Here is a 64,306-nt window from a genome sequence, read left to right as displayed (position 1 = left end):
AATCAAAAGTGATGAGGAGGATGAAAACAAACATTTAATCAAGTGCAGGTCTGGTTTTGGACAAAGCAGGTTTTTTTTCCTTTCCTTTTCTTTTTCTTTTTTTTTTTTTCCATCTTCCTCGGCTCAATTTTACAGTTTTTCTCCGTTACATGCAAAGGTCAACATCTGGAACGACACGTGGAGATTTCATATGCTTTATATCGGTTATCTGTGCAAGTATTAAAAATATGTAGGTTTAACGAAGCGACGTGGATATGTCCAAACGAGGAGGAAGAGGAGGAGGAAGAGCAGAGATGAAAACAAAAAGTTTACAGAGAACTATTACACCGTTTCACCCAACACACACACAAAAAAAAGATCAGATTTGTTGGGGCCGTTACAGAAGCAGAAGAACTCCTGTGGAAGGAGATTTGTGAGTCTTTAAAAGATGTCAGTGTGTAGTTACATTTGTGCGTACACAATTTGAGTGTGTGTGTTAGTTTGTATTTGTAATACAAAGTGTAATCTGATTAATTACAGGGATATGTAAATGCCTCCGCCTTCACCTTCACCTCAGGCTGTCGTTGTACATGACTCTTTAGGTTTGGTTTTTGTTTTGCCCTCAGCACCGACTGGCAGGCTGACACCCTAAATCTCCAGTACGTCTCCTGCACTACACCGTGTATCACCCTGTAGCAGAGCTCCGAGTTTAGAGACACATGACAGAGCTCAACTCGACAAGACTGAAAATGTGAGCCTGTCAGTCCAAAATGAGGATAAAAATCCTACATTTCTTTAATTAAAAGAAGTGGTTCGTGTGAGGAAATATTAAGGACATTTATAGGTCGAGAGCAAGCACAAAACAAAATATGACAGTGTGCCTCATTAGTTTTACCGACAAGGACCTGTAAATGTCTCATTCTTTTGAAATTAGTCTTAGCCTTGATTTATTTGCCCTCAGCACAGACTGGCAGGCTCACACTGTAAATTGCTTGAACTACACGGGCTTCATCACCCTGTAGTGAGCTCAGGGACTAAACACCACAGGATCACAACACAACAATGCTTGGCAAATTAGCCTGTCAGTCCAGAATGAGGGTTTTTAAAGAGCACCACACAGGTGGAGAGGGTCGTCTGAGGACATTTGCAGGTCCTTGAAGGTAGGCCCAGACACAATATGAGCGTGGGATTAATTAGTTTTGCTCACAAGGGTGACTTGCAAACGACTTGTAACTCAAGGTTTTCCTTGCCCTCAGTACTGACTGGCTGGCTCATATTTATCACGCTGCTTGCCTTTTGATCCGTCTCCTTATCTAGGACAGCTTTCGTAGCACTAACGGAGCGCAGTGTTTCCAAATGAAACGATAAAATGAACCTGTGAGTCCTGACGAAGGGCTACAAAGCCCCACATTCCGCTGATACAAAAATCCAGCTGAAGCTCTTCTGAGGTGCAGACATTTACAGGTCGTCGAAGGCAAGCACACACACGCGTTACACTGCATGTGTGTGAGTAATCTGTTCTATGGAGCTCGAAATGTCTTCTGTAAGTCTGGGTTTTTTTGTGCTCAGTATTGACTGGCAGGTTCAACTTTTTCAGGCTGTGCCCCCTTTAGTCTGCCTGTCTCCCGAGTTGTGGAGTTTACAACCTCAACATTGAAGGAACTTTATGAGACAAGGTGTGACAATACTAAACCTGCAGAGCCGGACAAAGGTCATTAAATCCTGAGTTACAGACGCATCTCTCATCGTCTGTTCAGATTATTGTCACAGGTTAAGGCCAAAACATTTACAGGTCCTCAACAGTGAGCACACACACACCGGAATTTAGGAGTGTAATGTGTTTTTAGGCACCTAAAGGACTTGTAAATGTTAGTCATCCCCAGACTCGTGTAAATCTGAGTTTTATTTACGCTCATTATAGACTTGCAGTCTTAAGTTTACTCTTCTTTGTCCTTAACTGTAGAGAATTCAAAACATTAAGTAGCAACGTCATAGAGCTCATGGGATTACAAACTCAACATCACAGGAGCTAAATAATATTTTACAATAAATGAGCCTGAAAGTCTTGACTGAGGGCAACAGAGCAAGTCACTGTAAAAATCCATCTGGAAGAAAGGCTGTTCACGATGGGCACATCAAATTTATTGTGTGTAAAGTCTGCTTAGTGTGAATCTACAAGGACCTGTAAACACCCAGGCATTTATCTGAAACGCTGGGTTTTCTTTGCCCTTCTCTCAGTCTTGCGGGCTTCACCCTCTCAGGCTGCGTTTCTGTTAGTTTACAATGTCTCCTCAGATAAAGACATTTTGTAACTCAAAATTGTGGTAAAGTTCAGTAATCACAACGGTAACGTTTACAGGTTGTGTGAGCCTGCAAGTCAAGACAGAGGGAAAACAAAAATCTTTGCCTGAGGTGAAGCTCGGGATGTTTACGTGTCTTTATCGGCGCGCACACGTGTGAAATAATGTAGGCACATCCATTTGTGTGTATAAAATCCATTTTTGTGTAAAATCCATTTTGGTGCGTCTACGACCTCTACCTGACCAGGGATTCATCTCAAAGTGTGGGTTTTTTTTGCCTTGCAAATAATCCACAGGCTCTCAGGCTGTATTTAATTAAGTTTACAGTGTCTGCGTCTGTACAGAACCTTTAAAAAAAACGTTTGAGGCCTCTGTGAGCCTGCGAGTCAAGACAGAGGGCAAACAAAACCCAATATGATAAAACTTCAGCCGGCAGTAGTGATGTGAAGACGGAGACGTTTACGTGTCCCTGCAGGCACACACAAAAACTAAACAACAATTCATCGACCTACGCACAAATTTAAAAACGCGCCAACAAATATTCCAGACTCACAAATACATTTTGTGAGATTTTTGAATAAATTCAAATACACAGATCCAGACACGCGCGCGCGCGTCTTTCTGCCGCTACGATGGCGCCGTAGGATTCAACGTCTTCACCGAAATGTCACCGACCTCAAAGTTTTAAATGCTTCCTTGAATTAAATTATCTAGATCCGTGAAAATACTTGAAATAAATGAAAAAACTCAAATAAAAAAAAAAATCCTATGCTCCAACAACAAAATCCTGCGTGTTGACGCACAGCTGCGACGGCGGAAGGTCAGTATCGTGAGAGGCTAGCTAGCTGCCAGAGTTTCAGGAATATCGGCTCCGAGTTGATCCCTTTTTGGAATTCCAGGATTTTCTTTCAATTCTTATTAAAAAAACAAAAACAAAAAACAAACAAACAAACAAAAACCTAAACGTATCTAACCGTGGCGCTCGTTTCCAGGAAGTCGTCGTCTGGACGGCCGCCGGACTCTCCGGTCTGCTCCGAGGTAGATGCGACGGAAAGGCGGCGTCCAGCCCGAGCCGAGTCGGATCGCTTGAGGTCAAAGGTCGGTGCCTGGTGGGGGTGGTTAAGGCTTCCCGTGGTCGTTGCTTCAGTCACTCTCCCGGTTCAGCGGCTCACAGAAGAGGAGGGCGAGGGGGCGTGGCTTCTCAACCGTTTCTTTTTCCTTGGGGGGGGGGGGGGTCAACTCTTTTTTCCCCTCCATTTGATGCTTTGAAACAAAGTGAAAAAGAAAAGTCTCCGTTTGGCACGTCGGGGGGAAGGAAATGGCGAGGAAGAGGAGGGAGTGAAACCTTGATATGGGGGGGGGGGGGGGGGGGTCGAGGTGAGGGTGAACAGACTAGTTGGGGTGGCTGTCTTGGTTGTTAGCTGCCGACGAGTCCGAGTCCGCCGCCGGAGGGGGCGGGGCCTCCTCCTCTGACTTGATGCGCTTGGCGTCCGGCTGCTCGCCGGCCAGCTGGTCGCCGTTCTGCCGCTTGGTGGGAAGCGACGCCGACGCCGAGGCGTGCACCGCCAGCAGGTGGAGGGGGCTCGCCACGGTCGGAGCTGAGCGAAAGGGAGACACGGGACAACGTCAACGTTCTGCTTCTACTGACCGACGATAATCTGACTCCATAGATCTAGAATATCTAGAATATCTAGAATATCTGCCTCTTTATTATTGACAGGAAACGACTGACAGACGTTTTCTACGGTCTCGGGGTTCCTGAGACTTTTCTTCTGTTGGATCATCAGGGAGAAAATACTTTTACGCAGCTGAATATAGGCCACACCCACCAAACTCAGAAAGAACTAAAACAACAAAAGAAAGGTCGGCGTTGGGTGATGCACTTGAACGCATCACATACTGGCAGCGTGAAGCTCCATAACGTAAAAATGCATAAATGATCCTGGTCATCGTTTCCACCGCCGGGTTCAGAGCGCGCGGAAACAGTAGCGGCGTATAATCCAGAGATTCCTGTATTCGTCTTTGTCGCTGGACTCGTCACGGCGGAACGAAGGTCCAGCGACTTCCAGACGTTTCAACACGCCGCCGCCGCCGAGGAATTCTGGGATTCAGGAACGTCTAAATACACAAAGTGATCAGGACGGACGTCCTGGGGAGATTTTAACTGGCTCTACTGAAGATTCCTGAACAGGACGAGTGTTAAAGTATAATTTAAATTTCAGAGATGTTTGGGTATTATTATTTTATTTACTTATATTTTGCCTTATGTTTGTTTGTTTTCTGTGTTTTTATTTATTGTTGTTGGTCTCGTTTTGAATAATTTCATTTGTGCCCACACGTCTGAAATAAATAATAATAATGATGCATACAAATATTAATAACTTTAATAAATAAATTGGCCATAAACAAATAATAAATATATTTTTTTTTAATAATAATTAAATTGACGTGCAGGATATTGTGATGTTGGTAAAGGTTATTGATCGATGGTGTTGCAGGTGGCCCGGCTCACCTGCGCTGGCGTGGCCCTGGATGGCAGTGGTGATGCTGTGGGTGCCGTTCTGTGTGATGGCCTTGACGGGCAGCTGGTGCTGGCCCAACGGCGCCGGCTGCACGATGGTGACGGTCTGCAGCGGCACGACGGACTGGGAGCCCTGGATGATCCGACTGGAGCCGCCTATAGAGGCCATGGTGGGAACCGTCTCCACTTTGACTGGGAGGAAGGAACACAGACAGTTCAGAGCTGGAACCAGAACCAGAACCACAGTGTCTTTCATTCAGGTTCGTCCAATCAGAGAGACTCAAGATGAGACCCGACGAGTTCAGAGGTCAAACCTCACGACAACAGGAGTTAAAGGACTAAAGCAGAAAATGAGACATAACTGGTAGTTTCAGCAGAGAAAGAGAAGAAGGAACAATTATTAGAGACGCACCGATACCAGTATCAGGTATCGGTCCGATACTGCCTGCAGTATCGGACCGATACCTGATACTGGTGAAACTCCCTGAGGCGCCAACGAGGACGATACAGCTGCCGCACGGAGGCCGTTCATTCAATGCAGAACTTTTACATGTTGTTTGTGTTTGAATTAGAGTCAAAGCCATTTAATCCGTACTTGTGTCGGTATCAGCAAGTAGCTCAAGGTTAGCACTCGTATCGGTGCATCCCTAGTGATCAATATAGAAACAAAAAGACAAAAGTCCAGAGGACAGAGGATTTGGCGTTTCAGGAGATTAAATCAAACATTCTACTGAAACAACGAGGCTCATCTGGACCGATCAACTAAATATTGACGCATTTCTGATTTCATCAGTTTCTTTTGTCCAGAAATGAAAAAGTGTCATTGTGGTGAAAACCCGTCAGTCCTCTGTGGCCCCTCCCCCTCCCCCCCACCCCGCCTCACCTTTGACCGCTGTGTGCTCGCCGTTCTCCTGCGTCTCGCTCTTGATGATGGTGGCTGGCTGGGCGATGACGGCGGGGCTGATCTGCTGCAGGACGTGCACGGTCTGGACCGCGGGCTGCGAGCTGCTGGTGCTCACCGGGGACGCCATGGTGTAGGTCACCGGCTTGATGGTCTGAGGTAACTGACGCTGGACTGCTATGAGGACCGGCTGGTTGCTGACAGGCGAGCCTGGAACGGGACGGGACAGCACAGCTTCAGCACAGACCGACAAACCAGGGGTCAGGCTCCAGTACCGGCCACACTCAGTCAAGATAGTCCTTACACTCGGGCTCCAGTACCGGCCACACTCAGTCCTTACACTCGGGCTCCAGTACCGGCCACACTCAGTCAAGATAGTCCTTACACTCGGGCTCCAGTACCGGCCACACTCAGTCAAGATAGTCCTTACACTCGGGCTCCAGTACCGGCCATACTCAGTCAAGATAGTCCTTACACTCGGGCTCCAGTACCGGCCACACTCAGTCAAGATAGTCCTTACATTCAGGCACCAGTACCGGCCACACTCAGTCAAGATAGTCCTTACACTTGGGCTCCAGTACCGGCCACACTCAGTCAAGATAGTCCTTACACTCGGGCTCCAGTACCGGCCACACTCAGTCAAGATAGTCCTTACATTCAGGCACCAGTACCGGCCACACTCAGTCAAGATAGTCCTTACACTCGGGCTCCAGTACCGGTTCCCTGCCGCTTCCAAACAAGAGTCAAGAAGTTCGTCTGCCAGTTTCATTCCGGCTCCAGAACTATAGCCAAGATAATTATCGAGCAGCTTCCATCAGGTTAAACCAAAGGTGCTGAGATTCAACTGCCGGTCAGTCCAACGGTCAAGATACCGACCCACGAGTTTCAGGATTACACAACGTTTAAAGTGAAAACGTAAAAACGTTTTGAAAACGAGGCCCGTTTCCACGGAAACGGCAGAAACGCCAAAGACGATACAGTTAGCATGTTGCAAACATTGTTCTCATCGTCTATCTACTGAGCGCGTGCAGAAGAATGGGTTACTACAGCCGTTTCCATGGAGACAGCATTTTCAATAAGTTCTATTCTCAGTGACTCGGAGCACCGTTGAGCTATTTTCACTTAAACACTGTGTAAACCTGCCCCATTAATACAGTGCAATAAATCTAATATAGAAAATAAAATAAAATAAACTGGTTCTAGTAATCTTCAAGTTGGAAAGAGTCAAGATAATATTCTACTTGGTTCAATGACGTTCCAGCAAAGACCAACAACAAACAAGATCTAGTCCTCAGGCTGCAGCAAAGGAAAACAAGAATCAAGACATCGGTTCTATTTCTTTCTATGCGAGAGTCTGAAAGCAGTTTGAGCAAAGATCATCGTCAGAACCTCCACAAAGACCAACAGGAGTCAGAACCTCCATCAAAGACCAACAGGAGTCAGAACCTCCACAGAAACCAACAGGAGTCAGAACCTCCATCAAAGACCAACAGGAGTCAGAACCTCCACAAAGACCAACAGGAGTCAGAACCTCCATCAAAGACCAACAGGAGTCAGAACCTCCACAAAGACCAACAGGAGTCAGAACCTCCATCAAAGACCAACAGGAGTCAGAACCTCCACAAAGACCAACAGGAGTCAGAACCTCCATCAAAGACCAACAGGAGTCAGAACCTCCAGGAGTCAGAACCTCCACAAAGACCAACAGGAGTCAGAACCTCCATCAAAGACCAACAGGAGTCAGAACCACCACAAAGACCAACAGGAGTCAGAACCTCCACAGAGACCAACAGGAGTCAGAACCTCCACAGAGACCAACAGGAGTCAGAACCTCCATCAAAGGCCAACAGGAGTCAGAACCTCCACAAAGGCCAACAGGAGTCAGAACCTCCACAGAGACCAACAGGAGTCAGAACCTCCAGGAGTCAGAACCACCACAAAGACCAACAGGAGTCAGAACCTCCACAGAGACCAACAGGAGTCAGAACCTCCACAAAGACCAACAGGAGTCAGAACCTCCACAAAGGCCAACAGGAGTCAGAACCTCCAGGAGTCAGAACCTCCACAAAGACCAACAGGAGTCAGAACCTCCATCAAAGACCAACAGGAGTCAGAACCTCCACGAAGACCAACAGGAGTCAGAACCTCCAGGAGTCAGAACCTCCACAAAGACCAACAGGAGTCAGAACCTCCATCAAAGACCAACAGGAGTCAGAACCTCCACAAAGACCAACAGGAGTCAGAACCTCCACAGAGACCAACAGGAGTCAGAACCTCCACAGAGACCAACAGGAGTCAGAACCTCCATCAAAGGCCAACAGGAGTCAGAACCTCCATCAAAGGCCAACAGGAGTCAGAACCTCCATCAAAGGCCAACAGGAGTCAGAACCTCCACAGAGACCAACAGGAGTCAGAACCTCCACAAAAGGCCAACAGGAGTCAGAACCTCCACAAAGACCAACAGGAGACGAAAGCGACGCTCCAGCTGCAGGATCAGGACGTGTGGCGTGCGTCTCGCCCTCCTACCTGCTGCGTTCTGTGCAAAGCGTGCTTCCTGGATGACGGCCAGTTTGGGCTGGACCACGGCCGAGGTCACCGGGGTCGGAGCGGCGGAGGCCTCCAGCTCCAGGGGGACGGGGGAACCCTCCCGGGAGAGGCTGTCGGGCGTCTGGACGCCGCTGGAGTGGGCCGACAGCACGCCAGAGTGATTGGGCGAGGCCGGAGCGCTCCTGGGGGGGGGCAGAGAACAGACCATTAAACCCACGCTACAAACAAACTGGGCTTCGGCTGCGGCGTGTCGTGGGGGGAGGGGGGCTCGGACCTGGACGAGAGGGGGCCGTGCGGCGTCCTGAAGCAGGGCACGCCCCGGGGCCGCCGTTTCCTGAAGGCCTGCTCCACCAGCTTCCCCTCCGAGGACGGGTCTATCCTCCAGAACGAGCCTTTACCCGGCTCCTCCTGCGACCGCGCCACTTTGATGAAGTACCGGTTCAGGGACAAGTTGTGACGGATCGAGTTCTGCGTCGAAGGACGGACACGTTTAAACAACAAAAACACACAACGCACACACACACACACACACACACACACGGCGGTGAACCGACCTGCCAGCCTTTGTCGGCGGTCCGGTAGTACGGGTAGTTCTTGGTGATGTGATTGTAGATTCCGTTGAGTGTGAGCTGCTTGTCGGGCGCCAGCGTTATGGCCTGGACGATCAGTTGTGCATAGGAGTACGGCGGTTTGGAGTCGTCCTGCGTTTCCAGAGCAGACAACAGGAAACGTTCAAACACACGCGATGGTTTCTAATGCAGCAGCAGTGGCGTGCATGAGAACGTCGCTGCAATAACTCACTTTGTATAAAATGTCAAATAAATAAATGTACTTTTGATATAAATCAGCTCCATAACTCTGCAATGAACATGTGGAACGGCTTCTACTGACTGAACGCAAGTGAAACTTCCTTTAAAGTGTTTATCCAGGGGGTTTTATTTTACTGAGGTGACACTGCTGCCCCCTGCTGGACAAAAAAACAAACAAAACCCAACCTGCCAAAAATAAGTGATTTACTGAAAGTTTGAATTATTATTATTATTTTACATTTTAACTGATGATGATGGAGGAATACCTGAAAGTAAATACGTTTTGGGGAGATTTTCATGAACTATAAGCTAAAATAAGCAGTAAAATATTCCCGTTTGCATGTATTAATATTCAAATTAAGGTAAATATTTACAAAGTATTACATTGTTTGATTGCTTTAAGATTTTTGTAAATAAAATAAATCTGAATCAATCAACATTATCCTGCTAAAAACCAAATATAAAAAAAACCCCTGATTAAACACTTAGAATAAATCAGTTCTAAGGTGGAAATATCAACTCCACTCAAAGGCTTTAATACAGTTTTAACCTTAAAGTCGGATTAAGAAACGTTTTAGTTGCGTTTTCAGTAACTCCGGGCACCGTTGTCATGGAAACAAGACACCCAAAACGCAGCAAAAGTCTCAAAATGTTTCCGTGCAGACGAGGCCTGAGCTGAGCAGACGTGTGGTCGATGATTCGGCGGCCGTCACCTTGGGACTGTCCTCTCCGGAGGCCTCTTTGTCGTTCTCGGGCTGCGAGTTGTCGTTGATGAGCTGCAGCTCGGCGGAGCTCACCATGCGGCCGGCCATCCTGTAGCCCGACGAGCCGGCGCCCCGCGGGCTGGAGGGGCAGGAGTTAGCAGCGCTGCAGGACGACACAGGGAAAGACTGGAGGTCAGAGGAGGAGGAGGAGTTCAGACCGAAGGTCTGGAGGTGAAGGAGAGTTTCTGCTCTGTGACCTTCAGGGACTTGTGGAGAAGAGGCGTTGCACCATCATTACGTAAGACAACAAAATGCTTTAAATCAACATTGAACAGGAGGCGTTCAGGGACCGTAGGTCATCGGTGTATCGGCGAGTCTCCCAAGGCAACTTGAAAAATTTTATCCAAAATATTCATAATATATACTTCACAAGCTGTAAAGAAAATATGAATTTCTGTTTTGTTCTGAATCATTTTTGCCTTTAAATCACAAAAACCATCAAAACATTGAAAGATTTGACAGGATCCAAAATGCTGCAACAAATATACATATAAGTATAAATCTGAACTATTGAGTTTTTATTCATATTCTTAAGTTTGTTTGTTTAAGACTAAATTCAATCTCTGTTTATGTCGACAAACAAGAAAACTGACATCCTTTGAATTCTGTCTTTAAACCTTCTTTAATCGCTAACAAACTATTTTTTCTGCGTCTGAATAAAATTCAAAGATTAAAATAATTAAAAAGAAAATCTCAAATGAAATTGATCCGATAAAAAGGCAGCAGTTTCCTATATGTGATTCAAATCGTCACACTTCACTTATTGTGTGTGCACACGAGGCGTTCAGGGACCGTAGGTCAGACCGCGAGGTTTCTAAAGCTCCGCGTGTAAAACGCTTTATTTCAGGGGTTTTTTCCCTCAAACATGAACTTCCTCTTTTCCCAGTCGGGACGTTTATTCGCCCGAAGCCTCCGTGGTCAACGCTCGACACCTGGTCTTCCTCCACCAGCTGGCCCAGGTCAGGGGTCGAGAGGATCTCAGGAGTCCGACATGGAGCCGCCCTCCTCTCTGAGCCCGGACCCGGCAGAAATAAGCCTAAGCTGATCGTCACACAGGAGCCATGTTAAGGTCCAGCGACACCTCAAGGTCAACGAGGAGCAGATCACCGGTCCGGGATCAGGGCGAAGCTCATTGGCTCAGTGAAACCAGAGGAACACTCCTCAAGCTTTTTTCATACGAATATCCCAAAACAAGAGGCGTTCAGGGACTTTAGTGATCGTAGTCAGTGAGGAGGAAATCCAGAAAATATTTTCAACACAAATAATCTGCTGAATTAAATTTTTTGTTCATGTTGGATTTTCTTTATCTATACGACTCTCCTTGTTTTTTTTGTTTTTTTATATCACATTAAGTCTTTCATCTATTTATTTATGAATTTTTATTCCAGATTGTTTTGCAAACAAACATCTAAATCCTTCGGCACCCCAACGACCATATTGAGGAGCGTTTGTGAGTTCAGACCAAGGAGCCATCGTTTACCCAGAGACTCTGGGGACAGATTGGGGTCATTTCTAGAACATATTTCTTTTGCTGGACGCGTCTCCAAGGTTCTTCTCAGCCGCGGAGGACGAACGCCGGCGGGCCGGTACCTGATGGTGCCGGTGGGCGACGGCAGCGGGCTCATCAGGTGGGCGATGTTGTCGGGAATGTTGATGGTCAGCGGGGAGATCTGCGGCTGGACGGGCTTCACCGGGGACTCGGGCGCCTCGCGCTTGGTCTTCTTCCCGCTGGACAGCGCCGTGAAGTTGATCTTGATGTTTGTGCTGGGGAACCTGAACGTGCATCTGGAGGAGAAAGAAGGACAAACGGAGTGTTTAAACCCCAAACCGACCGACATTTGGAGAACCCGGCGAGAACGCCAAGAGCTGAGGAAACGGAGGGAGAACCGGCGAGGCTGAGCGAGAGATCAAGATTTAGCGCAACACGGAGATCTGATGACGCAAGTTCGAATATCATTTAGTTTAAAATGGCATAAATAATCCCTGAACATCACTGATAAACTGGACGGACGCTCGTTCGCTGCACCGAAGGTCGAGGAAGAGAAAAAGCTGGTTGGGATGATAATTAACTGGCGACGCCGTCTCGTGACGACACAAACAAATAGTTGGTTAAAGTTTAAGTAAAATTTTTGAAATGAAAAAGTAGGGAAGGTTGAAAATGGTAACTTTTGCATTTAAAAAACACTTTTCAAGAACTGAATTAATTTAAAAAAAAAAAAATGAGGAAGACCCTGTTTACACGGCAACATCTTGAAAACTGTCTGTTTCCACGGAAACAGAAGAAACAAGGTAGTTTTCATGTTGGTCCACTAGTTGGTGCTGTTGTTAGTTTTTGTAATGAAACCACACATAACAAAGATTTTGCTTTTTTTTTTTTACTTGAAAATGTCGTTTCAATACAACTTTGCGGTTCCATCGATCTTGAAGATGGAAGTTCCAACACTTTGACAATGAAAATATAAAGATTTGACACACTGAGCTGATTTTTATTCCCCGAGGATTCAAACGGCCTTTAACGAGATCCAACATCTAAAACAGGAGAAGCTCGAGGCTTCGTCTGCTTTGAGTTTTGGAACAAAGAAAACAAGAATAAGACGCTTCGTCGTAAAGCTGCACGATGTAGGACGAAGATCCAACAGAGCGAAACATCGTCTGTTTAAGTGTTCGTATTTATCAGATTTGTAGGTCGTTGGTTCGATAAAGATAAACTTGGGAAACATTGTGCAGCTCGACATTATTACGTCCAGACCAGGCATGGAAAAGGGTTATAAAGTAGAAATAATCAAACTACAAATCAATGTTTTTGCAGATTTGTTTCAGAAAACTTTTGCGTTCTGAAGCGATTGTTTAAAAAAACAAACAAACAAACAAAAAAAAAAAAACGTTTCCGTGACGACGGTGTTTTTATTTTTAAAGTTCCACCTCAAGTATCGTTTTCAAAAAGTTTCGTTTTCAGAGACTCTGAGCGCCGTTGTCGTGGAAACAGCCTAAATATCTAGAAGCTCTTTAATTTGACTGTTTTAAGAATTTAGATTGCATCAAAACGGACCAGTTAATTATTTGCAACCGCCGGCGTGAAATTACATTTTAAGGAACTTTTGTCACCGAGTGGTTGACAGGGACACCGAGTGTCTGAGGGGGAGGAGTCAAGACCTTTACTTCTTCCTACTGCTTTTCTATCATGCAAATGTAGATGGAGTGGATTGTGACGTTTCTTTGTTTTATTCATCTAAAGGTTTCTCTTTTTCCTCCCTTTCCCATTTGGATGTTTGAGACAAAGATTAATTCATTCATTAATTCATTCAGAGCCCAGCTTAATGAGGAGCTGGCTATTGATTAGACAGTCGAGACATTTTGGGGATTCCAAATGGTGCAACGTGTCATTTCTATGGTTACATGCAACACAAAAGTTTTGGAGTTTCCATACACTGGAAGGTGAGGAGGGCGAGGAGGGTGAGGTGGTGAGGCAGATGAAGAGGGTGAGGTGGTGAAGCAGATGAGGAGGGTGAGGTGGTGAGGCAGATGAAGAGGGTGAGGTGGTGAAGCAGATGAGGAGGGTGAGGTGGTGAGGCAGATGAAGAGGGTGAGGTGGTGAGGCAGATGAAGAGGGTGAGGTGGTGAAGCAGATGAGGAGGGTGAGGTGGTGAGGCAGATGAGGAGGGTGAGGCAGATAAAGAAGAGGGTGAGGTGGTGAGGCAGATGAAGAGGGTGAGGTGGTGAGGCAGATGAAGAGGGTGAGGTGGTGAGGCAGATGAGGAGGGTGAGGCAGATGAGGAGGGTGAGGTGGTGAGGCAGATGAGGAAGGTGAGGTGGTGAGGCAGATGAGGAAGGTGAGGCAGATGAGGAAGGTGAGGTGGTGAGGCAGATGAGGAAGGTGAGGTGGTGAGGCAGATGAGGAAGGTGAGGTGGTGAGGCAGATGAGGAGGGTGAGGTGGTGAGGCAGATGAGGAAGGTGAGGCAGATGAGGAGGGTGAGGTGGTGAGGCAGATGAGGCGGTGAGGCAGATGAGGAGGGTGAGGTGGTGAGGCAGATGAGGAAGGTGAGGTGGTGAGGCAGATGAGGAAGGTGAGGTGGTGAGGCAGATGAGGAGGGTGAGGCAGATGAGGAGGGTGAGGTGGTGAGGCAGATGAGGAGGGTGAGGAAGGTGAGGTGTGTAGTTCTGCACGTCTTGTGTGGATCTGATGAAGTTGTGGAGGATCTTTAAATAACTTCAGAGGCTCGCCGAGCCGCTCGGTGACAGAGTGAGGACAATGAAGCTAAATTTATCAAATAGTAATAGAAGTCGGCTCTTTCATGTTCTCAGTTACGTTCTACGATTCCGGTGAAGGAATATTTACACAAGGGACTCTAGAACCGATCTGAGCTGGTCTGGAACGAGTTTACTGATTCTTCAATACTTCTTTAAATGTTGGATTTACTGGAGTATCAAGTTGATTTTGATGAGTTGCTCAGTATTCTTTCACATAATGAAGTTTTTTCCATCGTCACTTATTTAGACCCAAGATCATTAACTAGTATCGACTCCAAGCAGCAGCGAGTGCAGAGTCGGAGGAGCACAGTTCTGTAAACGCGAGCATTTTAAAGTTCCTCAAGTCAAATAATCTGATAATAAAAAGACGATTAGATCCAACAAAGTTCTGTCCCTCCTGCACAGTCGGCCAGTTTCTCCTCAGGGATGAAATAATGAGGCCGGAACATCAAACGGAACCGAGGCTGATAAGCTCTTGCTACAATCCTACCCTGCTGCCACCATGTTTCTACTAGGATGCTACTACACCACTACCACGCTGCTACCGCGTTAACCGTTTACTACTCTGAACTGCTGCTACTATGTTGCTACTACGCTGCTACTATGTTGCTACTATGTTGCTACTACACTACTGCATTATTGCTAGTACGATGCTACATTGTTGCTACCATATTGCTACTACGATGTTACAATGTTGGCACTACACTGCGACCGCGCTGCTACTGTGTCGCTATGATGCTGCTGCTGCTACGCGACTATGATGCTACTACTACGATGTTGCTACCTTGCTGTTGCTACCCTGTTGCTAAGCTGCATAGACACAACAAAACAAAGCTGGTTCCCCCATGAAAAGGGTTCGCTTGATTTTCACTCCCACCCCGCCTGAGGAAGACAACGTAAACAAAAGCAAAGAGCGAGAGGGGGGGGGGGGGGGGGGGGGCTCTGATGTCACCACACAGGAATCTCAGGAATACTCTGCTCGCCCCTGGCTGGATGGCAGCGGGTCGTGAGGGGGTCTCCTCCGGCTTTAGGATTACTGCTAAAGCCCGTTAGCCCCCGCTGGAGTGACGCTGTCCGGCGAAGGCTAGTTAAACAGCTCCTAATGCGAAACGGACGGGGGGGGGTGAAGCACACAGTGTTTATGACGCCGCAGCGGCACAAAACATCCAGGCTGCATCAAGTCCAAACAAGCTCCGAGGACGAGAGGCTGAGCAACAAGTCCGAACCACAAGCAAAAAATCTGCTTCAGCGCGGCCCGGGTTCGGTTTTAGTTTCACTTTCTGGACACGACAAAAGACAATAATGTTGATCAGGCGTCAAAAGCTCGATATCGGCCCTCAGGGCCAACAACTTCCAGATCTTTCTGCAGCTTTAAAGCCCAAAATGGTTCACATACAACTACATTTAAATAAATCGTGAATTAAGAAAATGGTCTTTCACCATTTTACTGCATTTTGCCCCACAGAGCTAGATTAACCAGATTAACTTCTCCATGAAAACATGTTGGAATCACAAATCTAAAGTAAAATCTTCAGTTTTTAGGCCTTTTTTATTCTATGTGACAAATATTCAAGTGAAAACAGATCTGGACCAGGAGCAGCGTTTTAGAAAAGGTTCACACCCCGTTACCATGGAGACGCAATGGGACCGTTTTCTAAAAGTTGCGTTTCCCTTCGTTTCCGTGGAGACAAAACGTTTTCAAAAAGTTGAGCTTTCAGTGACTCTGAGCGCCATTGTCATGGAAACGGACAAATAAAACGCAAAAACAACAACAAAAAAGAACCACAGCACAACAAAAACTACTGCACAACTGCAACAGCAACAACAAACTACAGCACTGCACTAGCAAACTACAACACAACTACTAACTCCAGAAACACATCAACAAACTACAGCACAACAAGCAATACTGCACAAACATGCAACAGATAAGAAATTGCAATTCAACTACAGCACCATATAAACAAAACTACAGCGCGATAAAGTGCTGCACAAACCCAAACACAGGACAGAATAAAAAACACATTTGGAAATCTAGCGTTCAATGAGAAAAGGTGTGTAGGTGTGTGTGCGTGTGTGTCATAAAGTTTCAGTTTAAAGCTCATTGTGGGGTGAGATTATTTATGCTGTATGATGGGTAAACAGTTGCTCTGTTTAAATTAATCCGGGGTTAAACTTGGGATTTATCCATATATTTATGTAGGTTGTATTAAAGTGGATCAGTCACAGTGTGTTCGATAAACTCAGTATTAAACAGTATTATCTAAACCTAGTATCAGTTAAACCCAGCATTAGTTAAACCCAGCATTAGTTAAACTCAGTATCAGTTAAACCCAGCATTAGTTAAACTCAGTATCAGTTAAACCCAGTATCAGTTAAACCCAGCATTAGTTAAACTCAGTATCAGTTAAACTCAGTATCAGTTAAACCCAGCATTAGTTAAACTCAGTATCAGTTAAACCCAGTATCAGTTAAACCCAGCATTAGTTAAACCCAGCATTAGTTAAACTCAGTATCAGTTAAACCCAGTATCAGTTAAACCCAGCATTAGTTAAACCCAGCATTAGTTAAACTCAGTATCAGTTAAACCCAGCATTAGTTGTGACCGGGTATCAGAGTGTAAACACCGCCTCCCTCTGATCGGGGTTAAAGGTGAGGCTCAGGGCGGGGAGCGGCCGGTTTGTTTACGTCCTCCGGTCCGACCGGAGCTTCATTGACAAACTCCGCACGGCTCCAGCGAGCGACCATGTTTACACAAGTGACCCACGTGAATAAGCCCACCCGTGTAAATAACACCGGGGGGTGGGGGTCCCGAACGGAGTCGTAGGAATGCGGGGAAAGTTGCACTAATAATGTCAACAAAGAAAATGGCTGTTCGCAGGATGCGGACTGACGCTAACCCTCCAGCACGTGGTGCAGCCGGTGCGGCTCCGGAGCGGAGCTCCACACGCTGCCGGGGGCCGGAGGGGCAGAGCGGGGCACGGAGGCACTTACATCCGCGGCAGCTGCAGAGGAGGGGCGCCTCGTCTCAGGAACACTCCGTCTACAAACACCCCGTTCTTGCCCAGACACCGCAGGTAGAAGTCCCCGCCGCCCGAGCCGTCCTCCCCCGCCGTGAAGATCTCCAGGTGCCGCCGGGAGATGAAGCTCGAGTGGCCCATGCTCACGTCCACGGAGCCCTGCGACGAGTTCCGGCCGATGGTCACCGACCGCTTCTTCATCAGGTATTCGAATTCACGGCCCTCCAGCCGGGCGAACGGCCCGGACGCGCCGCCGCTCAACACAGCCATGTTCCGGGGGGATTCTACACACGTTCCGGGGACAAAAGAAAGAAGCAACACCCGCGTCCAGACGCCTGACTGCGGCTAAAATAAAAAACCCAGCGGAGCTACGAGAGGGGCATCAAATCCAAAACAGGGATCCGGAGGGGACCATGCGAGGCCAGGGACAGCGGCTCCGACCCACCGCCGAGAGAAAGGGAGCGCAGCTGGCCAATCAGGAGCGGCGGAGGGCGGGTACAGCCTGACGGACCGCGGCCACCGACCAATCAGAGCCCGGAGAGCTGGTGCGGCTCGAATTAATCCGAGGACACATTCAAGGTCGGTTGTTGGGTAGTGATACGCGCATATGGTGTCCGGGAGGAAGAAAACGCGGAGCGCTCGTACTGGCCTCGTAAAATACGGAGCGGATCCTCCGTAAGACACGTGCTGACCGTCACAACCGACCCGGGGAGCTAAGATAACCGACGATCCGCCGCGGTGCGTGAAAATCAGCCGCCGCTCGCGTGTTTTGGAGGGAAATCAGACGCGTGTTTGGAGGAAGTGCGCGTGATTTTGGCCAGGAGTGGCGCGCGCGGCGCAGCAGCGGAGGAGCCTCAGCGCGCCACGCGCGCCCCGCTCCACTACGAAATCCACGCCGGGGTTTTTACGTCGCTCCCTTTGCAGCATCGCGTTACTCTGTAACGGAAAGGTTCGTTGATCGTTTTCAACGCTACAAACAGTGCGTAAAAGTCAAGCGCTCCTGTATCAAGGTGCCCCGCTCACCTGCCTGCAGGTAACCTCCCCCATCTGTTTGTAAACACTGAGGGGTTGTCATGGGGGGGATACGTGCGTGTGCGCGCACCCTGCGACCATCTTTCATCCAGACCTCACCTGTAAGCAGGTGTGAAGGTGATCAGCTGATAATGCTTCCGCTGTAGGAGGCACGTGAAGGTCACTGACCAAGAGAGCCCTGCGGCTTCTAACAGGCTGCAATCAACAGGACTGAAAACATACAGACAGCCCGAGGCCACTTCAGTGTTTAACGGTGATAAAGAGCTAATAATAATAATAATAATAATAATAATAATACTACAAACCTGGAACTGACTGCTGCAGATCTTTTTCCTCATTCAGAAAAAACGGCCTCACTGTTAAAGTCCCAAAATCTACTAGTTTGGTCCTTGGATGATGACAAATCCCTTTAGATTTCATGCAATTCCAGGAAATAGCTTTTGTTGTGAAAAGTTGTTAAAATACATACATACAAACCAATAATTAAATAAATACATGCACCCAACGTTCGTTGGAAAAAGTAATAACATTTCAGGTGAAATCGAGTCGCTTTTGCGTTTTCGTCTCAGAAAAGTTTTGCGTTTTACTAAAAAATGATGTTGTTTTCCTGGTGGTCCACTAGTTGGTGCTGTTGTCTCTTTTACTTATGAAAACACACACACGCACGCACGCACGCACGCACACACACAGCAGAGATCAGTGAGCTCTAAACATTAACAGCGCGAGAACACGGACATTCTAGTGGACAGACCAAGTTGAATTGTTATTATGGTGACTGTCAAAATAAAAGTACCAAATCCAGGAGAATGTGGACTGGGAGTCATGAACTACGGAGGAAACCTTGTTCTGATTGGCTCTATTGAGCATGTGCAGAACTACTAGTTACTCCAGAAGTGGTGACCAGAACCAGGAGAGAGTTTTAGAAAAGTTTTCCACTTCCGTTGAACTGCTTAATACAGAATCTTCATCCTCACCTGTGTAAATGCCCCGCCCCCTTCCACGAGCTGTCAAGCAAACATCGATGCAAATAAAAATATATATAAAACAAATATTCTTGTTGCTGTAATTTTTGAAGAATTGAAAAATTGTAACATATATTTAGCAAAACAACTTCCACATGCTTGTTAATTTGAATATAATATATGTAATATATAGTAAATAAATCATCAAAAGTGGCACAACACTGGATTCTTTTCCAGAGTTGATCCGGACTGACCTCTTGACTTGAAGCCGCCACTGGAGGGAGACATGCTCCCTCTGCTCAGCCCTGCGCACACATCGTCAAGTCCTCAGCCATTTTGAGCTGCAGAGTGAAAAACAAACTGCCTTCATCACTTCATCAGCTGTCCGAGGCAGATTTATCTGCACTGCAGCGGTTATCTGCTTATTATTAAGAGCTTTGCAGAGTGCACCTTATCAATACCCGCTGCCTAATGGAGTCTGCCTTTAATCATTTATTTCTGCACATTTTATTGTTCTCAGTAAGTAATCCAACAGTTCTGTCAGAGTAATGATTCATATCGAGACATTTTATTGACACGGCAGGGAAAGCAACGTTTAAAATATTAAAAACAATAAAGATTTATTCAAATATTTATCATTGACCCATATTATCTGCATCTCAATAATGACTAAGTGATTTCCCCAGGAGGAGTGGTTTGTAAAGTGAGGATTGCTCCTCCTTTAGGGGGCGCCACAGAGCTTCCAGGGGTCTGGATGATGCCTTTATCTCAGATCTGAAAAGTCAGGGGGTCTTTCCCCTCATTCAAGGGTCTTTCTCCACAGTTAGGGCTCTTCCCCACAGTCAGGGGTTGTTTTCTACATGTTAATGGTCCTTTTCCCTTGTTCAGAGCTTCAACGGGAGTGGAGGATTCTTTTTCCTCTTGAGAAGAAACCATGACAAAAAAGAAATAAGTGGAGGGTAAAATATAGTTTTGTCCTGAACATTTGAACAAATGAACCTAATTTAAGTGTAATAGAGGTTAATTAACACAACATAGGTGTAAAAGGTACAACTGTCACAGTTTATATAGAAACACTGAGCAGATAATTAAAATTAAAAGCAGCCAATGTTTTTTACTCTGCGAGTGTCGACAGATTTAAAAGCTCTTTCTATTATTGTGACTCACAGCCTCAACAACAGGAGCTCGGCTTCACGTGACCAGACTCTGCTTCATCACGCTGCGCCAGCAACCACCCAGACTGGAAATGTGAGCCTCGCCTCGCCTCGCCTCGCCTCGCCTCGCCTCGCCTCCCCGCCGGCCCGCCAGCACAACCTCTGCTAATCTGCACTTCCTCCTGGGGGCTGCTATTATGCATCGATGTGTACACTTGTGATTAAGGTTGTAATGACATATACCATCAAGACGACTTGGGGATTTGAGCGAGGCGGCGTCCCCCGGGAGAGGAGGGGCTGAGCGGCAGGAGGCATTACGCCTCTCCTCCATTTCCTCCCTCTCTGGGGCAGGAACCAAATGGACACATTAATAACACTCCCCATGTCTGAGGGAGCTAATGGGGCCTTGAGTGCTGATTAAGGCTGGGCAGAGTTGGGCGTGGAGGGCCAGCGCTGTTCTCATTCTCCTCGCCGGAGCCTGATGTGCACAAGCTGAGGCTCACATCCTGTGTTTCGGTGGTTTTTCTCCCACGGTCAGGAGTGTTTTTCCAGCGGTGGAGGTTCTTTTTCCAATGTTCACAAGTGTTTGTCTGATGTTGGCTTTTTTCACACGTTGAAGAGTCTTTTTGTCCACGTTCTTTTCCCTGTTTTCTTTCCTTTCCCCATGTTAAAGGGTGTTTACTGTGTTCAGGGCCCATGTTGTTGTCTCCACATTCACAGCTCTTTTGTTCTTGCTAATTGAAGGAACCCGTCACTGTGGGAGAACATGTCTCTTGCCTCTGAATACAATCACACCCCAAAGAAATTGCCAACAACAAAAGGCAGGAAAATGTCTTTTGACTTTTCTCATAAGATGAGTTTTTCCTGAAAATGTACCTTGATTGAATACAAATGAAGTATTTCAGAAGCAGCTGCTTTCTTCATGTTGGTGCCACTTTAAATATCTCTAGATCGTGGTTTTAGTGCTCGATTATGTTGAAGCACTACGAGACTTAGTTTGAGCTAAGATCTTTAGAATGTCCCTCCAGGGGGTAAAATCATCCGAATAAAAAAATAAAGAGAAGTGTCACACTTCTTTCTGCTCATCCAGTGAATTAAAAACTTCTGCATTCACTTCACTCAACAGAAGTTCAACATAATCCTGACCGAAGCAACACGGAGCAGAGAGGCGTGGCCGACCTGAACAGAGAGCAGCTGCACCTCTTCACACCTGGAACTACAGTCACACTGTCAGAAGGTCAAAAGTCACTTTAAAGTCTGAAGAAACTCTTATTGATCTGCATAAATACACTCAGGAGGTGAAACCTCACTGGATTTACAGTTTGAAATGATCAGAAATGCGTCAGGATGCAGAAATGTTGTCTCACCTTGACTGAACTCTTCTATTATTATTATTATTATTATTATTATTATTATTATTATTTTCGTGGAGAAGCTGAATCTTAAAACAGAAGTGATTGATTAGTTTTCGTTAACATGGCCTGAATCACTTTTATCAACATGAAACTTTTCGTCAAAGGATTTAAATGTCTTTGCTCAAAGAACTCAACAATTTCATTAAATTTTTAATCATTGTGTCGGCAACAAAATATTATTTCTCACTACCAGGGAGCCAAATGTGAGTAATAACAGATGATTTAATGAAAAGGATCAACTGTCGGGCTCTAATATTTTAATTTTAAACAAAAAAAACAACCTACGAACTACAGTGATGTGGAGTAATTCTGATTGATATCCGTTTAAATTCAGCCTAAAATATCCCTCTTCATATCATTTCTGGGGAAATCAATGTTGAAATGGCATTAGAGTGTGGAACGAAGCCGGACGTCTGTTTTTAAACCAAGTTATTTAAAGTTTAAGTTTATCTATACAATAATTTACCCTGCAAAATGTTAATTATCAGCCCAACCATAAACTTATTAGAAAATCACATTAATTGCAAAAGATATTTCAAGCGTTTAAAGTCTTACTTCTGGTCTCTACAGTCACTGAACGTGCAAAAGAAAATAAAACCCCCACACACAATGGGGTTAAAACAGTCATATATGGACACAATGAGGAGTTTAAATACAGTGACTACCAGTCAAAAATATTGGACATTTTAAAATGAAACCAAAATCAAGAATGTTTCATGGTTTATAGCTTTAAAATGATTGTAATTTCTCTGTGAAGTCCCTGAACGTCCCGCCACTATATGAAAACATGTCGTCAGTATATAAACTGAGTCTGATTAACGCGACGGCAGCATGCTTCAGCATGCTTCAGCTTCGGTCTGTGATTTCTCCCTGGTTAGTTTGAAAACAATTTGAGGGAATCAATAAAATCAATAAAGTGTTCGATCAGATTTTGGGTTTAATGACTGAAGTTTTCACCCACAGTGGATTTAACACGCTGAGCAGAACTCTGTGGAGATAAAAACGCTTGTTTTCGTCTTTGTCTTTGGTCTCGACTGTGAAACGTGGAGGAGAATCGAGTCTAAAAATAAGTCGGTGATGAACGCCGGCTGCTTCTTTATTTGTCGTTTGGGCGGCTCTGACTGAAACGGCCTCCACAAACCCACAGCGCCAGTTTGTCTGGTTTAACTCTAAAGGAGCAGAGAAAAGAAAACACATCGCAGTCACTTTAAAGAATCTTTAGTCGATAACCACAGAAACGTCTTCATTTTTTACACGAATGTGCGAAGACGTGGGAACATAAACATTCACTCACGGCGACGACCAAGAGGTGAATAAGACACAAAAGTGCTGAGGAAGACTTTCCTCTCTTCTTCATAAATCCAGAATCACTGCACTTCAGTCCTGCTGAAAACTTGTTTTCCCCTCCAGGAGTGGATTTTTATTTATCTCACAGGATTAGTCAAATGTGGTCCGGCTTTATCTCAGATCCACTGAGGCAAAACCTCCGGGGGCGCCGCCGAAGCTCCGCGGGACAAATCCATGACTTTTAATGAAGCCAGGGCCTCGTTCTGTCCGTCCAGCTCCGTCCTCACATCTGCTGTCCTCCATCTGTCCGTCCCCGTCCGTCCCCGTCCAGCCCCGTCCGTCCCCGTCCAGCCCCGGGCCGGCGAGGAGGCGGCGCAGTGGTCACAGGATGTCGGGTTTGAGCAGGTCCAGCTCGTCCTCAGGCACCATCAGGTTCCCCATGTACCACAGGATCCAGGGAATCAGGCTGACGAAGATCAGCAGCGGCCCGGACAGAACCAAGAAGTCCCAGAAGCTCAGCGGGGCGAAGATGCCGACGAGGAAGAGGAGGATGCCGGCGATGTCCAGCAGCAGGGCGATGGCGAGCAGGAAGGTGGTGCCCTTGCTCTTCTCCATGTCGGCGTGAGACTCCGGCACGACCAAGTGTGAAGCAGGATTCAGCAGACCTCCTCTCGTGTCTGTCACAGCGCCACGCCGGGAGGCAGGGCCGCCGTCCAACTGCTGCTCATTAGCAACACCGGGCTCGTCTTCATTCCTCTGCAGGCCCGACTCGTTCTGCACCTCCCGTGTCATTATTGTGACCTGCCAGCCATTGTTCACGCCGGCGTGACGGATTCATGCACACTCGTGTCACAATCAGCCGCCAGCGCATGCTGCTGTTTACACAGAGATAAGCTGGCTGTGATTAATGGACCACCTCTCCTCTCTCTCTGTTCGGCCGGTGACAGAAAGGAAACAGAAACATCTTCAGCATCTGTGGGATGAGCAGCAGAGCTGAACGAAGGGGGTCCACCCCCTTTTCATATTCTCCCCCAGTTCCAATGTTTCCTCAGTTACACTCCCTCTCAACAACACGAGGTGAATTTTTAACTGGAAAGACAATTTCAGGATTTTGTTGAATAAGTAGCACAGAAGGTCCAATTGGCTGATCGTGACATGTTATTGATATTGGAGCTGATCAATACATTTCGGTCTTGTTCAAACTGATAGTCCAGTTGCATTTTGGGGGGGGGGGGGATTTTAGGAACCAACGGAGCTCGGAGCCTCTGAAATAAGACAAGTTTTTGAAACTTGTGACTCCGTCTCCATGAAAACGTCTGAAAACTTTTCTGGAGCTTCTCCTAACCGTGCTCACCACGGCCGCAGAACGGGTCCTTCTGCACACGCTCAGTAGCTGGACAACCAGAACCATGTCTCCTCCCAGTCCACGTTCTCCTGGGACTTGGTACTTTCCTTTCCTAATGAAAGGCTGAAGGTTCAGGTATTTATCCTGACATTGGTTTGTATTCATGTTACCAACTTTTCACCCAAATTACATGAAATCTTCAGGAATGATTTGTCCCCAACCAAGGATGCTTCCATCTCGAGAGCGATTGGGTCAAAGGTCAGGGTCTAGGTCACCAAGAGGTCAAAAGGCTTTTTTGTCATAACTTGGTCAGTTTTAATCCGATTGTCAAACTAATGCCACATGATGCAGTGATGTCATCCCCCTGGTGAGTGGTTGGGGGTCAAAGGTCATGGGGGGGTCACACAGAATTGTAAAATGTGTGAACATCAGTGTCAAACAGAGACACCGTGAAGTGATTCAGACGACCAGGACACATGACAGAAGGATTGGTGAGGGGGATCAATAACCTTGTAATCTGTTGGTTTCCATGGTGACAAATATTACCTGTGGAGCAGCTCCGCAGGGTGGATTCAGCCCGTTCAACAACTTCAGTAAATATTGAATCATCCTCGCTGGGCGCTGTGCTACAATAACATAATGTCACCTATTGTGTGTGTGTGCGTGTGTGTGACTGTCACAAAGAGGAAACACACGCCATGGAAACATGTGTGTCTGTGTGTGTGTGTGTGTGTGTGTGTCTGTGTGTCTGTGTGTGTGTCTGTGTGTGTGTGTGTCTGTCTGTGTGTGTGTCTGTGCTGTGTACATCCGCAGGACAGGTGAGGAGGCAAACACACACACACACACACACAAACGAGTAGGCCTTTATTTACCGTTGAAGTGACGAATGGCGCTGAGGGGAGGAGCTCCGTCACCTCATTTGCATAAGGCGTGCCGTTACCGGATCAGACTGAAACCCGGAGAAACGAACGGAGAGTTTGTTCTCACGGCGGAGTCATGTGACCCCCGGTTGGGGATTTCTGAAGGTTTGTTTTACCAACGCGACACCCGGACGTGACAAACCAGTCTGACCAGTAGTGCCGCAAACCACAGTGTGTGTGTGTGTGTGTGTGTGTGTGTGTGTGTGTGTGTGTGTGTGTGTGTGTGTGTGTGTGTGTGTTTGTTGTTCAAGTCACCTCAGAGAAAAGTTTCCCAACACTGAAGCCTCCAGGAAACGTCAGACTCAATATTCAATTTCGTATTTTAACCAAACATCTCGTACTAGCAACCTGCCCCCCCCCCCCACACACACACACTAACAATAATAACATCTTTAAATTTTACATTTCTACAAATGAGCATTAATAAATAAAAGGCTTTAGCTGAGGCAGCAGTTCCTCTCAGGAAGTGTTTACACGACTATGTGAAAACACTTTTGTTGTGTGGTGGGGTCTGTTTACACGACAACGGAGCTCGGAGACACTGAAAACTACTTTTTGTAGATTACTGCTGCTCCTAGTGCTGGTCACCGCGGCTCTGGTGACTAGTTCTTCTGCACATGCTCAGTAGAGCCAATCAGAACAAAGTTTCCACCCTGGTTCATGACTCCCCGTCCATATCCTTCTGGACCTGGTAGTTTTATTTTGAAAGTCACCATAATAACAATCCAACTTGGTAATTTTATTTTGAAAGTCACCATAATAACAATCCAACTTGGTAATTTTATTTTGATAGTCACTGTAACAACAATCCAACTTGGTAATTTTATTTTGAAAGTCACCATAATAACAATCCAACTTGGTAATTTTATTTTGAAAGTCACCATAATAACAATCCAACTTGGTAATTTTATTTTGAAAGTCACCATAATAACAATCCAACTTGGTAATTTTATTTTGAAAGTCACCGTAATAACAATCCAACTTGGTAATTTTATTTTGATAGTCACCGTAACAACAATCCAACTTGGTAATTTTATTTTGAAAGTCACCATAATAACAATCCAACTTGGTAATTTTATTTTGAAAGTCACCGTAACAACAATCCAACTTGGTGGTCTGTCCACCAGAACGTCCGTCTGTGCTTTCATTCCTAAAACTAACAACAGCACAAACTAGTGGCCCAACATGAAAAATCATTTAATAGATAAAAGATAAAATACATACATACATACAAACTAAATCAATAAATATAAAAACAAATACACGCAGATGAAAACATAACCTTATAGGCCAACTTTGGTTGGCAAAGGTAATGATGTGAATATTTAAAGGGGGAACCTGCAGAGATTAAATCAGGTTTAAAAATGTTCTTCATTTCACTTTAAAATATTCTGGACTTTAATGAGATTTAAAGTCATCAGCATATAATCTCATACAGAGAAATATTTTTTTTACAGTCAATCTTTTGAGTATTTATAAAAGGAGTTAACTTCAGCAGAGTGTTGACCAAAAGGCTATGACGTCCATCATTTAAATATGATTTAGATTAAAGTGAAGCTGTGAGCGCGTCAGTTCATTTCCCCGCCAGAAAACCTCCAATAAACACGAAGAACCATAAAACCTCTCTGTGTCATGAGGAAATCCCGGCTCATCTATAATTCACAGCCCATAAACATCAGTTCAGTCTGTGGTTGATGTACTTTAGTCGAAGGGAGGAACGCAGCAGCTCACAAAGAGCCCCACCTCAGCGTCACTCTGTAAACTCACTTATCTAACATTTTGAATAATGTTTACTGAATCAACCGTGTTATTCACAGAGGAAAAAAACACCTAAAGCAGTTCTGTCCAACATTGTTCTGAAATGTGAACATTTAAAACCTGGAAATCTTCGGTTTCAGACCAAAGTTTTAACAGTTCACTTTGTTTTAAATAGCAGCCGTGCAGCCATACCTCAACAAAGTAACCCGAACGGGAAAGAATCAGAAACTCTGAGTTATTTTAGCTCTTAAAAAGTCACAATTTAAGTTGAAGTAGACGTGGAACAGGGTTCTTCCACTGCATTAATGTAATACAGGATTTAATAAAGCACCTTTTGGAGATTTCTCTCTGAACAAAACTGCCATTACTTTTTTTTTATTTGGTAACTTGGGGAGTTTATTATTGGAGTCGTTGTACTCTAAACCTGTCTTGTTGTAATGTTTACATTTTAAAGGCTGTGCACTCAGTGACGATGTTAAAATAACCAATTTTCTACCTTCTGGTTGGCATAAATATCCAGGAGCTCTTTGGGATTTCCAAAGTTTTACACCAATTTTCCAGTTTTTGGTTCATTTAAAACGGTAAAAAAGCTTTGTGACACGTGACACAATAAAAACTCTTCTTTACTATATTATTGATTTAAAAACTACCAATAACTCATAACATTGCACATTTAAAGTGAGAATGGAGTCGTACCTATGTATATTTAATATGACCGTATTAAAGTTGGGTTTAAGTTAAACTCCAGAAGTTGAATTAAACCTTGTCAGTATGAGGATTTGGTTCCCGTCTTCACACCAGATGCTGGTGAACGTTGTCGTCTTCGTCTCTTAACTTCACTAATCCGGAGAGTCGTTATTATTAGAGTCTTACTTTGGCAACAACTTTGAAAAGGATCATTTAAACTGTCAGAGCCGTCTGATATGAAGGTCAAAACATTAAATCCTAAAAGGTTTTAAATCAATATTTCATTTTTTAAAAGGTCAGAGTTGCATTTCTGATCAAAATACCTCATCTTTTCTCGATGGTACTGCTCATTTTACTCTAAACAGTACCAATGAGAGGACACAGGTAGAGTATGTGGATCTTGTATATACATTTAATATTACAGTAAAAATACAATATTCAACCTTTGAAATGCATTGGAATCGAGTGTTTTTAACCTTAAAGGCTTACTTTAACATAGTTTGAGTATAAACAAAAAATCACGACATTTGTAGAGAATAACATCCTTTGTAAAGTATTTCAGGACTTCTAGTTCCACATGAACTATAAAGGAGATCAATCCGGAGGGTTTGACACTCATGTTGGGTTTAGTGGTGAAGCTCGGACTCTGTCTGCTCTGGCCTCTTCCACACACATATCCAGGAAATAAATTAAAGTTCCACCTTCCCAAAGACGCCCAGTCTTCTCTCTTTCCGCAGCGGACAGACGACTCTTCAGTTTGGGTTCCATCAGAGGTCTTCATGTCTGCCGGGGTCCTTGCGGGTTTCGTCCACGGAGTCGTCGTAGCCGTCGTTGCTGTAGACAGCGGATCTTCCCCAGGTCACCCTGCCGGCTTTACGGCCGCTGAGCTCCTCTCCCTCCCGGACGCTCTTGACGCTTTCGGCCCCCTGGAGCCTCCGGCTCAGCCGCTCCGACAGCTTCCTGGCCAGCCGCACGAGGCTGCTCCTCTTCTCCGGGTGCTCCTCTTCCTCGCGCACCTGCACGTTGGCCACGTACCACATGAGCCAGCAGGCCAGGCTGATGAAGACCACCAGCGCGCCCGAGTAGATGAGGAAGTCTCCGTAGAAGCGGCCGTCGACGCGCAGGTTTGCGAAGATCCCGATGAAGATGAGGATGAGGCCGCAGACGTCCAGGAGGATGGCGAGGAGGAAGAGCGGCAGGCAGCCTCCGATGCACCACAGCACGCCCATCCTGGAGGGAGAAGCGCGCGCTCAGCGGGAACTAACGGAGTGATGCTGCGTCCCCGTGCGCACCTGGAACAGGGGCGGCGCACCTGGAGGGTGGAGGGAGGAGGGAGGAGGGAGAAGGTGCACCTGGATGGAGGAGGGAGGAGGTGTACCTGGAGGGAGGCAGGAAGAGGTGTACCTGGAGGGTGGAGGGAGGAGGTGCACCTGGAGGGTGGAGGGAGGAGGGTGGAGGGAGGAGGGTGGAGGGAGGAGGGAGGAGGGAGGAGGGAGGAGGGAGGAGGTGTACCTGGAGGGAGGCAGGAAGAGGTGTACCTGGAGGGTGGAGGGAGGAGGTGCACCTGGAGGGTGGAGGGAGGCGGGAGGAGGTGCACCTGGAGGGTGGAGGGAGGAGGTGCACCTGGAGGGTGGAGGGAGGCACACACACACACACACACACACACACACACACACACACACACACACACACACACACACACACACACACACGGCTGCAGAAGTTTCAGTTTCTAAACCACAAAACTGCCAGAAGGTTGATTTGAGTTGAAGTAATTACTTGTACTTTTACGAGTACAGTTTTAATATGTAATTTCACCCATACTTAATTAAGAAGTAGGCTATTTACTTGAGTACTTTTTTTACTGATGTAATCTACTTTCCTCCTTTTAAAAACATTGAATTCACCTCTAGAAGAATCTACCTAAAAACCAACTGACCACAGAAGAAAGTAACTGATTACAAATACTCACATTAATGTACTTCACTCCTGAGGAGGAGAGAAAGAATTACTGGTAATCACATTACTTCAGCCAGCTATTTGTGGATCTCAGGAACGTACATCATCAACTTCAGTAATATAAAACCACACTGAACAGGGGAAACGTAGTGGATTACAAGTACTTACATTACTTTATTAAAGCAAATTACTTTTAGTATGTAATTGTACTAATACTTAAGTATAGTTTGACAGTATGTAACCTACTCAAGTAGTTTTTAAAATCATACCAAGCACAGGTGGAAGCAACTGATTACAAATACTCCAATTAATGAATAAGTGAAGAATGAGTGGTAATCAGATTACTTTTATCAAGTATTCAGCTATTTGTGGGTTTCAAGAATGTTCAATATCATACACTGCAGGCTCAGACCAACCAGGGGGAAATGTAATGGATTACATGTTAAATTACATTTCTGTTTAAGAATGTAATTTTACTCATACATGAGTATAAATCACAATATGTAATCTACTTCACTACTTTTTGAACAATACCAAGCACAGGTAGAAATAACAGATTCCAAATACTCACATTACTGTAATCAAACAGTATTTGTGGTGAGTAGTAACTTCACATCTTTCAATCATATGAACCGGAGTGTGTTGACTGTAATAGATTACAAGTGTAAGTATGTAATTTTACTCCAGTGCAATTTACAGTATATAATCTGCTTCAGTACTTTTACTGGGCAAAGATTAAAGTAACTGATTACAAATGCTCACGTTATTGTAATTAAATATCAGTAATCGTTACTTTTAAAGTATTTCAGATAGAAAAGTGACGGTTCAATAAGTCAAGATGCGTCACGTTGGGATTCGGGTCTGAAGGGGTTAATTCTTCCTCAGCTCGTAGTTAAATGTATGAAAATGTGTCGTTGAGTCGCTGCAGGCAAATTCTCAGTTTTCCATGTTTGAGAATCGTCGTATCCAAAGCTTCTTTTTCTGAGTCGCAGTGAAGCAGCAAAACACAAACATCACATCTCAACTTTTAATAATTCATGATCCTACAAAGAGCTTCAGGAAATCCCTCCTGCCCCCCCCCGCCCCCAGTCCCCCCCTCGCCCGAGTCCCCCCCCCCTACCCCCCCGCCCTTGCCCCCCCCCCCCCCTCGCCCGAGTCCCCCCCCCATCAAAGATGAACGCCGTTCCTCCACGAAGCTGTGAGGTCGCTGTCGTCGGCCTCCGGCTCTCGCCGTCTCCTTCTCCTGGGTTATTAACTGAAATGTCGTCATGCACCTTTAAGACGGAGAAAAAGTCGTCAGTCCCCCGAAAAGTTAGACACGTGGACAGAAACGTAAAGATCAGGGACGCACCGATACCACTCAAGGACCAGTACAAGTTCTAACCTTTAGCTATGTGCCGATACTGAGTCGTAATCCCGTTACTAACCTTTAGCTACTTGCTGATACCAAATACCAATAAGCGAACGATTTGCTGATACTAAGTACCGAAAAGAGTGCCATCGGTATCATCCGGTATCAGCATCAGCATCGGTATTGATATTAGTATCGGTATTGATATTGGAATTGGTATTGATATTGATATGGTATCCGTACTGGTATTGTGTTGACATTGGTATCGGTACTGGTATTAGTATCGGTATTGATATTAGTATCGGTATTGATATTGATATGGTATCAGTGCTGGAATCGGTATTGATATTGGAATCGGTATTGATATGGTATCGGTACTGGTATTGTGTTGACATTGGTATCGGTACTGGTATCGATATCGGTATCGGTGCAGGCCCAGTAGAGTCGTTTTGTACTTGTCTCCAGAGACGTTCTGCCGCCGCAGACGGTCACAGGTTGAACGCCGGTGGTCGGTAGTAGCTGAGGGGCTTCTTCATGGTGGAGCGCTTCCTGTTCTCCTTGGTGATGGGAATTAGGACCACGCCCACCACGAACACCATGAGGCCGATGGAGAGCAGCGCCGGGCCCAGGATGTTGGTGACCTTCCGGCAGTGTCCGGCGAAGTACAGGCCGCTGATGATGAGGCCGCTCGCCAGGAAGCTGACGCCGGTGGACATGAGGTGGAAGGGGAACCAGAAGACCTGGCACTTGTCTGGCGGCGCCTCGGTGGTCCAGAGCGACTCGCTGCGGGACAGACTGAACACCGTGCTCTCGGTGCGGCTCGGCGCCGTCAGCTGGTCCCGCGACTCCGACAGCGCGCACTCCCCCAGCGGGATGTTCTCCGGGCTGCCCGTCATGGCCGCCGCCGCCGCCGCCGCCACTGTGGGGAGGTCATGTGACGTCACGTCGATGAAACAGGAAATGACAGAACGCGGTGTTTCGATCTCTGGTCCCGCAGATAGAAACGTTTATTTAATCGACTTTTCTGTTCATCACAGACTGAACACTTCTCCATGTGGATACATTTACTCGAGTACTTTCGGCAGTATCTTTTCATTCATGGTATTTTTCTTTTTTCTCACGACTTTTTAATGTCAAACAAACATTCTGATGGTTGAAGTAACACATTACAAATACTGAGTATTAATCTGGACGACCAGTACTTTTGACTTTGAGTGTGTACATTTTCTAATATAATTAAGTACAATTTACCTACTTAATTACTTTTAAAATAATGAATCCCTTCTGAGTATGTAATCAGATTACTATATTTCAAGACAATCTTAGATCATGCAATCTACTTGATTACTTGGAAAGTCATTGGACAATATACTGAATGGTTAAAAAAATGCAAGTATTCAAATTACTTGACAAGTCAAGTAGTACTTTTGGTACCTTGGTACTTTTATCCAAATCAGTTTTAAATATGTACTCTTACTCATACTTGAGTAACTGAATTTACAGTATGTAATCTGCTTCAGTACTTTTTAAAATCATACTGAGCACTGGTGGAAGTAACTGTTTACAAATACTCACTATACTGTACTCCTCTACTGAGGAGGAAGTACAGAATTAACGGTAATCAGATTACTTTATTTAGTTGGATATTTGTAGGTCAGAAGAACATACAATACCATTGGATTTAATACTTATAGAAACATACTGAAAGCAGGAATGTAATGGATTACACATTGCATTACAGTACTGACATTACTCTAATTAGGACTTCTTTTAAAGCAGATTTATTTTTAAGTATGTCATTTTAGTCATACTTGAGTACAATTTACAGTACGCAATCTGCTTCAGTACTTTTTAAAATCATATTAAGCACAGGTGGAAGTAATAGATTACAAACACTGGCTTTGCTGTAATGGAGTAGTATTTTGGTTTACCGGGACTTCTGTTTCATTAAGTCATTTTGAAGTATTTCAGTACATTTTGCACTGTTGTCTATTTTATTACTTTTAAAATCATAAATCCTGACATGTAATCACATTACACTATTTAAATAAAATTGTACACCATGTAATCTGCTTGACTACTTCCAAAGTGTTTGGAGTACTTTTGGGGTTTTGGAGTTTGTAAATGTGAAGTAATTTCAGGTTAAAGTACCACAGCAGCTGAGACGAGCTGAGCAGACGCTCCTACCTCCAAACTCCAAACTCCGGGCCGAGCGCGTTTGTGTGGGTTTCTGAAGAATCAGAGAAAAAAGTCAAAGAGGAGAAAACATCCTGAAGTGTGAGAAGCGTCCAGTCGCCGTCCAGCCGCCGTCCAGTCGCCGTCCAGTCGCCGTCCAGCCGCCGTCCAGAGAGCAGCTGTCGACGTGGATTCCCGTCTGACCCACCCTCCCCTGCTCTCTCCACCTCCTCAAGACGAGCCCTGTGACCACCAGCGCCTCACCATCCTGCAGCATGGCGGCCGGCGCGTCCGGATGCTGCATCCGGGGCGAGGGGGCGAGGAGGCGAGGAGGCGAGGCGGCGAGGGGGCGAGGCAGCGAGGAGGCGGCTCCCCAGGGGGCGGCTCGTCCGGCCTCCAACTCCCACTCACACTCCTCTTCTGCTCGGGGTAGAAAATCCTGCAAATCTGCCCCAAAACAACGGGGGTGGGGTGGGGTGTGAACTGTGAGCCTGGATGGTCTGCTGGTGGTCTTTATACACTGATAGGAGCGGGGGGGGGGGGGGGGGGGCAGCAGTCGCTTTCCAATACCAGCTTCGCACAATGGCACCGTATCGACCCCAAAGTGGCCCCGGGGCAATTATCTGCAAGTTGCTCAGTGGACATGAGGTCAATGAATCTGTGTAGCACCGTCAGCCTGCAGTGAATTTGGGATGATGTATGTTTTCACCCCCCCCCCCACCACCACCCCCCCAGCTGCACTTTGCTGGGAGGCAACAGAAGAAGAAGGATGTTTGATGCAATCCGAGCTTCCTGTTTCCATCTCACCGCCCAGTTGTTGCTCTGCTCTTTTGGGAAAAACACAAGTGTCAGTTTGTGGCCATTGATCCAAACATGAGCTTTAACCTGATTACTCTGAGCAGAGACGGCCGATACTCCTGGGGGGGGGGGGGGGGGGGGGGGGGGGGGCAAGGGATCAAACCTGGGCTGCAAGAGATTCATTCTGTCACTATGGGGGTGTCTCGGGAGGAGAAACCTCACTGTGGCAACTGATGAGACAAAAATAAGTCATAAACCTGAGTTTGAGGAAGAACTGCTACATCAGCATGAGCATTAGCTTTAGCATTAGTGTCAAAGTCATACTGTGAACGGTGAAAGGATGCTGAGATTATTCAGAATAATTATTAGTATTCTGAAATAATCTGAAGAGGATCACTCAAATGGAGCTTATTGTGCAAAAGTCACAGAACCAAAAAAACAACAACAAAAAAACTAAACATCAAACTGAGGTTTTCCAAAAAGATAACTCAACTAAACTAAACTAAACTAAACAGTGTCAGACCAATGTCCTCAGCTAAACAAACCTGAGCGGCTGACCGGAGTCTGATTTGATCATCTCTATGACCTGTCCCCTGACCTCTGACCCCTCTCCTCTGTCCTGCCGTAATGAGCAGTACCATCCAGCAGAGGGCAGCACCTCCATGTGTTATCTCCTCCATCGGCTTCATCCATCCAACATTAACTGTGTCATTAACTTCAGGACAAACGTTTCACGGCAGGATTAGTTACTTAATCAGTTAAACTCCGTGTTTTGGTAATTACCGGAGGCTTTACTTCACTCTGGAGCACTTTATGAATCCAAACGCTCTCATTTCTCGGCCATGTTTGTGAAATTAATTAAGCATCCCTTGTAGTGCTCCGGCATCGTTTTGTTACGATGGGCCTAATTCTCTTTAATGGTCCGTCTGAGAGGGTTGGACCTCATTCACTCCATCACAGTGACACCACGGCGTTTCCCTCTGCTGGGGCGAGGCCGCAGAGCTCCGGCGTGTTGGATATCTGAGGTCTGATCAGTCGCCTCGCTGCTCCACCCTCCAAAAACATTTCATGTACGACGCATATTAATGAATTCGTACTTTTCAATGAGCTGGTTTCCATCTGCAGCGTCACGAGTCGCCGCGACAATAAGAGCAGCAGCAGCAGGATTAAAGTGCAGAATAATGAGAGGGGGTATTGATCCCGCGCCGCCAGAGGAACCACAGCGTTAACGTGCATCACCTGATCCGACACAGTGCATTAATGAGGTTGGTGTTGTTGCTCACGTTTCGCCGTGTTCTGCTCCCACAATGCACTGCTGCACGCCGGCTGATAACTTTACATCAGGTTCAACACGTGTGGCAGGAGTGTGCAGAGGTTTGATCAGAGACTCCAAATCAACCGAACCGAACCAAGGTTAGGAGGAAGATGCTCTATAATCTGGACATTAGGGGAGGAAGATGCTCTATAATCTGATGTTAGAGGAGGAAGATGTTCTATAATCTGGACATTAGGGGAGGAAGATGCTCTATAATCTGATGTTAGAGGAGGAAGATGTTCTATAATCTGGACATTAGGGGAGGAAGATGCTCTATAATCTGGACATTAGGGGAGGAAGATGTTCTATAATCTGGACATTAGGGGAGGAAGATGCTCTATAATCTGGACGTTAGGGGAGGAAGATGCTCTATAATCTGGATGTTAGGGGAGGAAGATGCTCTATAATCTGGTTGCTAGTTTTACTTGAAAGGCTAAAGCTAGCCCAGTGCTTTTGCTCAACACAGCAAACAAGAAACAAGACCCAAACCTAATCCCACTCCAAGTCTGGTTGCTTGATTCAATCCAGGAAACTACTTCCTGTCCGCTTGTTGGAGGAACGTCCACTGTTTGAACCCGGGACGCCTCCCAGAGTCTGAGGGAAAAAGACGAGTGTGCGTTGGTAAACCAGTGTTGGGGTTCGGGTCTAATCCCGCCTGGTAATCCAAACACAGAAGCCAGGCTGGGATTAGCTCCAACAGGTTGAGTCTGCAGAGTTTGTGGGGTTTGAAATGAAGAGCAGACGGTAAGGAGCGGCTAAAGCCGGCGGAATTAAGTCGCTCTAACAACTGCAGCCTTTTCACAGCTCGGAATTAAAGAGAGAGACTTTCCCCCCGAGGCTCATTAACTCCTGAACAAACATCTAGAAACACCGTCTGCTGATGTTCATCTGTCTGCTGATGTTCATCTGTCTGCTGATGTTCATCTGTCTGCTGATGTTCATCTGTCTGCTGATGTTCATCTGTCTGCTGATGTTCATCCGTCTGCTGATGTTCATCCGTCTGCTGATGTTCATCCGTCCGCTGATGTTCATCTGTCCGCTGATGTTCATCCGTCCGCTGATGTTCATCCGTCCATCTCCTTATTCCTTCCACTGTTCCTCTTCCCCTCTTCCTTCTCCTCCTTCCTCTCCTCTTCCAGTCCTCCTTCTTCTTCTCTTTCCTCTTTTCTTCCAGTCCTCCTTCCTCTTCTTCTCCTTCCTCTTCTTCTCCTTCTTCTTCCACAGCTTCCCAAGCCCTTGTACCTTCGGTTGCACCTCCCTCCATTAACACTCAGTACCAATGCTAATGCTAATGCTAATGTCCGTCTGCTCTGAGCTCTGATTGGCCGATTCCTCCTGGAGATTTGTATTTGTTGACTTTACTGGACTAAAGCAGCTGATGTGGAGTCGTTACAGCTCCAGACATGTTGAAGTGTGTTTCCCCCGGCTGGAAGTGGCGGTAAATTGTCCTCCGTGTGCTTTGCTTCACAAACAGTGTGAGACTGGAGACCTGCAGGAGTCACATCTCCGTCGACTAATAAATGAATCCTGCGTTCAGGGACTAATGAATGAATCCTGCGTTCAGGGACTAATGAATGAATCCTGCGTTCAGGGATAAAACGGAGGACACATTAAAGAGCATTCAAACCACATGAGAGCTCAGCAGGAGGTCTGATGGAAACATCACAGTGTTTATCCAGGAAGATCTTTTCTGTCTCAAATCTGAAGAAACCCAATCAAATGGATCAGAGACAACTTCAGCCGTTTAGATCATCAGTTAAATACAGCCGACGAAGAAGAGAGCATCTTCCTCCTCTATCATCCAGATTATAGAGCATCTTCCTCCTCTATCATCCAGATTATAGAGCATCTTCCTCCTCTATCAACCAGATTCTAGAGCATCTTCCTTCTCTAACGTATGCATTGTGACTCACTTTATAAAGTAATCCATTACTTTAGTGACTTGTATCAGTACTCAAACACTACTTGCAGTACTCTGGTGTTCTCCATTCTTATTTCCTGCCGACTGTGACTTGATGCCATTTCTCAGGTTTTAAAGTGAACTTCCTCCTCACGGCGCCTCTATAAACACGATTTAGTCGTGGAGCAGAAAAGGGTCCAGCTCCTCCTGCCGTCAGAGAGAAAATGTCTACTGCTGCCCACTGATGATGCTTCCTGCCGACGGTCCTCGGTGACGTCAATGGTCCACTCCAGTGCTGCCCCCTGCTGTGTGTCAGCGGCGGACAGAGAAAGGCAGGCAGCGCCGACAGAAGCTGAGGCTCGGGGTGAAACAGAAAGACAGGATTGTACAAGCAGATCAATAGCTCATCCTGTCTCATTTCTGACAGATTTATTTTCTCACTCTGGTAATTGGGCCCAAGAACAAAGTGCGGCACACTGCAGCTGATCTGATGGCTCATGGTCGCCGGGTTCAGGAGATGATAGTAGATTCAAACTGGCACGTGGACAAGCAGGTGAGGCATCATGGGAAATGTACGTCCGACCTGTCGCTGCGACTGTCGCCGAAGCAACGTCAACTCGACAACGTTTGGACTGGAATCGCATCGTGTTTGGATTATTGCCTCAGAAAAGTTCAGCATTTACACGGCAACACTTTCAAAAGCTTTTCGATTGTTAGTACGACAACTGTCAAAATAAAACCACCAAGATGGATTGTCATTATAATGATTGTCAAAACAAAAGTACCATGTCCAGGAGAATATGAAGAGTCATGAGCCACGTAAGGAAACATGGTTCTGAGTGTCTCTACTGAGCATGTGCAGAAGAAGTGATTACTATGGCTGTGTTGACCAGGACCATTTAATGTCTGTTTCCACGGCAACGAATTGTTTCGTTGTTTCACGAGTGTTACCCAGGAAGTAGGTTGTTTTCAGTGACCCCGACCTTCGTTGTACAAACAAAAACACCCAAAATGCAATGAAAGTTTCACATTTTCACTTGTAATCGTTGCCGTGGAAACGGGCCCTCAGTTTGTTTTTAAATGTTGGTACTTCCTGTCGTCAGGCATCAAGACTTGCAGAATAATGCATACAGATCCTTTCAGTTGATACCTCAGTGTCACAAATCATCCACACGACTTTGATTGATTCATGCAAAAGTGTCCAACATGAAGGAAAAGACGGAAGACCGAACCGAGCAGCGAGCGGGAACAAGGACTACTGGAAAAGGCAAAAACAAAAAGACCACGAGGACACGAATCGGACAGAACCAGCGGAGAATGGAAGAGCGGTCGTTTGTTGTCGGAGGCTTCATTGATGAAAAGTGTTGCAGGGGAGGTAAGAAACTAAAACCGTGGCCATCAGCGACGTGCAGGGTGGAGAGAGCGGCTGGGCTGCTGGTGGAGCCATCGATCGCTCCTTTATTTACCCCGATAGAAGCTGTGAAGTCGGGTGAAGCTCCTCGCCACGTCCACTGGACTCGCCCAGCCGAGCGCTCCAGTCCATCCCTTGTTCGTTGCGACCGTTTCTTGGAAAAGCAGCCGGCGTGCCGCTCCTCTGGTTTCAATGTGACGCCGCCTCTACGCAGCGACCACCATTAGTGACACACAGGGGGAACAATTTCAAACAGTACGAGCAATTCAAAGCTCTTTTCTGTTTCATGTGGCTCCACGTCGGAGTGCTCTTCTTTGAGTAACGGTGTTTAGACTTCAAAGGGGAATCACTCTCAGCCTTTATCTGATTCATTCTCCTTTAATAACGATGTGAAACTCTTTGAAACGGAACACTGGACACAGATATGAGGAAGATCAGAGCGTGGAAATAAAGACATTTGATCATTTCTATGTTGTTATCAACAACGAGACAAACTTTGCAGCGTCTGCAGTGAAAAGAAAGGAGGGAGGAAGCGTCAACGTGTGGTCAAGACATGCAGTTACCTCCTCCGGCGGGCGCCAGAGATTACAGCAGGGCGGAGGGCTTTGCCTCCCGAAAACCAGAATCAGATCCTAGAACAGGACTGTCGTGTCCACTAAATGTACATTAAAATTCACCAGAACATCACATAGAAAGCATCGGAATTAAAACCAAATAAGTAAAGTGTCTTAGTAAAGTAATGCTGCTGCCTTCACATGGAAGAGTCATTGGCCTGAACAAACTGGTAAAATATTCCCATAACAACAGTTACTTTGATCCTTTAATGTTTTTCTTCATGCAGAAAATGAAAATGTCACAAAAGCAAAGAAGTGAGAATGACTCCAAACTCAACAGAAAGCCAATTTTAATGAAACCTTCTGCTCCAAAATACAGTGAAATGTCCCCTAACAACCCTGGTGTCAACCTGAGTCGCCACGCTGAAGAAATCGGTGAAAAACTGAAGTTTCTTGTCCATTTTGTTGGTAGTTCGGCCGGTTTTGGCCCACGTGCCTCATGTTTGATGCCGCTGGAGGAGAATCCAGAGAAAAGCTGGAAAACCTTCATCTGTTGACGGAATGTTTCCTCATTTCACCTGGACGGGTTCAGGATCGGCGAGACGAACCAAACTGGCCGGATGAATCCATCAAAAGGACGACTTTCACACTTGAAGTGAATAATTCGATGGTTTTTCAAACGTGTTATCTAACCATGAGTCTGCGCTGAGTCATGTCTTTGTTTGGGTTTGACGCACCGAGGAGTCGAGCCTGCTGCCGCTCTGATATTCAGCAGAGGAAAACATTCAGTTCAGACTTTCTGTTCCACTCCAGACCGATTTCTGCACATTTGGCCTTTTGCCAGCTTCTGGATGAGTTCAGCCCAACAACACTCAGTGTGTACAAATACTCACAATGTAGTGTTTTATATTGACCCCCCCTGCTGCTTCCTTCAGGAGGGCAGCAGGGCTGTTTAAATGCATTGAAGACTTGAACCGCTAAATGAGCTCTGAGCCGCTGGAATTATGCGAAACCTGAGAAGAATGGTTGACTTAAAGCAAACAGCCTTTTTTAGTAAAGCCAACAGGAGAGTGCTCGTGTTAATGTACACGGCCTGCATGAGTTCCATCAACGTAGAAGGACGGTTTGAATATGTGAAGGAGCTCAAAGCGTTCAAACGTTCAAGACTCTTACGTGGCTGATTGGAACGTTTGCGTCGATGTAAAGCCGAGAAACAAAACCCCAAACTGTTCTGTGCTACTTTTTCCTCAAGTACTTTAAAAAGTTAACAGAACTTCAAACACGTTTCTGAGCTCAGATTTTCAATAGAAATGCAGGATGACATGATGTAGTTTTCTGTACGACACTGTAGTACTACCGTAAGATGCTAGTACATGCTTACAAGTACTTCCTTCAAGCTCTCTTTGGAGTATTGGCCTCCCCAGTTTGCCTCTCTTTCTGAGTCCATGTTCTCCCCTTCTTTTACTTCGATTTTTCTCCAAACATAAGAAAACCGCCAGGGCGAGAGTCGTGTCCATGTTCAGCACCTTTATTGTCCCTGAATGGACGGCTCACGCTTACGACATTTCATTCTTGCATAGTCGCATCGACTCAGGTCAGAGAGACGGGGGAAGAGGCCAAGAAGGTTTCAGAGGTCGAAGAACTCCAAGACAACAGAACTGAGTCGGAAGAGCGGAACAAGGAACAGATGCAGCTGGCAAGGAAAGAGAGAGAGAAGGAAGTGGAAAAGAAAGAAGAGGGTTCCTGGCACGGATGCTTCCAGGTAAGTATGAAGTCACCAGAAGAGGAGGAGGTTGCTGCTCTGGGACCGCTCATTTCTACCACGGCAGGTAGTACAATAGGGTCCTGGGCTTCATATATATAAAAATATTTTAAGTGACTGATGTCACAGTATTTTAAAAGGTAGATGAAAAAAAAGAGTCAAAGGAATTGAAAGAGAATCTGAGGTCCTGAGAAGCCGACTTCAGAAACTTTGAGGAAGTCACTTCTTATTTTGCTTGACTCCCTCCGAGGCAATCAAACCCCAGTTACCCTGAAACCGAGCGAAGGAGCCGAGGTCGAGGTTCAGAGCGAAGGGAAGCAATAACCCGGCCAGGTAAGACGAGCAGAAACTCTGACATCTAATATCAGATATCAAGGGGGCGATGCCCCCTGAACCGTGGGAAATAAGAACGATCCACACGGAGTGATCAACGGGATGACGGCAGGTCAGTCAGACCGCCATCACTGCCCGGGTACATCGCCTTGGTTTCCACGGCGACCAGGCTACAAAGCTGCATCGATCTTTTCCCGATCACGGGTCACATTCAGACGTCTTTGATGAACGCAGCGCGTCGTTACGTTTACCGGAGCCCCTGGGGCTTCAGTCACTTTCTCGACGCCGACTCCCTCCTCGGCACCGGCACCCGATCAATGCGATTGATCGCCACGTACGTCAGGACGATCGAGTACAAAAGTATTTCACCTCCTCATATCTCGTGAACGCGGCGAGCCGGCAGACCTACAGAAACCCTGGCTGGTGGCGGCCGTGCAGATGTTCTGGATTAATGGAGATAAGTGGGAGTCGCTGTGCTGCACGCTGAACTTGTCGATACGACGGTCCTGCTGAGTTTCCTGAACCAACTCCCCGCGGAGCCGCCAGGACTGGAACTCTTTAGATTGCGCAAAACAAGCGGCAGCGTTTTCCTCCGCTGCTACTTCAGCTTGAAAACCACTGATCAGTGTTCAGGAGGAGGATCGGGACGGGAGGTCGGCAGCCTGCGGCTTTTCTTACTGACCAACATTTGATCTCATTTCCATTTCATGTGTGCACGCAGTCCTTTTTCTGAAAGACTTTCACCTCTCGGATAAAATTAATAATGAAATAAAAGCTAAAATGGCTAAATCGCTAAAACCGCTTAAAAAAACCCTAAAATGGCAAGGATTTCTAAAAGAAATGGTTAAAACAGCTAAAATGTCAGAACCTTCTAAAAGAATCCTTAAAAAGAAGATTGAAACCTCTAAAATCAGGTCAGCTGCAAATGAAATGTTTAACATCGTAAATTGTAATGAAAACTTCGTCAACGCAACAAAAGACCAAACAATATAAGAAACGTTAAAAACTGTTTTATCCTCATTTTAATGGTTAAATGTGTTTCGTGGCGCCAGTTAAAACTTGATTCGGTCAAAAGAGACAAAAACTGGCCATGAAAGCTTTGGTCATAGTCACAGACCGATCAGCCATAACATTATGACCACCGGCAGTGGAAGTGAGCGTTTCATGCAGCGACTGCACTTTTGGTGCTAAAATGTCACATGAGTGAATTTCTGGAATTCAAGGATTTTTTCATACTCTGTGTCTTTTTCTCTGTTTTTCGTGTTTTTCCGTGAGTTCCTGGTCCCACCCATAGGTCTGGCATATTACGACATCCTTTTGAGTTATTTTCATAGTGCCGTGTGGACGAGAAACTTTTAAAGTACGACAGGGATCCCGCGATCCGAGCCGAGATATCGGTGATGCTGCCATGAAAGCTCGCGACCTGGTTGGTAGCAAACGAGTCTTCGAGCCTCGCTGTCAGGGGGTAAAACCTCCCAGAATGAAGCAGTGTTTTGGGACATTTCGCTGTATTTTGCATCATTAAAACTGGCTTCATGTTGAGCTTAGAGACATTCTCTTTAGTGATTGTTTAGTTTGGTGTAAATAAACATTTTTACCAGATGTATTCTGCACAAGTTTAGCTTCAAACGTTATGATGGCTCGGTTCCAGCAGTTCGGTGCACTCAGGATGAAGTTGGTCTGTTTCTGGCTCCTGAAGTAAAATGTGTTTGACGCCCCTGGTACTCTGTGTCGGCTGTGGATCAGTGGATCATTTTTCCACTCAAGGTTTGATCCCTGGTCTCCTTCTGACCCGTCACAACCGGGATTTTAATGTTTCTGTTGAAGTCTGTGAGCTTCTTTTCTTCTTCACCGCCTCATATGTCTACAAAGGAGAAACTAAAGCAGCTGTGGAGTATTTCATATTTCTGAAATCAGTCTGGCAGGAGGTTGGAGTGAAATGATCTCGGTCACAGTCTGCACTGTTCGACTCGGCGGCATCACGGAGACGAGGGCCACGAGGGCAGAAAGGTTTCGTATCGTTTGTCAAAGACTCATGGAAACGAAAATGGAGGAAAATCAAACATGACGACAGCTCTTGAAAGTTTCTTCTCGCTCGGAGGAATAAGTAGCCTGACGGGCCTCAGCTAAAGGTCTTCAGAGATCCAGCGGCGCCTCGGGCGTGAAGACGAGTTTGGACAATGATCACAGGCAGTTTGACGGTTTCTTCTTTGGAACTGGAGGCACGAGGCTTTTCGTTCTCAGGTCGTCTGTTCAGCGCGTCTCCGTCTCTCTTTAGGTCCAACACGTCTTCAGGTGGCAGAAGATTTAAGAACAAACTCACCGCGACTTCATGATTTCAATATTTTGACGGAATCGTCACGCGGAGCCTCGGAGGGAAGCTCCTCATTTTGAGTTTTCCCTCATGGAGCTGCAACGTGCTGAAATAAAAGGTTTTCTTGAACTTAGAATGAAAAACTTCTTTTCGACAGGAAGAACCCTGCAGAACCAGGCTCAGAGGAGACGTCTGGTCGAGTCCTAAAGGTTTAGCGCTCGTGATTCAGTTTAATTTCAGTTCCATTGTCAGTGAGCAGGAACCATTGTCTTCCTGCCGTCACTGAAGATTCCAGAGCGTCTCAGAGTCGCGTTGAGATTCCGGCAGGATGTTTTCCTCCCCCGTCCGGTCGCCGAGCGTCTCTATTAGACCTTCACTTGTTGTAATTTATTGACGAGATCCTTGTCTGATGACACTTTTTCGCTGCAGCTTTAAAGATTTCATTCAGGTCTGAGGATTTCATTGAGTGGCGGAGGAGCACTTACTCCTTCAGATCTCATCGATACCATTGACTTTCCTCCCCCCTTCATTTTCACCTCCCTATCGAGACAGCCATTGATTTCTCTCTTTTTTTTGAGCCTCGACGGAGGAACAGGAATATAATTACCGCAGCTCCACGCAGTCTCTGTGTCTGCAGGTGTTTATTGTGTCGTTTCCTTCGCGGATCGTCTTCTGCTTTCTGCACGCTCACCGTTTAGTAATTGACTCAAACGCTGTCGGCAGCAGCGAAGCTTTCTTGGCAGCTTTACTTAGTTTCTGCTCTTGAAAGACGATCGTTGTGAATTATTCATGAGTGTACTGTTACTTTTTTTTTTTTTTTTTTTCTCTCCCGGATCTTCAACCTGTCATGTTGCATTTTAATTGTTCTGCTGCATGAAGGAGACACGGAGGTTTGACCTTAACGCTGCCGTCGCTTGGCCGTTTAAGATCAAAACGTTTCCTGGTATTTTAGTGGTTGTTGCCCGTGGCGGCGGGGGGCAGGGTGGGGGTGATCTGGGGCGGGGCGGGGGGGGGGGGGGGGGGGGGGGGTCAATCACAACAGAAACGGATCTTTTTCTCACTGTTTTTTCAACACAGCAGTTAAAGTCAACATTCTTTTATCCAGCTCAGCAAACACAGACAGAATAATCCTGTCAGAGTATAATCTGAACGTTAGGAGGAAGATGCTCTATAATCTGATGTTAGTAGGAAGATGCTCTATAATCTAATGTTAGAGGAGGAAGATGCTCTATAATCTGCTGTTAGAGCTTCTTAAAATAAGAAATGACAAAGAGAAGCAGCAACTCCCCATCCTAAATGAACGGCTTGTAAAATGGAAGCTAACCGCTATTCATGGCTGCTAATGCTAAAGCTCACTACCGTTACAGGTGAATGCTAATGTTGGACTGAGAGCAGATGTGTGATGATATACGAACATGTTTGAAGCTATGAAGTTGGTGTGCGGCCGGCAGCCGTCATGAAGGCTATAACAACATGTGACCGTCACTTCTGTCCGTCTGCGGCGATCAGCATTAATGTGCTGCTCCTCTCGTCTCAGACCCTCCCTGGATCTGAACCTGAGCAGCAGGGATTTAATCCCATTCAGCCGGCGGAGGAGCAGCGAGGTCCGGGACGGCGCCGGCCGATAAGTCGCAGACAGTTCATCCCAGAAGCCGCTGGCTTTGTGCACGTTGGCATTGTGGCGAGGAAACAGGAAGCAGGCGAACGCAAACCGCTGCAACAAAAGACCATTGTGTGAAACATAATGCCCGAGTGCTAATGCTGCACGCCACCGAGACTCAGCCACAGGATGAAATAAGCTTTTGTTATGCGAGTGAATGCATGCTAAAAATAAATAAATAAAATCAGGCCCTGAGGTCAATCCGACACATTGTGATTGGGATCCGTTCTGACGATAATCCAGAGTCTGCAGGATCCTGAGCAAAGTTTCTAAAACTGTCTGAGCTGCTGCAGATCCCTCAGTTACAGATTACTGCTTCCACATTTCTCATTGTAGCTCTGGAAGCTCTAGATTCTCTCTCTGGTTCTGTTTCCTCGACAACGTGTGTTTTTCAGTGGCTTCTGAAAGCGAAACGTTTTTCATTTTCACTTGAAAACATTGTCGTCAAAACAGGCCCGAGTTCAGATTCCTCGTCTGTGCATGAAGCGACTGACGTCTGAAAGCTTGAAATGTTCAGTATTTCAACTCAAAATAAGACACAGCAATAACGCGAAACCTTGACAACCGGCATCATCTGGTCTGTTGAGCCGATGAAAAGGTCAAAAGTCTAACGATCTGAGTGTAAAATCACAAGCAGCTCAATGAGAAGTGCTGCTTTGGTGTTGGTGGGAAGTGAAACCAGGCTAACCGGTAACCTAATTAACAAGGTTTTCCCTCCTGTGAGGCTGCTAATTTCATCCGGCACTGCGCGGGCCACCTAAAGCCGAGGGGAAGTGGGCCGGTGCTCGTTATCGTGATCCTGCTGGGTGTGTTGATTCGAAGGCTCCGGAGGCGGCGTCGCGCGCCGGCGTGAGAGGTTCATGGTCTGAACGGGAAAGTCCTCGTTGACATGACAGCGTCTTCAAGTGAAAACCTTCCAAACCCTGGTCGCGTTTCAAGGGTCAGTTTGCGTGACAACGCTGCTCAGAGCCAATGACAACACGACTTTATGAACACGCTCTGACTTTCATGGAAAAGGGGGGGCAGTGACACTTTCTGGAAAAACTTTGGATGGTGGAAACGATGGAACTGGCAGTTCTGCACATGCTCAGTAGAGCCAATCAGAACGAAGTTTCCTTCTTCCTGATAACAGCAGCAGCACTTCACTGGATTCTTCTTCCTTCATCTGTTCACCTTCAGTTTGTGTTTTTTGAACCTCCTGGTCAGCCCCCTTGGTTCTTTGGATTATTTTCCACGAGGCTGAGCTGAAATCCTCCAGACTTCAGAAGGTTCAGGTCACCAAGACGATCAGACTCCATCTAAAGACGAAACAACGAAACAGAGCTGGTGCACGAGCCGAGCTGCAGCTCTGTTCACACGACGTTCTCAAATGCAAAAAGCTTCGTAGCATTTTGGGTGTTGGTTTACACGACCTCAGCGCTCACAGCCACAGAAAACACACATTTTTGAAAGCAGCTCCGACTCTATTATCATACATACGGCGGGAACGCCGCTATTGCACATGTGCAGCACTTTGGTAGTAACTAGTAGTTCTGCACATGCTCAGTAGAGCCAAGCTGAACAAAGTTTCCTCCGTGGTGTCATGACTCCCAGTCCACATTCTCCTGGACTTGGTGCTTTTATTTTGACAGTGACCATAATCACAATCCAACTTGGTGGTTTATTTTGACAGTCACAATAATAACAATCCAACTTGGTGCTTTTATTTTGACAGTGACCATAATCAAAATCCAACTTGGTGGTTTATTTTGACAGTCACCGTAATAACAATCCAACTTGGTAGTTTTATTTTGACAGTCACAGTAATAACAATCCAACTTGGTAGTTCTATTTTGACAGTCACTGTAATAACAATCCAACTTGGTAGTTTTATTTTGACAGTCACCGTAATAACAATCCAACTTGGTAGTTTTATTTTGACAGTCACAGTAATAACAATCCAACTTGGTAGTTCTATTTTGACAGTCACCGTAATAACAATCCAACTTGGTAGTTTTATTTTGACAGTCACAGTAATAACAATCCAACTTGGTACTTTTATTTTGACAGTCACCGTAATAACAATCCAACTTGGTGGTCTGTCCACTAGAATGTCCGTGTTCTCCCAGTGTTCATGTTTAGAGCTCATTGTTCTCTGCTGTGTGTGTGTGTGTGTGTGTGTGTGTGTGTGTGTTTTCATTACTAAAACTAACAACAGCTCCCACTAGTGACCTCGCCCGTAAAACCACAATTCTCAAGGTACCCACCTCTTCCGATAGCAAAGGAGGAAACAGTGAAGAAGCATTTTTTCTCCCGACTCTAATAGAAACAATTCGGTCGGTTCCTCCGCAGCAGGAATCAAGGTCACGCGGTTTCTTTTAAATCTGGGACGTTTCGCCTTGAGAGACGAGCTGCTCGTCTCACTCATCTTACCGACGAGGCTCGATGGGAGTGAATGAAACTGACAACACCCAGTATAAATGTCAGCGCACAGCTGGACCAGTGTTTCACAACATGTACGCAGATATGAAAGTCTTTATCTGTGGTTCTACGATAGACTCTGCTGGAAGACGTCCCGACGTGTTTCACACTCGGTGTTGGATTGTTAAAATCCAAGAGCCAAAAGGACAAAATCATCTGCAAAGAGACGCAACATTTTCAGCTCCCACACAGGAACGTATATCATATATATATATATATATATATATATATATAAAGAGGTTTCGATCATATTTTAAATCAAGTCAAAATATTAACTTGAATATATTTGGTGGAACCATTTCAAGTTAGCTTCATTGTCAGTTCTACAACACGATGTAGAGAAAAACTTTCCTCTACCTGAAAAAATCTTTAAAATCTACTTCCCGGGTATGCTTTGTGAATTTTAAATGCAGAAATACGAGTTTGTCCTTCATAAAGTTTTTGACGACGTATTAGAGACGGACGTCAACAACTAAAAGTGGATTCTAAAGAGTAAATGTTTCTGGGAGAGGAACCTTAAAGCCATGAGGAAATATGAATTCCACGTATAAAATATCGACGTAGCGGCCGACCTGCAGAGGTTTTTGGGTTCATTTCAGAGTAAAATCAGTTTCAACATAGATTGCTGATTGCACTGATTATCTGCTGATGTTACACGACTCAGGAGTTTTTGATTTTTGCTTCCCAGGGGACGTTAATTAGCGCGACACCACCACCTGAAAGACAGAAGTCGGCTCACAGCTTCTTTATTAGAGACGACAGATTGTTTTTCTTCTTCCTGAAGAGTTTGTGTGTCGATGCAACATTTTTCTGAGTTTAATTTCGTTCCTGCGGCAAAGCAGAGAAGAAGACGCGTCTCGTGTCGCGTTTCAACCGAAGCGAGTCGGAATCCAAATCCCCCGAAGTCCAGTCGTCCGGCGGTGAACTCGGTAACCTGAGAGGCTGAAACGAAGCCGATCGGACTCCTCGCCGCTCCTCAATCCACCGGAAACTCGATTCAAGAAGCGATTTAAACTCCTCCTCCCTCGCTGGGACACACACACACACACACACACACACACACACACACACACACACACACACACACACACACACACACACACACACACACACACACACACACACACACACACACACACACGCGCACACACAGTCTGGGTAGACGGCGCTGTGCCTGGCTGGGGGCTCCCTCGCTGTCAGATAGCTCTCAGCAGGGTTCCATCGGATCTGCAGCGTCTCGGTGACGACTCGTGAACATCCTCGTTTCATCATGTTCAAACAGCGGGACGCCTCACACACACACACACCTCACACACCCACCCACACACACACACACACCTCACACACACACAGGAAACATACCCAGCAGTCGATGCCACATCTACAGTTCAGTTTTGGGTCCTCGGTTGTCAGTGTCTCATTTCGTTCCACTCGGGGAGCAAACACCCATCCTGGACTGAAGTACAAGTACTCATCTATACTTGAAGTACTCAGTTTGCACACACACACATAACTACAGTAACTGTATTATCGTGTTCGTCAGCGTGGACACTGCACCTTCAGACTTTGAGTTTTAAATGGAAACTGATTGTCTCGTCATTTTGGTCGATTCTTCGAAGATGGATTCTTCGTCCATCATCTTCGTCTGTTTGGATCCGTTCACTAACTCTGAATCCTCACACAGGTTAAAATAATTCAGTTTCATAAAGGAGGAAGGCTGCCTTCAAACGTTAGGAGGAAACTGGAAAAAAGGACTATAATACTCTAGGATTTCATTCAGATTGTGATAAAAACTTTTATTTTGGTGTCAGTTTTTTTTTTCCAATTTGTGACTCGTCTAATTTTATAGACATTTTATTGAATGTGGCTCCAGTAATCTGAATACAGACGCTCCTAAAGTCCTGATAATTGTGATCAAATGTAGGAAATACAAATAATTAAGTAAAGAACTGATAAAATACTGAAAGCACTTCTTGCAGAGTCAAACCTCCATTCCATTAAGAATCAGCAGAAAACCACTCATGTTTCTGAGCTGAGGAGACCTGAGGTCACTGCTGCCGACAGGGAGAACATGCAACTTCCACACAGAGAGAAGAATGCTCAGCTCTCCTCCGATTGGCCGAAGGGTCTCAAACTGTACGAGTGAAGTATGGCTGACTGGGGAAAGACGCTGCTGGGTGACGTCCAGCAGCTTGTTTTGTTGGGAGCGTCGGGGGAAATGGGAGGCGGAGCGATCGGCCAACAAACAAACCAACAAACGGGGTTTTTTTTGTTTCCCCCTCCCCCCTCCTGTCCTGTTCGGCAGCTTGGGCAAACAATATGATGTGATTGAGAACCTTCCAGTGTCAGAACAGTTTTTGCTCTTCAACAGGAAGAGACCTGGAGTCTCCTCCTGTTGCTGCCTTCATTAGAAGTTGGCATGGCTGCCGTACACGACCGGGGGGGGGGGGGGGACAAACATGACGTTTAAACAAAAGTCTAAACTCAGAGAAAAGCCTGGAGCACAAGAAACCCAGAAATCCCAGGGACACGACCAACACAGACCAACTGGCCAACAAGAAGCTGAACAGAAGCCCCAATTTAAACCAGAGCCACCAGGTGCCGACAATCACTCAGGTGAACCACATCAGCAGCAATCAGAGACGAGGAGGGGAAACCGGGGAACTGAAGACAGAGTGAGAATCTCAGATAACTCAAGAAGCCAAACGGGAATCAAACACTATTGAGTTGTGGGATCAATGCAGGAGAAACTGAACCTTAAAGCAAAGTTACATGAGAAAATGAAGCATTTATAAATCACGTCAGTCCAGCCGGCGCCATGATGGTTTTTAAAAAATTTTTTTTTTTTTAATCCTCCTCCTGCAATAAAGACATCTGATTCCTTGAGTTGTGTTTTTTTCAGCTTGTCAGCATGAATCAACCCCAAAACTTCCTTCTGTGTTGGAATTCAAGATTTATTTGATTTATTTATCTGAAGGACTAAATGTGCCAAAATTAAATAAATAAATAAATAAATACACCATTAAATATACTTAAAGTGTGATTCATTAATTAAAATAGGAAATAAATAAGTAAACCTGTCATCATTTCATTTCATATAAAAATATTTGTAATGATTTGAAACTATTTGATAGATTTTGTCATGACCCGGTGTTGCTTCATGAATTTATTTCATTTTTATTTAATCGGTCAAACTCGTGCATAAAGTCAGTGGGCGGATCCTCACACCTGATTGGTTCTCCTGCACATCAAGTCAAGGCCAATCGATTCCAGATAATGGATCAATGCAGAGCTAGTGAACATATTCCGATACACTGGGTGGCGCTATATGTTGACGTCTGCTTCACATTTAAGTGATTATTTCTTGGTGTATTAGTTTATAGTGTAGTCCTCTCTAGATTCAGGTGAAAGCACATCGTTTCTGCGTATTTGTTCAAGAGAAGTTTCACGTTTACACAGAAACGGCAGAAAATGATGTTGAGTTTTCATGTCGGGCCACTAGTTGGTGCTGTTGTTTGCATTTTCAGAAATTTGAATTTTCCCCAGTTTCCATGTAGGTGGGGTCAGACGGTTTTCAAAAAGATCTGATCTGATCTCTTTTGTTCGCCTCCATGAGCTGCCTCTCATGGGACAATGTATAGGACATGTTTTTACAGTTTTGGGGGATTTTTTTGGAAACGGTGAGCCGTTAACGTCCCAAAATGTCATCAGTTGGTCCTTGGACGAAGCCAAATCATTCTTGAAGATTTCATCCAATTCAGGTCAACAGATTTAGTGGAAAGTTGGTAAAAGACGTACAAACCAATACGTACACGCAGACAAAAAGATAACCTTCACCCCAACTTTGGTTGGCGACTGTAAGAAGGCGACTTTAAAAACACAAGCTGAAGGTGAACAGATGAAGGAAGAAGAATCCAGTGTGAGAATCCGCTGAAGCGCTGCTGCTGTTATCTTGGTACCAGACGGAGAAAGAATTGTGTGTAAGGTTTGTGATTAATGAAGGTGCTTGTCAATAAGACAATGCAGGTGGGATATTAATTCATCAGTCTGGCAGGAGGCTGTTTGTAATTGAGGACTGTTCTCTCTGGATGTGGAGCACATAGAAATAGGACAGTTTTATAGCCGCTTGTTACGGCCGCCGTATAAAGTGAAGCTGCAGAGGTTAGAACGCTGCACAAAGCAAGAAAAGGTAACAATCCATCAAAGCTTTATTTATCTTTTAACAACGTGGTGCCTGATGTACCAAGGGTTTGCTCATATCAACGCTAAATTCATACTGTCACTGAAAACACAACTTTTGGAAAACGCTCCGACTCTGTCTCCACGCAGAGGCGTCAGGATTAGTTTTTCTGTCATGAACACACGACGTCCACATGATTTGAGGAGGGATTTAATAATAACTCAGGTAATGATGGTGGTGATTACTACGATGGCAGTAATCACCACCATCATTACCTCGGGCTCGGTACTTCGGCCCGGCTCAGCGGTTCTGCAACCTCGCACAGAACTGGACCGGGGCCACGAGGTCTGGGTTCGCTCATGGAGCCGATAGTCTGTGGTCCGTCGGAGCTTCACTGAGCCTCGTTAGGAAATTACTCTAATCACATTGGCGTTATGGATTATTACCTCCAGGTAGCGCATTCACAATCACTCACATTAGGATTTCTAAAGGCCCCGGGTTCTGAAAACAAAAGGGAGCTGGTTCTGTGGCTTGTGTGGAGGATTCATGATGACGGATCGCTGGGGCACAAAGGGAGTAACGAGGTTTACGTTGCTTCCAAAGAACAATGAGCAGCACAGCAGGAGAACCGAGTGAGTCTGCTCAGGTTACACCCCCACTCACTCCCTACCACGGCGAACAGGAAGTACATCGGATGGACGAGCTGCGGTCCATCGTCAGAGGTCACCGTCAGAGGTCACCGTCAGAGGTCACCGCCAGGTCACCGTCAGAGGTCACCGTCAGAGGTCACCGCCAGGTCACCGTCAGAGGTCACCGTCAGGTCAACGTCAGAGGTTGGCGGAGGGATGGTCATCGCGGCAGCAGAAGTCTGGGAGTCGGGTGAGAGAATGGTGGCATTAGACGTGAGACAAAATCCTTGTTTATGCCACGTTTCAAGTGAAAACTCATCAATGTAGTGTTTTCTTCTCAGAAAATGTCTGCGTTCACACAGTGATGTTTTGAAAATGATGTTTTGCTCATTTACAAGGAAATTGGCTCAAAACGATACAGTCCCCACCAACACGAGCCAAAATGAGCTTCTTTCTCCCCGTTGTTCTTAAAAAGTTTCCCGTCCATGAAAACTACTCAAAACGATGTAGTTCATGCGCCAGGCCTGTAGGTGGCGCTGTAACAATACTACAGAAATACACCAGAAAACAGAGAAGAAGACACGGAGCATGAAAGAACAGAGACATTGATGGTCGCTGATGATTGTTGGGGTTGTTCAGTGACATCAGGGAGAGGGAGGCGGGGTCATAGGTCGAGAGGCGGGGCCATGACATCATTAGCTTATGTGTGTCTTGTCTGTCCCCGTGAAAAAGTCGAGGTGGTGTTTTCTATTTCCTCCATTCTGGAACCCTTTTTTAAAAAACAAAAAGCGTTTTCAGCCTCCTGAAACGTCGCGTGGATGATCAGACGGGAACCATGGTTACATGAAACGGCGGCAGCGTGTGGGCGGAGCCTGAGTTTGCATGTTGGGCCACTAGTTAGTTTCAAAACGGAACAGAAACACAAAAGCAATGCTTGACATGTGCGGAACCTCGATTGCTGTTTTCCTCTTCATTTTCGACAGTCGACTGCGACTCCGTCTAAAAAAAATCATCTGTTACTAGAAAACTTAGTGCCTTTATGTGTGAAAGTGTGACGGATTCCTCCCTGAAGAAAACCAGTCAGCGTTTCCGTCCCTGCTATTCTGCCTGTGAGGAAGCCTCATATTAGTGAAGTGGAGCTTGGCGGCGGCGGCGGCGGCCATAAGAAACCCGGAGAAATTATGTTTGAAGGTCACTGCCTTCCCTTTCTCTGGCAAACGTTCATAAACTCATAAAAGCTCAACCGACTCATAAAAAAGACATTCAGATTGTCAACAGAACAAACGCTCATCGATTTCTCTGGATTTCTTTTCTTCCTTTTTCATGCGGTCGTGACACAATTTCCCTAAAAAAAAAAAAAGAAGAAGAAAAGAAAAAGAGGGAAAATGTCTTTCTTTCTTTTGTGGCTCATTCAGCGAGCGCCCATTCCACCGCAGAAACACTTGGGGCCATCGCACAGACAGCTCCGCTATTGACTGCTCTCATTTAAGCAATGGTGAAGCAGGATGTCGGAGGGATCGATACCAGCCGCCTATGGGAGTGTGTGTGTGTGTGTGTGTGTGTGTGTGTGTGTGTGTGTGTGTGTGTGTGTGTGTGTGTGTGTGTGTGTGTGTGTGTGTGTGTGTGTGTGTGTGTGTGTGTGTGTGTGTGTGTGTGTGTGTGCGCTGACAGCAGCCAGGGCCTATTAGCTGCATTCATCATCAGCCTCCCGTGGTGGTATGGCCGCTGGTGAATGCGGAGGTGTTTACACAGCCTCTTTAAGCACCCTGCACGATTAACTCTGCATCTCCCTCCATTCATTCGTCCCCCGAGCCCCGAGCTCCAGCCGTGAACCATGAATTACACTAATTGTCCGATTTCTGCTCAGGTTGGACGCCGTTGGTATAATTGCGGCTCTTGTAATAGTTCCCAGTTCCGCCCACTTGGCCACGCGGGGAGCCAACCAAGTACATTTAGTCAAGGTCTTTTTTTTTTTTTGTGGTACTTGACCAAAATTATGGGAAGTATTTTACTTTACACTTCACACCGTGTGTCGAGTGACTGTTTGGATATCACATACTATGATCCTGATCTACTAAAGCTTAGCAGAGTAAGAACCGGTGTAAACATTGATAAACTATGGAGACACAGAAGCTTTAGCCTTACAGACCCTGAAAATAACACACAACCTCCATTTTGACCAGGAGTGTCTAATTAAGTCTAATTAAAATAAAGTAACATAAAATAAAATAGAGCCAGAACAACCTTCAACTTTAAAGTTCAGAGTTGTTCTTTGTTGTGGCGCAGAGTAAACGTGATGAAAATAACAATATTTTCACAAATTGATTTTGAGCTTTTTCCTTCATGAATATCAGTCTGTAGTTCATGTTAACAGATTAATAAACAACATGGACGATTATTTATACGTCTGAAAATGTGTGTGGTTCATCGTCATGACTGTTTAAAATATCTCCTATTATACATTATTTCATCTCCTCCTCCTCCTCCTCCTCCTGTTCTCCTCCTCCTCCTCCTGTTCTCCTCCTCCTCCTCTTCCTACTCCTCCTCCTCCTCCTCCTGGTCTCCTCCTCCTGGTCTCCTCCTCCTCCTCCTCCTCCTCCTGTTCTCCTCCTCCTCCTGGTCTGGTCGGTCCAGAAACCTTCAGTATTCTAAGTTTCTAGCTCCTCCTTGATTTTCCTCATTTGAATATTGGATCATAGGAGCTACATTCAGAATCTGCTGTGTCTGTGTGAGCTGGACTGGCTCCGCCCACACATGCCCGTCTTGGGAAGAGGAGGAAGTACTTCCTCTCGTGGTGCCATGTGCCAGAGCAGAGCTGCCTAATTGTGGGAGGAGTCAAAGGGAGGGCCTACCTTGATTGGGATTGGCTAAACCCCCGATGACACTATATAGGGTTTGATTCCTGATTGGCTGCTTGGAGCAACACACTTTTTAAAACCTGAAACAAGCCAGGGACAGAGAGGACAGACTGTCTTCACTTCTGGGACGTCAGTCCAGGTATGGGGACGAGTAGTACTGCTGGAGAACCTTTAAGAAGTGAATGTTGCATAATATGACCCGTTGAAATCAGATCAGTCTTCAACATAAATAATAACCTCTGTTATTAGAAGAGTCAATCCCTCACCTGGCACACTTCTACTTTTGTTTGCTGACTTCATGGCAAGAAGTTTCTGTGTTAGACCAACATAAGAAAAACATGTACAGGCAAATCGTCCTCACAGAATTTAGGCTCCATTTACTCAATGTTTCAAGTTAAGCCTAGAAATGACTGTGTTGTATGTGGTCTTAAATAAACAAAATGAAGTTGAAAAAATGCATCTTTTTGTACTTTTTTTTTTTTTTTTTTGAAGGCATCAGTTGGAAGACCATATCCATTTACACAGGAACGGCCCAAAGACTGTAAACCATGTAGTTTTCATGTTGGTCCACTAGTTGGTGCTGCTGTTAGTTTTAGTAGTGAATGTACACACACACACACACACACACACACACACACACACACACACACACACACACACACACACACACAGCAGAGAACAATAAACAATAAACATTCGTCTTCCTTCGTCTCACCGATCAGCTGAGCTTCCCAGTGTTTGCGTCTTGCTTGGTTCCTCTCGACTCTCTTCAGCCCATCGATCAACCAGCGTGACGCTCGTCTCTCACGCTTCTGCAGCTTCTGGTCGGATGGCGGTCGAGGTGACGATAAAGGTCGACGGCAGCCGTTCGAATCCGACACTCCACCGGTCAGAGCAATGATGGAGTGCAGAGAGAAAGTTCTGACGTCTGCAGCTCTTTGGTGTGTTTGCTGGTTAATCTTCAGACTGGAAAGGCCGTCCAATCCGAGACAGAGCAACAAGATTTATGGTCAAACGTCCAGATTCTGCGTATCGTGTTTGAAGCAAGACGCAATCGAGACGTCACTTTGATTGTCATTTGTTGGCGAAGGTCTGTGCTCTAACGAGTGTAGCTCTAGTTTGTTTTAGAAAATGCAATTGTTAAAATAATTGCCATTTCTCTCTCCATTGTTAGCTTTAGCAGAGCTGCCCTCTCTTGTTAGCATTAGCATTATCAGGAGGTCTTGTCTCAAGTGAAAAGCAGGTCTGTTACTCTGTCACTTAACTCCTGTTTACTGGATCAGGAGCGCCTCAATAACCCTGAAGTCGCTCAGGAAAATGAGTGGTGCCCCTCTGTAGCCAACATTAGCATTAGCCTGTTTCCAAAGCCGCTTCACCTGGCATTAGCAGCCTTTTGTTAGCCTATAATTGTAAAATTCATCGTACATGACAAGAATACTAAAGCTGCCGAGTTGCCGTTGTTTCTTCTTGACTGAAGTTGAGGCAACTGTCAATGGGAGCATTAGCTAAAGACGCTGTTGTGCTAATGCAGAGACTTAACACGATAAAAGAGCTCTGTGAGTAGCATTGGCATTAGTTTTTACCTGTAGCCGTCATTAGCATTAGCATGCTTGATTAACAGTGATTTTTCCTTTCTGAAACTGGACCTGAATGTTTTGATCTAAATAGTTTTGAGTTTTTATTCCTGTTTGGATTGTTGTTCTCGGTCCACAGAGCTCCAGCTACCAGCTGCTCTTCCTGCTAACTCAGGTTCTGAATGAGGGGGATGTTTTTCATGGACGCGGCTCCTCTTGATCGTCGGTTCAGTGAAAACAAAAGTGATCATGTTAAATATACCAAATGTCTTTTTCTTCACAGAAAACAGGACTGCGTCTGTTCCTGACGCCCCGAGCTGAGTTAATTGTCCTGCTGAAAGACTCCGAGGGAACAAAATTAAATTGTTTAACAGCTAAACATTTGACCGTTGCTCCTCCATTCGGGGCGCCACCACTCAAATAACCTTGCTCCTTTTTTCCATCTAAATGCAAATGGATGGGAGTTCAGGACGTGGAAACCGCTGCTATCTGCTGCTATCTGCTGCTATGTGCCGCTATCTGCCGCTATCTGCCGCTATCTGCCGCTATCTGCCGCTATCTGCCGCTATCTGCCGCTATCTGCCGCTATCTGCCGCTATCTGCCTGTTCATCGTGTCCGTCAGGTTTTGTTCTGCCGTTGGATTGATACAAGGAGGTTCTGGACGGCCGCGGACACGATGGCGGGTGTCGACACACGTGTCAAACTGGTAACGTAATGAGAAGCTCGCCGCTGTTTGGTGACGGAGAACGTTTTAGCCTCGCAGAAGGAAACGGGACAGTTTGGTGCAGCGAGGCAAGACTGTTAAAGTGTTTCCTCAGTGAATCAGTGTAACGTCACGACATTAAAGCCACAACACACTAATAACTACAGGTCTACCGGTAAAACTAACTGCAATCTTAACACATGTAATAGTCTCTCTCTCTCTCTCTCTTTCTCTTTCTCTCTCTCTCTCTCTATATATATATATATATATATATTGCATCTGCTTAGTTTTCTTGGCTCATTATCCCCTGATAATAATGTTCTGACTTCAGCAATATATCACTTGTAGATGAAGAAACTGAGTGAATGCTCCCAGATTCATTTCATCTAATTGGAAAAGTTCACACTCACAAATGCAGATTAGTAAAGATAAACCCAAGTTTTGTTAAGTTCTATATTGACATTAAAGAACACATTAAAACGCTAAGTAACACAAACACAAATAAAGCAATAAAACTTTAAACTGAGATGTTTAAAGAACTATTCCCAAAACAATAATCAGACCCTCTGCTTCCCTTGGTCCCTTTTGTGTTTATTTATTAATCATTTTTATCATTCTATTCTCTCTGGCATAAAGCTTAAGATTATATGAATGTATTATTTGTGAGTAGTATCTGTTGTTTGTTTTGTTGTGTTTGATGTTTGTCTGCACTGTTTGGATGTTTCCCTATTTGTGCAATAAAGTTATTAAAAAAAGAAAAAAAAAAGATTTTTTGTTCCTGAATAAATCCCCGCAAAACTGAAAAACTGTCCCAGACAAAGTAGATGAGAGAGGCACCTCATGGACGACATCAGCATCTGTTGCCATGGAGACGCTCCCTGCTCAGTGTTTCACAGTGACGTAACTGCCCGACAGGCTAGTTAGCATTGATATGAGCTAACGGCTATCATGCTAGTAATGCTAAGAAATGTGGCGTTGGTGAAAGTTTGTGCTCTACCGAGTGTAGCTCTAGTCAGTTTATTCATTCATTCAAACTCCTTTCAGTTCAGGAGCCACGTGCAGCCTAACTTGACTGAACAGGTACAATTGTGCTGTCATAACATTTAAACTTTAATGTTAAAAGTTTTCTTTGTTGTGGCGCAGAGTAAACGTCATAAAAATGTTATTTTGGCAAAACCAAACAATTACTCGTGAAAATGACTCCAATTTCAACATAAAGCATCAATTTTACTGAAACCTTCTGGTGTAAAATACTGTGGAAAAAAAACCCTGTTGCATTCTGGGAGTTTTTACAGACTCCCTCTGACAGCGAAGGTCTGAGGCTAGTTTCAGGCAGCATCGCCATAACTTGTGTTTTGTCCGAAACTCTGAAGAAATTTGTTAAAAACTAAATCTTTGATGTTTGTAGAGTTTTCTGGTTTTGGCCGGATGGCGCCTCCTGCAGGTTTTGGCCCCCGCCCCTGATGTTTGACCCCCCCCGGTTTGTTACCTCCTCCTATATTATTGTGAGAGTCGATGCTGGACGGGTCGACAGTCCATCAGGACACAATCCTCCACGTTTCAGTCACATTGAACCTCTGTGTGTTTGTTCTGTGGCAGGAAGCTGCAGAGTGATGCTCAGGTAGAACATGTGGCTCACAGTTTAAAAACACACATATACAACACACATGATGTGCTTTAATAATCTGTAAACAAACAGAGAAATACACAAAAAAACAGTCATATCCTGTTGTTTTGAAGCCTTTAAATTAGTCTCCTGTAAAATGTGACTAAACAAACACCTGTTCTCATTCGCTCCACATTTATCTGCGTCATGAAATAAAAAACGAAATAAAACCTCTACGAAAGACGACAATGAAGAGTTATGGAGTTTATACTTCATGATGGAGGAATATTGCACATAGAGAAAAAGGCTCTTGGGATGACATCATTATTAATAAAGTGAGAAAAGAGCAGGAGTTTGTGAGACCAGCAGGCAGATGGAACACAGGAGCAGTCGAAGCGATCCCTTAAAGTCAAAACTAAAACAACAACATCCTCATCCAGCGCATCGAAGAGGAAACATTCCTCATGACACATTTTGGCCAACTCTCCATGCGCTCACGCTACAATGAAATGACCAACAAATACAGTTTTAAAGAGTCATGAACATGAAAACAGACGCTGCTTTCCTGCCAGTTCAACTTCTCCGATCACGAGGATTCAAGCTTGTATTTACAGTCGCCGTTCCTGATACTGGTGGATTATTTCTCAGTATTCTCAGAATGAACAGTGGAGGTCGTCGGAGAGATTGGAATTCTGAAAGCTGTTTGTGGCTTTCCAACAGTAACACAGCAGAAGCCGGACTGGATTTATAACCTTCAAACACGTCTGGAAACTGCTTCTTGAAAAAGCGACACAACCTGGGATTAAATTTGACTCGATGTGGGAGTTAACTGTCTGGACGTGGAGCTTGGCAGTGAAAGGGTTAAAAGATATAAAGAAATATTCAATATCCACTGTGTAATGAAGAAAACTAATTAACAATGAACCTGAGTTGAAGTTATATCAACTAGTTGAGGAAGATGCTCTATAATCTGGATGGTAGAGAAAGAGGCTCTATAATCTGGATATTAGTGGAGGAAGATGCTCTATAATCTGGATGTTAGGAGGAAGATGCTCTATAATCCTGGTGTAATCCGAGGTGTGGGGACAGTGGTGGCCTTGCGGCTCGAGACGCGGATTTGGGATTAGGAGTCTGCAGGTTATGGAGAATAACTCACTTCCAGGATTTTCCTTTGCAGCACAAAAAGCTGCTCAGGTTGGATCCTCCTCGTTTCCTTCGTCCTTAACTCAGAACACTTCCTGAAGAGGAAGTGGAATCTTGGCCACTTCCAATGAGACGTATCGACTCTGACCTGAGACCCGCCACGCCTTTTCATTTCATTTAGCCGTTCTATCATTTGGATCTCTTCCAACCCGACGGCTGGATTGAATTTTCATTACGACGAGCTGAGAGGAGCCATAACGACTAATCCTCCTCGTGCAGACGCACTTATGAGCTCATAGCTTCATGCTGCGTTTAAACCGGCTGGGGCCTCGGGGAGTTCGCCTTCAGGAAACGTCCTCAATGTCAGTTATCAACATTTTATCACAAGAAGCATCATGGAGAATGTCGACAAAACAACCTTCGCTTCGTTTTTATCAGCAACAAGGTCACAAACAACAAATGTTGGGCTGCGGAAGTGAAAATATTTATAATTTAACGGTGCTAACTTGGTATTTAGAGTAAAATGTCACCAGAAATCTTCTTTCACAGACGTCCAAACTTGTATTTTCTGATTTCTTCCTTCTTTTTTCCTTCGGAAAGTAAGTCAGGAAATCTTCCACCAAACGTGTCGGCCAATCACAAGCCAGCATGTGGAGGTCAACCAGTGAGGCTGAGGACCAGTCGTCTCCTGATTGGTTCAAATGTGTTTGACTACGATCAGCTCCTGACCAGTGGTGTCGTGGTTCAGAGACAAAACAAAGACGACTGGACAGAAAGTTAAGAATCAATAAAGACGTCAGTTTGGATTTTTCAATGAAAGAAACCGTTTGAGGCCCTCAAGTGAAAACACAAAGATCTCGTTGTGTGTTTGGGCGTCGAATTACTCGACAACGGAGCTCAGAGGCACTGAAAACACAAGTTTTTAAGAATGGCTGCCAAGGTGGAACTTTTAGGAAACGTGGAAACGAGGAAAGGGAACTTTTCTAAATGCTGCTACTGGTTGTGAACACGACGGCCGTAGTGAATACTTGTTCTGCACGTGCTCAGTAGATGAACAATAACGACGACTTCAGCCTTCTGTCATGACTCCCAGTCCGTTTCCGTGGAAACGCAAAAACAACGCGTTTGTCTAATAATCTGAGATTTACTGAATTCAGAACTATCTGCAGTCTCTCCTGAACCGGAGCTGATTTGTAGAGCTTTACATCAGAACTACGACGCAGCTGATGATCGGTTGATTTCCAGAGTGTGATTCGTCTTTCTGAGGTATTTGTTCTGCGTCCTCCGTCACTTCAGGCTCCTGCTGGTGAATCATAATCGGTTATTTTGCACGGTAAAGCTAAGATGACGAGACGCGTAACAGAAGCACGATTGTTCAATTAAGAGCTTTTGGGGTTCCACACGATAAGGCTTTGCTTTAATGCAAACATCTGGACAAACGCTTCACAGTTCAGTTCATGATTCTCTGACTGACCACGTCCTTAGGCTCTGATTGTTCCAGTCGACACAGAAACTACAACTTCCTCCACCGAGTACCTGATATGTAGGGATGGAAGCAGCCAGCCAATCACAAACCAAGCAGGATGGGCATCATCATCATCATCATGAACATCAGGGACAACAAAAGCATGGAAAGGTAAGAGCAGAGCTCCAGCTGGAGGATGGGTTTGGACTGGGCTGGTCTCTGCAGCTCTGGCTGCCAGGCGACGTCGCTGGAAGGTTCTACGCTACGAGCACAGAGAAAAACTGCTCCCCATTTACATTTTAGATCCACATATTGAACAGACATCTGTGGAAATAATCTGGGAAAACCGACTTATCTAAACTCAAAAAGGATTAAATCTGTGAAGGAAAGTAGAAAATAGCAGAAGGGCCAGCTACTTCTGTTTAACGCTGCTAATATAGCCTATTTACAATCATCTATTGGATGCAACTGAAATAGGCGTTTTCCACTAATAAGCTGATATGTTCTGGCCGACCGCTGAAGAAACCAAAGATAAAAACTTAATCCGAAAAAAAAAAGGGAATTCAATAATTGTGCTTTTTAACCCACAGACCCACTTCGTGGTTGAAATTTCAAGAGGCACCACTCGAAGTGCTTACATCAGTTAATGAGAATCTCTAAAGCTATAACAAGGACCCAAAATACAAATAGTAAATATAGTGTATTTATATATTTATAAAGTTGATACAATTCCTTTCCGAGTCCTGCGTCCAGTTTTAAAAAATATGCTCCTCACGCTGTCGAACGTCCGACATGAAGGAACTGTGTGTCGACGCGCGAAGCCCTTATGATGCTCTAAGAGAGGAAACGTCTCGGCCGTTGGGTCCTGGCGACGCGAGAACCAACGACTGAAAGCTGAAAGCTTGTGCTAAGAAGCGTTAGATGTTGAGAGCGGCGGATGAAGGTTTCCGCCAACGTCTGAGAATCCGTCCGTCGGCGCGGCGGCTACACAGTTACCTCGTTCTTGCTGGCGGTGCGGTACGTGTGGTGGTGGCCGGGGATGTACTGCAGGTGGTCCACCGTGTGAGTCCGCCGGGACGCGAACGCCTGCCGCTTGGACGTGGAGGCGTGGTGGTTGACCGTCAGCGTGTTGTAGGAGTCGTTGGAGGCAGTGGGCTGCGAGTGCATCTTGGTCATCTTGTGGCGGTCCATGACGGGCGTGGTGGGCAGCAGCATGTCGGCGTGGGACATCGCCCGCGCCATGGCCTTCTCACGGAACTTGTCGCGCCGCATCGCCGGCGACAGCAGCAAGGGATCCTGGGAGTGGAGGCGGTCCGCCGAGAGCAGCTGCTCCTCCGACAGGTGGCGGCTGCTCCCGTACGCGGCGGCCGCCATCACGCCGTACGAAGACAAGCCGTAGTCGCCGCGCCGCGGAGTCCTGGGGGGCGACAGGACGTGGTCCTGGGACATGGCCCTCTGGACCCGGCGGGGGCGCTGCCGCTGCTGGTGCTGCTGAGGTTCAGGGTTCAGCTTCACCATGTGGGTCGGGCCTCGGCCTCCGAAGTCCGGGTGGTGATGCTTCCTGGCGTAGTAGTCGTCTACGTCTTTATCATCTGAGGAGTCGGAGGAGAAGTGATCAGGAAGAGGAAGAGGACATTGTGACTTCAATTATTTCCCCCCATTTCCTGTTAACTTCAACTTCTAAAGTGTTCAGACGACTTCGCTCATATTTACTGTTTTTAGCTGCTTAATCTCACATTTATCTCTCGTTTATCTTCACTCAGTTCTAACTTCTGAATCATATATGTCAGATTTTTACCAACAACAATAATAATAATAACAACAGTAATAGTAAAATTATAATCAATAAAATTAAAAATAAAAACAAAATTAAATAATAACAATAATAATAAGTAAAATTCCGTTTTTTTCTACCTTTAAAAAAAGAACAGCAGACACGTACAGTACGAGCAGCCGTGGCAGTCACAACATAGAAAGCAGTGTGATGTCGCTTGGCAGCTCAACACCTTGAGGAGGAAATGATGGATGGATGAATGATGGTTCACAGGACTGATGATGAGTAGAAATAATCAGAGCTGAGAGAGATTTTTTTAGTTTTCCCTTTGAGGGGCCATAACGTCTGATCAAACACCTAAATGTACATTTCTTGTTTGAACAAACAGCTTTTCTTTGGGTTTCTCAGCTTGAGATCCTGCAGCTGATGGATGAACATGTGAGAGTGACACCAGGTTAGGATCCAGTTTAATCAATGTTGGATGGAAAAAGGAGCACAAGCTGTTAAAAAACAGGAAACAATGAAACCATACATGATGACGACATGGAGGTGCTTTTTATACAGATTATTCATCTGCGAGTTTGAAGGAAGAATGCAGACTCAGCAGTTTTCAACCAAACATGAAGACTAAAGTCGGCCTTTCACTTCTTTTTGTGCCGTTTGTCTGCGATGACGTGTCGGTCCTGCACACACGAGTCTTTAGACATCAAGACATTCTGCCGTTTCAGTTT

General features: G+C 45.6%; 5 protein-coding genes across 5 annotated transcripts in view; all 5 read right to left on the bottom strand.

Moving 5' to 3' along the window:
- Positions 1 to 3,646: 3,646 nt before the first annotated feature.
- foxk2b (forkhead box K2b) lies at positions 3,647 to 17,655 on the bottom strand. The gene is made up of 9 exons (XM_080488343.1): positions 17,065 to 17,655; positions 11,412 to 11,606; positions 9,771 to 9,924; positions 8,803 to 8,949; positions 8,523 to 8,716; positions 8,228 to 8,430; positions 5,684 to 5,911; positions 4,792 to 4,992; positions 3,647 to 3,877 (listed from the first exon to the last, which is right to left on the bottom strand). Exons 1-9 carry the CDS (start codon positions 17,358 to 17,360, stop codon positions 3,672 to 3,674), a joined length of 1,824 nt encoding a protein of 607 aa, XP_080344469.1. The 5' UTR covers positions 17,361 to 17,655; the 3' UTR covers positions 3,647 to 3,671.
- Positions 17,656 to 21,793: 4,138 nt separating this feature from the next.
- Positions 21,794 to 23,732, bottom strand: LOC308124269 (transmembrane protein 238-like; the record flags this gene model as incomplete). The annotated part of the gene is made up of 2 exons (XM_080487192.1): positions 21,794 to 22,822; positions 22,948 to 23,732. The coding sequence occupies one exon, from the start codon at positions 23,730 to 23,732 to the stop codon at positions 23,322 to 23,324; it is 411 nt and encodes a 136-aa protein (XP_080343318.1). The 3' UTR covers positions 21,794 to 22,822; positions 22,948 to 23,321.
- Positions 23,733 to 28,051: 4,319 nt separating this feature from the next.
- On the bottom strand, positions 28,052 to 28,911 carry tmem238l (transmembrane protein 238 like). Its single transcript, XM_080488345.1, has one exon. It carries the CDS (start codon positions 28,877 to 28,879, stop codon positions 28,418 to 28,420), a length of 462 nt encoding a protein of 153 aa, XP_080344471.1. The 5' UTR covers positions 28,880 to 28,911; the 3' UTR covers positions 28,052 to 28,417.
- A 1,879-nt stretch (positions 28,912 to 30,790) lies between these two features.
- pirt (phosphoinositide interacting regulator of transient receptor potential channels) lies at positions 30,791 to 33,257 on the bottom strand. Its single transcript, XM_080488346.1, has 3 exons — positions 33,148 to 33,257; positions 31,416 to 31,879; positions 30,791 to 30,883 (listed from the first exon to the last, which is right to left on the bottom strand). The coding sequence occupies exon 2, from the start codon at positions 31,854 to 31,856 to the stop codon at positions 31,449 to 31,451; it is 408 nt and encodes a 135-aa protein (XP_080344472.1). The 5' UTR covers positions 31,857 to 31,879; positions 33,148 to 33,257; the 3' UTR covers positions 30,791 to 30,883; positions 31,416 to 31,448.
- A 29,528-nt stretch (positions 33,258 to 62,785) lies between these two features.
- LOC308124940 (shisa family member 6) overlaps positions 62,786 to 64,306 on the bottom strand; it is a gene marked incomplete at both ends in the record, with an annotated part of 80,123 nt that continues 78,602 nt past the window's right edge. Inside the window, one exon of the mRNA XM_080488344.1 lies at positions 62,786 to 63,393. Within this exon, the coding sequence (XP_080344470.1) occupies positions 62,786 to 63,393 (608 nt within the window). The remainder of the gene's footprint in view (positions 63,394 to 64,306) is intronic.

Source organism: Lipophrys pholis (genome assembly GCF_963383615.2).
Source record: "Lipophrys pholis genome assembly, chromosome: 19".
NCBI lineage: Eukaryota > Metazoa > Chordata > Actinopteri > Blenniiformes > Blenniidae > Lipophrys > Lipophrys pholis.
The sequence above is the reverse complement of the archived record's forward strand: the minus strand, read 5'-3'. Positions and strand labels throughout refer to the sequence as shown.

Coding starts and splice junctions, on each gene's coding strand:
- pirt (XM_080488346.1), bottom strand. CDS start 31,856: ATGACGGGCAGCCCGGAGAACATCCCGCTGGGGGAGTGCGCGCTGTCG.
- tmem238l (XM_080488345.1), bottom strand. CDS start 28,879: ATGGGCGTGCTGTGGTGCATCGGAGGCTGCCTGCCGCTCTTCCTCCTC.
- foxk2b (XM_080488343.1), bottom strand. CDS start 17,360: ATGGCTGTGTTGAGCGGCGGCGCGTCCGGGCCGTTCGCCCGGCTGGAG. Junction 9,925..11,411: donor TCGCCCACCGGCACCATCAG/GTACCGGCCCGC, acceptor GTCGTCCTGCAG/CGCTGCTAACTCCTGCCCCT. Junction 5,912..8,227: donor CTTTGCACAGAACGCAGCAG/GTAGGAGGGCGA, acceptor GTCCCGTTCCAG/GCTCGCCTGTCAGCAACCAG.